The sequence below is a fragment of the Berghia stephanieae genome, chromosome 14, assembly GCF_034508935.2.
Source record: "Berghia stephanieae isolate SIO BIC M18660-M18661 chromosome 14, UCSD_Bste_1.3, whole genome shotgun sequence".
Taxonomy (NCBI): Eukaryota; Metazoa; Mollusca; class Gastropoda; order Nudibranchia; family Aeolidiidae; genus Berghia; species Berghia stephanieae.
In genome coordinates, this window is record NC_088373.1 from 11,130,650 (window position 1) to 11,195,622 (window position 64,973).

A 64,973-nucleotide genomic window follows, 5' to 3' on the forward strand; every position below is an offset into this window, starting at 1 on the left:
AAGAGAGAGAGAGAGAGAGAGAGAGAGAGAGAGAGAGAGAGAGAGAGAGAGAGAGAGAGAGAGAGAGAAAGAGGGAGGGAGAGATAAATAGATAGAGAGTGAGAGTGAGAGAGAGAGAGAGAGAGGGAGGGACGGGACATGACGCCTGTTAGACGATATTACAATTATTTTTTTTCGGACCGAGACAACGCTGTTAACGGTCAGGTACTCATTTTGCACCTGAGTATGGTGAGAGAATGTGAGTAAAGAGCCTTCTCTAATGACTAAACAATGCGCCGAGCGAGGCTCGAACCCAGGACCTTTCCGATCCGAAAGCGAGTGTTTGGACATTAGACCACATAGCCGCACACCTATTTTAATGTCTGATAATGATACCCGAATTCATTATGGGCTAATTATAGTAATGGAAGTATTTAAAAAACGACGCTAAATATTGTCCATAACAACAATGTTAAACTAGGCCCATAAGTGAGTTCGGATGGCAGACCTGCATATACGTGCACGTCGCCCACAAGTCATCGAAATAGATTTATCTTTTTTTTTCTAAATCATTTAAGAGTTTTCTACAAGATGATGGTCATCCCTTTAATCGATCGATATTTTAAGTTGAAGTTGGTGAAGGATGGTTTTCTTTTGGCAAAAATTTAAAAATGTGTTGTTTTATTTTCGGAGCACGACACGACAGTAAAGCCCAAATTATAATCCCATAAGATAATATGAGATAAGTTGCAACGGCGTGACGGCTCGTTGTGTGCAAATAGTAACTAGTTTAACAACACAGTGGGTGGGACTCGAACCTGAGACCCATAAGCTGAGGGTAGTAACACACGCAGTAAGAACATTTACTTTTAACTAAAAATGAACAGACGAAATATAATTATAATTATAATAACAGTAGCTGATCCAATCATGAAATATTCCTAGATCCTACATTTGCACTGATCACAGCACTAACACACATACGCGCGCACACACATATGCTCAAACACACCCACACACAACAAAGAAAGGGAAAGGGGAAGGGGGTGCGATGTTTCCAGGCTGTGACCGAAAATGATTATGTACACAATCCAATAATAATAATATTCCCAACTGGCACGGTGTATGCAAATGTCTGCACACTAAACAATTAATGCAAACAAGAAATAAATGTGCTATTTCTATCCTTAGCATTTGTCGATACAAGATATAATTATAATGTGCTAATCAAAGAAATTGAACACCACAATGGAGGTAAGAAGGTAACACAGCCACCACTCACAATCACAACATACACGGACACAAGGCAACAAATCAGTGAATGAGAAGTATCTAATGACCGTCTTATCAGCCAAGTGTGCTGTCCACCAGCGGTAGGTAGCGCAAGGTATCTCGTGCAATCAAACCATAGTAAACAAGAGACTGGTACGACGCATGGTAGGCCTAGAGGGCACTGAATCAAATCAAAGAAATGTTATTATTATCTCGCTTCACTGATGTTAACTCTGACCTTTGACCTGTTTGCTCCCGATGCAGTTGAGCTAACCGTCTTTCTTTATGTTTGTATTGTCATGGATTTATTAGATTTAAACACTCGCAGGTCTTTTATATTTGTATTTACCTTGGGTATATTTATCTTAGCGATAGCTTATTTTCTGATAAGACACATTCATTTTGCTGCACTTGGAGTGCAGTACTTGCTAATTTTGGTTCGAACGAGTTTTAATAAACTAAAATATTATTATCATTATTATTATTATTATTATTATTATTATTATTATTATTATTATTATTATTATTATTATTATTATTATTATTATTCCTAAGCTGTCAGTCATGCCCTGGCTTTGAATTTAATTAGATAAGGTTTGGTCGTGAAAATGTAGCAACTTCTTCCTCTGACAAAAATAAATAAATAAATGAATAAATAAATGAATTTTAAAAATAACCGCCAACAATAGTGGACATTTTAGTAGTAATTGTACATACTAGATATACCAACACCAATCTGTCTCTTTTTAACGATCTAGAGCAAGTTAAATCCACATAAGGTTTAATTTAAAATGTAATTCGTTAATTATGGTCTTTACAATAAGTATCTAGCTCCAGTTAGTATCGAAGAACGCACACGTACTTATCACAAAATACAAATAAATATACGAATAAATGATCTTGTCACGAGGCCACAACTATACTGGATGCTCTTGGCTTTGTTACTGTTACTTGACTCTGCGCAAAGCTGTTACTTGACCCAACATGTGAGTGCATGAGTGAATCACGACTATTATTAGGCAATAAAAGTCGACCAATGAGAAACGAGGGTTTTATTGTGACAGGGAATGCCACGCGAAATCACCGGGCGGTGGGGGCAACGCACGATGTTTTGTGGGCCAAACGATGGTATATTGTGACCCTTCGCCTCAAAACGGTATTAAGTCGGGATGGTTAAGATGTTGAAAATTGAATTTATAGCCAGAAATATCAGACTTGTGTTGAGTTTGTATGTTTTATTGAGGAGAATGGATACCATATTTTAGGGTGCTAATGCCAACAAGTTATATTTTTGACCAGTTTAACGTTTAATTCGGCTTTTAAGCATATGGTTCGTTCCGACATAATACCGTTTTGAGACGATGGGCCACAATTCTATAATTGAGATCAATTCCAGCAGTACAATCTAACATAGTTTCATTGGTAACAGGACTAAAGCCTAGATAACCATAACATTTAAGCAATGCAATACATACTCGTTTCTGTTATTTACAAGAGGCGATTTTCGTTTCTATTATTTTTCTGTCTGTCATGATTTTCTTTAAATTTCATCAACGGTGTCCTGGAAGGTTCATTCTATAGACAAGGATATTCGTGTATTTGAAGAGATTTTGAAATTGGGAATAAGATAAGAAAAAAAAAATGCATAGCTCAAGTCAATAAATGACACATATCCGACGTGCATTTATTTGCAGGTCTGATGACTCAATTCTTTATGGGCTCATTGTTGTGATGGCAAGAAAATGACGCAAAATATTGTGCATTACAACAATGCTAATCAAGGGTTCGGATGTCAAACCTGCATTCACAACATCTAAACGATGCACCGATCATACTACGTAATCTGAAAATGGAAAATTAGCACGAATGAATAAAAATCCATTATTATTATTATTATTATTATTATTATTATTATTATTATTATTATTATTATTATTATTATTATTATCGTTATCATTATCCTTATCATTATCATTATCATCATCATTATTATTATTATTATTATTATTATTATTATTATTATTATTATTATTATTATTATTATTATTGTTATCATTATCGTTATCATAATCATTATTATTATCATTATTATTATTATTATTATTATTATTATTATTATTATTATTATTATTACGCGCGCGCGCGATACTTTGATTTGTTTTTATGTTATATGGTTTGTTTTTCTTTTCTTGTTTGGCCTATTTCTAATTTATCATTTCTAAAATTTAGATAGTACGTATACTTAGAAATTTAGTTATATTTGCAGCGTCATTTATTTGATAACGGTCACAGTTTCCCAACTGCTTCCTTATTTATTTATTTTTTTAAAAAACAAACAAACAAGCAACAAAAAAAAAAACAACTTATTATCTAGACGAATTAATTTGGTTCTTTTTATTGTAAAGTTGCGCCAAATTCACTCAATCTGTCCAAAGCGCGGCTTTTTCAGTTTCTTTTCCTTTGATCTCTAGCAGAAGAAAGAGTGGGTGTGTATACTCCGATCACTTTACCATTCTTTGCAGCCTGAAATTCATCACAATTCCGGCGCTGTTACTTTTGATTTCATCTCTAGTCGTATCTTTATCGTAAGTAAAACACTAGTGATGTTATTCAAAATATAAATTATATTTTATTTCATTTTTTATTGTACTTCTCTGACTCGACTTCTCCTGGCATCTGGCGCAAATTTTATTCTAGAGTCTAATTCTGGACGTCAAGACTGGCATAAAAAGGATTATCTTTGGCTTTAATGTCGATATTTCTGAATTTGGTGGTTGACATTTTTTTTTTTTTGGACATGTTTTCGTTTTGGTAATAGAGATCTAGAGTTGGAGTTTATACATGGATGAATTCTAGAGATTGTGGGTGTCGGAAACGAGAGAGTGAGAGGTGCTCTGAGTTTCCTCTTTGAGACCATTTTGACCCATTTTGAAATATGCAAGAAATATAATATATTTGGTACCACATTTTAACTTAAATGCAAATTGTAAAAGAAAAAAGCGAGTTTGGAAGCAGCAGATCTCTATAAAAATTGCGCTAAAAATGCATCACGGGGAAGACAACCCTTGCTCATTGATTTCCCCATGTGAAAACGTATTTCAAAATATAATTTTGCAAAAACAAATATCTACCTCTTGGTTTGTTTTCCCATGTTTAGAATGGAACATGTTACCTCTTAACATCTTGAAAAGCCATGTTAAAGTCGAACAAGGGGAGACAATTACATAACAAAATAAAGTGACAATGATTGAAAAAAAGATTATGATTTGTCATTTAAAACAGAGATTCATTGAAAATATGGTGTAATCATACCAAAATAAATATGATAGAAAACAACTGAATTAAACATTTTGAAAGATAATGTCCTCGCTGGTTCATATGTAAATCCACGACTTTCCAGCAATAATTATCTGGTGGTCCTCTGTAAATGGCACTCTTGTCCATGATCTTGACAAATACATCACTTTTGTCAGGCCTTTTTATTTAAAAAATGGATATGGGTGTCTTCACATCCCAAACTGAATATTTTTAAACACACGAAGTCAGAAAGCAAGAGTACCTCTTGAAGACCTGAGATGCACATTCCTCCTACCAAATCCAAGCATCAGTAACACACTGTATAGTCACCTGGAACAACTACAAAAGACGTCTAACTTCTACGTCATGGCACAAGACCGAAGGGCTAGAGCTCAGGTGGTCACTGGTTCGAATAAGTAAGTTAGAAAGCAAGATTCAACTCTCAAAAGTCGAAGTGGATATTCAAACTCTTAATTGGTGTGTGCAAACACGGGGACCCAGAACGGGCAATGTGACTGATAGAAGCAGAAGAAGAGTTCAGAGAAAATTCTGTTTTGCCAATATCAGACTGACTCAGCTGATATCTCTACTTCGGACTTTAGAATGATTGTTGTCTCTCATTCCTGATTTTATTTGGACATTGTGTAAAGTTTTAGAAAAGCTTTTCCTTCAGACCAGTTACTTTGACTGACTTTTGTTCCTTTTGAAGGGCTTTAACTTGTTTCTTTTAATTTCTAATGGTCTTCCAATTGATCGAGGATTTTGTCTTTCTCACCAAATACAGCGGGTTTAGACTACCTCTTGATGATAGTAACTATAACATTGTTATTTGCATTTGCATCAATTTTATGTAATTGTCAATTATTGAAATAAATAATTTAAAAATCTATATTGCCATGGGAGACTATGATATACAGACTCGATTCTGAATAACTTGTTGGTCGCTCATGCACATCAGTTTGAGTCCAAATAGCCACGGGAGATTATTCAGACTCGAGTTCCAATAGCCGCATCCCTAAAAAATACCAGTTACTGGTGGGTTAAATATATGGATTATACTGTACTTTGTTAATTGTTCTAATGACACACAACATATAATATTATTAGCATCCAATTCTTAATGCCCTGTTAATGAAAATTTAGTTGGGGAAGGTGGGGTAAGTTGAGCACTTTTTCAAACTTTCGCTTGTAGCAAGGAAAACTGATGTATTTGAAACACCGCACATACGTATATTTGCCTTTCCTTTACAATATCAAATATGCACCAACATTATTTCGTAATTTAAATGAACGACGAGAGATTTTTAAAAGCATGTCAAACTGCTCAAATTGCCCCGAAGCCGGGGTAAGATGATCACCCAATCAAAAAAAATTGTTAAAACATTACATATTTGAGAATTTCATATTCAAAACCGCAATTTTAATTAATTTTTAGAGTAAAACAAAACAGGACAAAAGTGATATGACTACAGTGTGCTTTGTTACATTGTCATTTAGATTTTCAAAAATTGGAGCAAAAAGCATGATTTTACAACAAACTTCCATTCAAGTCTCCGGGCATTACAATTCAACCAAAAAAAAAAAAAAAAGATGGCCTTATAGTAAACATAAAATTTATGGTGTTATGTCCATGAAAATGCTTTTTTTTTTTCCGTGGAAGTGGCTGACTCCTTTGGAATTTCTCCCTTTGGTTAAGTTTCCTTTCATTTTTTGTGGGAATTTATATTGAGGGTCTATCTCGAGGAAAGACAGATGACCCAGGTAATGGTCTCGGTATACGGCTTTAAAATGAGCAATTGGGGCTAAATTTCTTGTTGCTCACGAAAAGTATGAGATGCCCACAACAGGGCTCAAATCCAGGTCTCTTTAAATGAAGTGCAATGCCTTATTCCATCTTTCCCCTTTTTTATGTATGAATATATTCATTATTTAGAATAAGAAAACGTGGTCTTCGAACCTATTTCACTCTGTTTTCCAATTGTTTCATCACCTCACAGCAAGTGAATCATCAAACCCATCATCCACCATGTCTATGACTGTTGCAAGCTGTCTCAACTCACAGAAAGACCATGGACAAATCCAGGTATACACATACACTTTCTTGTACAATTTAAGCTATTGAGCTTGACTATATTGGTGTTTTTTAAATGTTTTTTGTTTTTTTTCCATACATTGCAATATCCACTTAATGTTCTCAAAGTGCTTCCAAATCATCAGCAACACTGAAATGTAGTAAGATACATATAACACTTTTAAGGCTCTATCAGCCGTCTTCACTCCACATTTTTCATCTGCCTACCTGTCATCCACTTATTGAAGCTTTTCAATCATTGTCTACCTATTTCTTTCTTTTCTCTTCTATTTTTCCTATCAGGACTGATATTTCTATATCTCACTTTGCATTGTGTGGCCTAAAAATCTCTCATCTCAATCTCGCGAAGGGTTCAGACAGTTCACTTGTAGAGCACTCGCTTCCCAAACAAAGGGACAAGTATTGATCCAATGTACAATAGAGATTTTTTCTGACTTCTGACTTTCCCCCTTCCCCCTTTCCATCAGTTTTAATTGATAAGCTTGCTCCAATAGATCTGGTGGAAATCACTTTGCAGGAGTCGAGCATCCTATCCAAAGAGTTTGTTATTGTCTGTGTAATGCAACTGAAACGAGGATAAACTCTCGCTTCAAGGGCCTTTTGGCTCGAAAGAATTACTTTTTATTCGGGTCAGTTGTTTTGGCTACCACAAATTTCTGTTCACAATTCTTTGGAATTGCAATACAGAAGAAGATTGGCATTTATTTTACATTTCTAAAACTTTTTTTTTTATTTTGCATTTTTTTATCAGTTTTGATTAAGCCTATAGATGAATTGACAATTTAAATTTTGGTTGTGTTTCAACTGGTAGAATTATAATAATTTTTTCTTTTAAATATTATTTTATAATTTCATCCTCAGATTGTATTTGGGCCCATGTTTTCTGGTAAAACGTAAGTACTAACTTTTGAACCACTCTTAATCGAGAGAGGTAGGGGGCTGCCTCAGTTAACACCTCAGCGCGTTTTCCTTGTCTCCAGAACACTGAAGGTCCTTCTTCTCAAGACAAATAGGTATTATTGGAATTTGGAATTGATGCAACAAAGGGCCCATACACTTGCAAAGTCAAAGGAAGGGGAGAGCTAAGAGAGATGTTTTAGTTTGCTCATTTATAAGTTTTGTTATCGGTGAGATGTGTTGTTTCAGCTCATTTTCTGGGTGGGGTTCCTGACCTCCCATAGTGGACAGGGAGGTACTTACTGTGTCTTCTATCCCCCTATATCTGTTTACTGGCGTTGATATGACCGTAATGTGTTGCAAGCGCCGTAAAACCCTTAAAAACAAAACAAAACAACTTCCGCTCATTTTCACGTTTTTTTGGGTTTTTCAAAAAATCATTTGGCATCCCTGACCACCCCTTTTCCATTCATATTGAGTGATGAGTCATTGAAAGCCAGTAAAAGAATGAGACTGGAGGAGTAGAAAAGGGCGAGGGCCAATGCAGTAGCATCATGAAATGGCAAAAATTTTGGCAACAGAGTATTGTAAGTGCCATTTTTAAACCGTAGGAAAAAAACCCTTAAGCTTTAAAAGTGCTTCTGTATTCCATGAACTCTATAATTTTGTGTCATCAAGATTTTCTTTAAGGAAATGACACTGAGTGTATAATATAATCCTGCACCATAAAAGAAAGCTTATAAGCTTACCTTATCTTTTCTTTCTTTCTTTTTTTTTTTTTTTTCTTTGATCATCAACATTTTGACAAGTCAAGACCTGTCATTTTCTGCCAATTTGTCAAATCGTCTAATTTGACCCACCATCTCAAAGCGGTATTAGTTGGTGTGTACAAGTGACTGAAACTTGAATTTATAGCCACAAATATGAAACTTGGGATTAATTTCTTCTTCTTAGTTGGGGAATAAATACAATTTCTTACATTGCAAAAAAACCCAAAAAACCCTAAAGTTTTTATTTCTTATCAATTTAATCCTAAATTGACTTTTAGGGTTCTGACCCATTCCAACATAATACTATTTTGACACGGTGGGTCACAAATATGCTCTATATAATCACAGACGTGATGATATTATGGGTTTTACTGTGTTTTTAGATTTTAGGTAATTCTCATGTATTTACTGTATCTCTTTTTTTCATTTTATTTATTTATTTTATTTTTTTCTTTGGATGTTGTTAATTTTGTAATTATATCTGTCCCATATCTCTGTTTAAACAGCACAGAGTTAATGCGTCGCATGAAGCGTTACCAGATTGCCAACCACAGTTGCCTGATAATCAAGTATGCCAAAGACACAAGATACGACGAGAATGGCATTGCAACCCATGACAGGTATGAACTGTGCAGTGTTTTTTTCAAAGTTTTAAATCAATGTGAATCATATGACCAACGTCCGACATAGAGGGTAACGAGTTATTATTTCTTATTGCTTTGGAAGAGATAGCTTAGCACAGCAGTATAAAAACATGCCAACCTTCCTGGTTTGCCCATGAATTTTTCGTATATATATATATATATATAGATAAAACGAGGATTAGAATCTATATTTAGATTCTATTATATAAACATACTACTGTTTGGATCGTGACGGTATTGTGCGCTAGGATGTCCCATTTTAACTCTTTGAAAAGTTGGCTGCTGTGTATTTGAATTATTAGGAAGTATAGGAGTTCAACGCTTTAAAAGATTAGCAAGCTGTTTTTAACAAATGTTTTCTATATTTCCAAATCTATTTCTAGACAAACGTTACCTGCTGTTGGTGCTGAAGTCCTGTCAGAATTGACATCCCAGGCCCTGCAGTATGACGTCATTGGCATTGATGAAGGACAATTTGTAAGTCTGGATGTTTTGATTCAGGGTTGCCGATTTTCCATATATTTATGGAATTCAGCATGTTTAAAAAACTTCTGAGCATTTTCCAATCACTGGGCGAGCGAGTCAAAAACTTACGGAAGGTGAGCTGATTAGACAAGAAACCTCCATCCAGTAAGCATCAGGATACAGGCTCATTAAAGCAAAATCACACTTGACCTATTGTTATCCTTATCTATAATGTCATGTCATGCATTGAAAAGTAAGTACTTTCAAGTTCAAGTTCAACGTGTTTATCTGCAAAAGACGCATTGCCCATCACTGCAGATTTTATACAATTATGTGGTGACTTTCTCCATTATTGTGTGATTGAGTTAAAAGATAAATATTTAATAGTTGACCAATTTGTTGTTCGTAATATCTAGGATTTCTGGTTGGAGAGTGTTCCATTCCTTGATGATTCTTGGGAAGAAACTGTTTTTATATTTGTTGGGATTGTGAAATTACTGCTATGATAATTTCTTGTGGATGTACAGTGTTGTTTTGTGAAATACTGTGGTAGAGTTACTGCTGTTTTGTTGGAATTTACTTTGCGTAGAAGTACAATCAATTTTTTCCCACTGAATTGGCAACCCTGTTGATTAAAGGGAACAAATCAAAGCAGACCTATCACCTTGCCTATTGGAAGCTTGCAATTTGCATTTTGGTTCTGACCTCAAATGAAGAATTGAGTTGGGTTGTTTTTTTTTACCCTCGACTCCTTTATCGGCTTATCAGTGATTTTGTACAGAGGCTTTGGTAGGATATGGGGAAGTAGCTTTGGCAGGACTAGCATTCTATCTAAAGAGGAGGAATCAATTGCTACTGGTTATTTAATGCTAAAAAAAAAACCAGGATGGATTCCAGCTCCATGGCTTTTTTTTTAAAAAGAGCTTTTATATAGGTCAATATCCACTAAACATGCTCAAAGCGCTTTACAAGGGATCCCTTACCAACAGCAACATTTAACATAATATAGGACGGGACATGACGCCTGTTAAGCGATATTACAATTTTTTTTCGGACGAGACAATGCTGTTAACGGTCAGGTACTCATTTTACACCTGAGTACGGTGAGAGAATGTGAGTAAAGAGCCTTTTCCAAAGATTCAACTATGCGCTGAACCCAGGACCTTCTGATCCGAAAGCGAGTGTCATACCACTGGACCACATAGCCGCTCCATGGCGATTTGGCTCTGAAGGGTAATATAGGTCAGTATAATGGGTTTATTGCTTGTTTTTAAAAAAGAAAATTAGGATAAAAAAGACAAATTTTTTTTGTAGAACCATAGAAACGATATAGCTTTCTTGTTTTTAACGCAGACAAATGATTCAGGAACAGAGATAATTTTGTTTGTAGTCAGTGACTGATACTTACCAATTTTGACATATTCCTTTTAAAATTTTTTGTTTGTTGTTTAGTTCCCCGACATTGCCACCTTCAGCGATAAAATGGCTCAGCAAGGAAAAATTGTGATTGTAGCAGCCCTCGATGGTACATACCAGAAAAAGGTAAAGTTATTTCAAAATTGAGAGTGTAAACCCGTCAGATGTCAGAAATATTTGAATCCCATATAATTACATATTTTAATAGAGGCATCATTTCTGAACAAAATGCAATTTGAATTTTGTAATTATCTTAATTTGGTCCAAGTTGTTCACATTTGATGGGAGGGGGTCAAAAATGTTAAAATGGAGAAAATCGCTTTTAAAGACAAGATACACATATTTATTACGTCTATGGAGTTAGGGGAAAAAAATAAGATTAGAATATTTATAAACATTAAAACTTTAAAATCCTTTTGTGAAAATGCAGTTGGATGGATACTAAATACGATGGAGTGAAAAAAAGAAAATCATGCAGATTGCTTTCACTTTTATTCCCTCATATCTAAAAAAAACTGTGTTAGGCACTATTCCAACTTTTTTCTCCAACAGAGACAACACTTTTACCAACCAGGTATTCATTTTGCTCCTGGGAGCAGTGAGGGACTAAAGAGCCTTTTTCAGGAACTCAACGATGCGCCACCCACTGGGTTGGGTCTTTTGTCCTTTCAGTTGGCAGGGAGGCGCTTACTGTGTCTTCTATCACCCTATATCTGTTTTCCAACTTGCTTTCTGTCTTTGACTTGGAATATGATAACTTGGTTTTGTTCTGACACTGGCCGGAATCCTTGGCTGTGAAGGAAGCAGCCAAAAGTATAGTCATTGTTTTTGAAAAAAAATATTTTTTCTTTGAAAGTCATCTCTCTATTATAAACTGTTATATTTTTTGTTTTTAATATCATGACTTGTAATCATTTGAGTGTATTCCTTCTAATTCAGATGTGTGCTTGTGTCTGTATGAAGCATTTAAGTGATCTCAAACTAAGTACACTGAAATTGTGCCCTAGGAATCTACATATGTTCCCTATTTGAACAATTCCCCTTTATATTATTTTTTTCTTTGTATGCACCCACAATTGTAAATCTAGAATTTTTTTACTATCCCATTTTATTTCTTTTCACTGGGACTGAAATGCACTAAATGTGTCACAAACGCTGTAAAACCCAAGATTCAAATTGCATTGTGCATATTGCTGAATCCAGAATTTGCTGGTGCTCAACGTATGTCAATTTTGTTTTGTTGATTTTTTAAAAAAATTTTTTTTTAATAATTGGATATTTTTCTGGCTCAGTATATGCTAGGAATGTGTTTACCATATTTGGATAATCTTTTTCCCTCAGGGTTTTGGCAACATCCTTGATCTGGTTCCTTTAGCAGAGAGTGTTGTAAAGCTGTCAGCAGTCTGTATGACTTGCTTCAAGGAGGCCTCATTTACCAAGAAAATGGTTTCTCGGGTAAGTTTCCAGTGTCATAGTGTATGTAATGCATCCGTCCTTCAGACCCATAAAAATCTTGGGGAGTCTTGAACATATGGAGCAGACCTGCCTAGTAATGCGAATTTTTGGCTCCTGATACAGAACTGCATTCTCCTCTTAAATCTTATTGAAATGGAAAGTTTAGCTCCCTTAAACACCAGTTAATGAGTAAGTGAATTGCAAAGCCTTGCATGTTGAACTTAAAAAAAAAAAAGAAAATTTTTGAGGAATTAAATTAAATTTATTTTTTTTAAATATTGTTTGTTTTGACAAAACATGAATTTTAAAAGCCAATTTCTGACTTTTAAAAAATTATCAAACTTACACACGTCTTCAACCCTTGTTGGAGCATAGGCCATTGATGATATGGTGCCATTAAACCTATACAAGGCACTGATGTGACATTTAAGTATATAATTAATTGTATAAGCCCAGCAAATAAAGGCAAATGCTACTCATTCAATTTTGGAATGTGATCAAAAGAGAAATGACATTATATTTTAAATCACATATTTTCAATCATATTAGTCTTCAACCGACTTCTTTTTTTTTTTCTCCTTTTCGTTCATTTTCTTTCTTCTCTCACTTTATATCTCACTTTCATTCAAAACATTACTTTTTAATGGTTTTTCTTTATTTCTTTTTATATAGGAGGCTGTGTTTTTAATTTGTTGGAGTTATACAGTACCTGTGACCCCCAGGTCATGATGGCACCAATGCTTTGAATGAAATTCTTTTAATGTTTAAAGATAAAAATACTAAAGCAATTGAAGACTGGTTTTCCAAAACTCCCTAACTCCGTTTTTTCCCATTTTGAGATATTGAGGATTATTTCCCCTAAGATTTCTCATTCGGTTTGTTATTTTATAACATTTAAACTCCAAATTCACACAAATCTAGGGAAATTCTTGTGTCAAACGATGCTCAAAATAAAGTTTACATTTCAGTGATGGAAAATCTCAAAAAGTAGAAAAATCGAGTTAACGAGTTTTGGAAAACCAGCCTTCAATTGTAGTCCTTCAGAGCCAGTCAGAGTTTATCCTGGTTTCTATAGCGTGAAATTGAATAGAAATTGCATCTATCGCAAAGTACTTTCCGCCAGATCTAACATAGCCAGCTACCCAATCTCTGCTTGGGGGGGGGGGGGGGTCAGAAAAAAATCTCGGCTGCACCTAGGATTGCTCTTGATCCCTTTGTGTGTGAAGCAGGTGCTCTACCAATGAGTTGTCAGGACCCCACTAAAGCACTGTATTATCTGAAATTTCGCAAGTGTCACTTGACTTTTAAAAACCATTAGTAGGAAAGTAACCAAGCAGCCAGATTTTTCACCCGATTTCAAGTCAGCATAAAATTTTAATTTTAAATCTATTTCAAAATATTACAGTGAAATTAAGTCTGCAGACATAGGCTGAAAGACTGATCGATCTGATTATTGTATCATGTGCATGAAAGAAAAACAAAAGAATTTTTTATAATTTTTTTTCCATTTGTTGTTTTACAGGACAAGGTGGTGATAGAGATTGGAGGAGCTGATAAATACATGTCAGTGTGTCGCCAATGCTTTTTCTCACCCGTCAAAAATCATGACAACAAGCCCACAACCAATAGCCGATCCCCCCTCAGAGCACTCAACAATGATCTCAGCTCCAGCAGTGTACAAAGTAGTCAAATCAAAGGTAATAAAACGCCTGTCAAGAGCGTTTCATCACCGATGAAGATGTCCCAAAATGCTTTGGTGGATGTAGAAAATGCTGTGAAAAGACTTTTTTAAAAGGGAGGATGAAATTGATTCTTTCTACTGCTTCTCTCCTATATATATGTATGTATGTACTATAACCTATATAAATCTACTGAATGTACTATTTAGAGGTCTCCCACCTTAAATGGAATCTAGAAACATTCAAAACAGTATGATTATTGAATGCTTTTTTAAAAAATCCAATTTTTGAAATTATCAAGAGGTGAATGCCTTAATTGTCTCTTCAATTCTAATCAATGAAGAAAAAATTAGTGATTATCTATTCCTGATATTATGTTTATGAAATGATTTCTTTATATAGCATTGTTGATAGTTTTCCTCGAATCAGCAGAATCCGCAATTTGGTGTCGAGAGGAGGATTTCTTCCTTTTTAAAAATTACATTCTCTTCCCCCCCCCCCCCCCCCCCCCCCCCCCCCAATCAAATGTACTGGCCGTCAAAGACTTGTGATGTGTGGTGGTACAAATAGATGCAGTTTCCCACTCTTAACATGTTAGCTAGAGTTTCAATGATAACTTGTCATCTCATTTGCTGTAAAAGTGGGGGTTAATGCAGCAAAAATGGATCTTAAATGTAATCATTCAAAATTGTCCTCCTTTTTCACCTTTGTCGACATCAGCACTGATATAGCACTTAAACTAGTGTTTACATTTTAAATCAATTCATGGAAATTTCATGAGAATGTACTAATGATCGTTTAACTTGATAAATGAGAGCTTTTTTAAACTGAGTACTGACTATTGTCTTCTTTTTTTTTTTTTACAGAATAAACAATCATTTTTTGTAATTTAAATGATGAGAAAAAGAGAAAGCAATCTGTTCCCAATATGCTTTGAAATACATTTGTACTAATGATAAAAGCATTCTTATTATGACACTATATGATTGAATTGTTTTATCACATATATGTGAGAAAACAAAAACGTGTTAAAAATTCAATTTAATGGTGTGCCAGATTTTTGGGGGTAGCCAAATTTGGAACTTTTTACCAAAATTTTGGAGGAAAATTGTGTGTGAAAGCATGAATTTTAAAATTTTTTTAAAACAAATTATATTCATATTATTTTATTTCTTGCATGTAGTCATTGACCGTCGGAATAATTTTATGTTAAAATGTGTTGGTGTTTACAATTTACATTATTTTACAAATGAGGTACGAGATAGTTTAGTATTAGGACCTCTCAAATCGTTTGATTATTTATTGTGATGACCAAATCCATCAAGTTGCAGCTCAATTCATTTCTGTTTTTATTATTAAGTAGATCATTATTTGACTATTTTTAATGGAATTTTTAAAATTCTAGTGTTACTTGATATCATTATGTGCCATCCACTTAATTTTTAAAACTTTTAAACCATAGATAAGTTGAAGTCAATATTGAATTTGTAATTAATTGATGTGAAATGAGTTTTTTTAAACATACCCGTTGAAATTGTATAGAAATTGCTGGCAGTTTTATAATGGATCAATAAATATTATTTATTATGCATCTTTGTTTCTCAGTGTAGGCCCTTGACTTTTCATCATATCTAGTTTGGAAAGTTCAACTCTTGCTGTGCTTTTTTAAAATCCAATTATATCTTCTTCATCTTCTTCTTCTTCTTCCTTTTAAGTCTGTAACTTCAATTTTGAAGCGGGTGGTTGGATGGGAGCATCACCCTTGAATCATATACCCATGATGTTCGCATGGGTGTACGATCCGATAGTGATGTCGTTTCTTCTCTTTACTAGCCTATCCTGCTTCTTTGGTTTGTGATTGTATTTTTGACAGGGATATTTTTTTTCCTGTAAATCCTCTGCCTGTTTGTTCTTGGTTATTTATAATTTAGCTTATGATATCTTTAGGTTATGCTTTTGATTGACATTTGTACTATTTTTGTTAGATTGCTTGTTTTTTTGTTTCAGCGGTCTCTCATATAACCTCAATTGTGTTGGAAGAGACCTAAAGCAACAAACAAACAAAAAAATCAATTTTGAAGATTCCACAGGCCACAGTTTGTTTTTTTCATTTGAGAGGTGAGACAATTCCAGTGTCTCAATGTTAATGGTATGAACGAGTACAACTGGGCAATCCATTCTTGAGTGGGGAACCATAAAATTGGACGGCTTCCTCTTATTTTGTTAATAATTGCTGAGGGGTAATTTCGCTTGGTCGTTTAGGGCTTTGCAAAGTATTGTCACTTTATCACGCTTTCTTCTCTGTTGTAGCGATTTAAGATCTAAATCATTTTCTTTTTTTTTTATCTTTGTTGTTTTGGTTTATAAATGTCACTGCCCGGTATTGTGTTTGCCACTATGTCCAGTTTTATAGTTTGTAATGATTTATTCCTGCTTTGTTGGATTTTAATGTGAAACTTGCTATTCATGTGCGATTTGTTTTTTCCCTCCATATATATTTTCTCTTTTTATTAATTTATTGAATAAAATGACATGTATTTAAAACAGATTACTTTGGATGATGTGTATTATTTTCCTTTGTTGCAGCTCATATACAATAAGTATGTATTGGATGGTGACCTCCTATGGTGGGCAGGTCACTTACTGTGTCTTTTATCCTCCTGTATCTGGTTTCTGAGTTGCTTTCTAGTCTTTGTCTTGGAATGGAATTACTTGGTTTTGTCCTTTCCCTGGACAGGGTTCTTGGCGGGTAGGATGGTTTTGGAAGACACTCCCTCCCCCTTTTTGGTTGACATCAATTGTGAACAGTTCCTAAATCTATATTTTAAAATTATTTTTTTTAACATCCCCATCTCCATTTTTATTATTACTGGCGCTGAAATGACTTAAATATATCGCAAGTGCCATAAACCCCTTAAAAAAAACAATAACAAAAATGAACTTAGATTTCTAAAATTATAACTTTTTCCAAGGAAGCATTGTGGTCTAATGTGAAACACTTGCTTGTGATCTGTCAGTCGAAACCTGCTGTGAGTGGTGCAAAGTTGAGATCAAGAAAACACTCTTTACTCACATTTGTTTGCTATGTGTCAGTGCATAACATAATCAGTCGGAAGGTGGAAATTTTGGATTTGCAATTTGTAAAAAAAATTTTGCATTTTCTGAAAGACTGCTCTCCAGAGCATTTTAACCTTTATTTGAAGTGAATCGGGTGAGTTTTCATGAAGTTATGGTCATTTGTATGGGAAAGGTATCCAGCAACTTTTCTCATTTTTCATACTTTTTCAAACTTGACTAGCTGTAAATAAATATTTTGAAGTGAAATTAAGCTTTGATATTTCCCCAAAGATGTACAAATTTTGTTGATTTAATCATTGATGACAAGAACTCATTTTTTATAAAAATTGACCTAACTAAACTTGGCAAATCTCAGTTCAAACCTTTTCATCATCTGACTGATTATGTCATTCACTGTAACATATTCAGGTGTGAAATGCAGGGCCGGTTGCACTGTTTCTCATTAAGAATATTTGCAATCGCGCCCTACAAGTGTCATGGCTCATCCCACCTGTTAAGTGATGCTGGTCGGAAACAATGTTGCTAGGATAGATTTTTGTATCAAGCATCAGTGTCAAACTACGATTATCGCTATATATCTATGTCGCTAAACAAGAGTTTTTACTGAAATGTATGCCATTATTTTGAGATTTTATATTACTAATCATGTATAGCAACAGAGGTCAATGTCACTATTCAGGTGTGTTTGTTTTTGTTTTTTGTTTTTAAGGATTTTACGGCGCTTGCAACACATTTAGGTTATATCAGCGCCAGTAAAAAGGAAGAAAATGGGATAGTAAAAAGTTCTAGAATTACAATTAAAGCACCCAAGAAAAAGTAAGACAAAGGGGAATTGAGAACAAATAGGGATCAGATGTAGATTCCAAGAGCATACCACCAATGTACTTAGTTTGAAATCATCTACAAGTCTCATCCAGACACAAGCACAAAATCCAACAAAGAGGAACACACTCAAATGCTTACATTATACATTCAAAATAAAAATAATACATAACAGAGAGATGATTTACAAGGAAAAAAATATCATCTCCCAAAACAATAACTATGCATTTGACTGTTTCCCTCCCAGCTAGGATTCCGGCCAGTGCCAGGACAAAACCAAGTAATCTCATTCCGAGACAAAGACAGAAAGCATGTTGGATAACAGATATAAGGGGATAGAAGACACAGTATGTACCTCCCTGCCCGCTATGGGAGGTCAGGATCCCCACCCAGTATTCAGGTGTGTCATTATCCAGAGGTTGCTGAGTGGGGTTCCTGACCTCCCATAGTGGGAAGGGAGGTACTTACTGTCTTCTATCCCCCTATATCTGTTTTCCAACTTGCTTTCTTTCTTTGTCTTGGAATGAGATGACTTGGTTTTGTTCTGGCCCTGGCCAGATGCCCTTGCTTAGAGGGAAACAGTCAAATGTATAGATAGTTTTGGGAGATAATATTTTTTTTCCTTGTAAATCATCTCTCTGTTATGTACTGTATTATGTTTTGTTTACATATTTTATGTGATTTGTAAACATTTGAGTGTATTACTCTTCGTAGGGACCTGTGCTTGTTCTGGATGAGACTTTTAGGAAATCTCGACCTAAGTACTTTGACAGTGTGCTCTTGGAATCTACATAATCTGTGTCCTATTTGAACCAATCCCCTTTGTCTTACTTTTTCTTTGGTGCTTTAATTGTAATTCTACAACTTTTTTACTTTTCCATTTTCTTCCCTTTTACTGGCGCTGATATGACCTTAATGTGTTGCAAGCGCCGTAAAACCCTTAAAAACGAACAAATCCAGAGGTTGCATTATACTCAGACCTGCCCAAATATGCAACAGCAAGAGAGGATTTCTGGCCTGTACCCCTCCGCAGAATAAAATGTATGGGCCCCTGACAAAGCTGAGGAAAACAATGGCATTTGTTCAACAACTAGACATGATGACAATATGAGGGGAACGAAGAAAAAGCGTATTTAAAAGGGAAAATAAATATGTTTTTTAGATGTTTTACACATGATTTATTTTAATGTATACACTTGGGCATAGTGAGACAAGATATTTATATTTTTTTTACTTATCACAGATGAGATATAAAACATTTTATTTCAATATATCAGATTGCTCACATCTTACATACATCATTAAAAATAATAAATATAATTACAATAAAATCAAATAATACCATAGCTTGCGATTCCATTGTTATATTTCAGACCTGCCTACCATTACAAACATTCCTAAAATTACGAAACTTTGGCTCTAATTTCAGAACTTCTTGAATATCTCTTAAGTCATTAAAACTTATTGAAAATGAATGTTTATGGGAGACTACATAATTTTAAGGATTTTGAAGTGTTATTTAATCATTTTTAGGGTAAATTGTTGATTTTTAAAGTAAACTAGAGCGACTTCATTTTTTATCAACAATTTTGTTTTTATTTTCAAGTAGACAGGTCTATTATTTCCAGGTATTCATACTTTCAAAATATAAAATTAAAATCGTTGTCTCACGAGCCTTGAATTGTAAAATATGGTTAAGATTACATTTTCAGAGTTTAGAATGATAATCCTTCTTCAAAGAGAGAGAGAGAGAGCTATCAGATGTCTCTGAAATTGGAAATTGTGGGAATTCTCTCTCTGTCTCTCTCTAAGTTCCCTCATAATCTGACTGATTTTGTCAGAATAAGTGTAAATCCTGACGATGAGCTCTCTCTCTCTCTCTCTCTCTCTCTCTCTCTCTCTCTCTCTCTCTCTCTCTCTCTCTCTCTCTCTCTCTCTCTCTCTCTCTCTCTCTCTCTCTCTTTTTTTTTTTTTTTTTTTTTTTTTTTTTCTCTCTCTCTCTCTCTTGCTCTCTCTCTCTCTCTCTGCTCATCAAATTATTTCTAAAACTCGTGTTACATCTCATTTGCGTTGTTCACAAAATCAATGGATGGATAGTGGAAAAGAACTTTATAAACAAAGTAATATACAACTTTTGCACAAAATGAGATGATAGATATCTATCATGTCATGTATACAAATCCCATGGAAGTAAGGTGATAAGAGTAATTACAAAATATAATCCCAGCTAACATGTGATAAATTCACGGATTACTTAATTTCAATAAGCTCTTTTCGTAAATAATAAGTTTTAAAAAATGACCAATGTTATTTTCCGTCGAGGTATTCATTATTATGAACTGAAACTCCTACACAAAACAAAGTAACAACAGTATTCATTTAAGGCACGCAAATTAATGGGGGAAAATTGAGTCATCAAATGAAAAATAATAAACTCACTTATGTTAGGAACATTCCAAAAATATTTTTAAAACAAGGAAATGACCTTAATTTGTTGCTTATTATTATGTAGTAAAAGTATCCAATCATATTTGAAAGCCTGTGACGACTCAAGCTATAATTTTATTAAAATTTACATCTTTGTGCATAGCGTCAAAAGATGTTGCTCAAATATTCCATGAAAAAACACAGATGATCCATCAAACATATAGCATATCGTTTAAGAGCTAATTGGCTTTTAAAAACCTATAAATGCTCTTATAACTATCTTGCATAGAATACATTTTTCAAAGTTATAATATGTCTAATGTCAACAAGAATTACGCATGTTGTCCAAGTGAGCGAACTGGTAATTAATGATCTAAAGGGAAAAAAAAAAAGAATGTGCCTGATAGCAGTTCAAACCTGGAACTCACTCTAGTAACAAAGGTGAAACACCCTCATCCACTCGGCCATATCAAAATGAGATATCTAATCTTTTAGCATGGAATATAATAACAATATTATAAGTGATGAAAAGTATGTTTGAATGCATTATTTAAAAAATGAGAAGAACAAAAAGACATGATAAGGTAATTTCATCAACTATATAAAACCTATCATTGCCTACTGTGAGCTAAATAAACTGAAAAATAAAATTAGACATTTATAAGGATTGGTACACCTCACGAAGTTTCCATGTTTACATATTTGAAAGAACATTATGCTTGATTTATTTTATGTTTCATTCTATCTTAAGGAAAACATTAAATATTTAACAAAATAACCCAAGTCCTAATTCTGAGCAAATCAGCAATCTTTGAAAAGAGTGCCTTATGATTTATAAACTGAAAGAAATAAAAAAGTAGCATGCAGAACTGGAAAATAAAAATCACAAATAAATATAACAGTCCATGCCGCCTTTAAGCACAGTCATCGGGAGAAGGCTTAGGCCTGCTTAATGCTGAAGCGTGTTTGAGTTTGTAGTAGACAAAATGCAAAGATTTCCTTGAATTAAATTTCATGAGTCAATTTCTTTTGTTGGTTAGTATGCATGTGTATAGTGTGTGTGCGAGTGTGTTTGTGTATGTGTGCGTGCACCTGCCTTTCTCTCCTTCACTCGCCTTCTTTCAATCTCTTTTTTTCACATTTGTGATGACTTGTTTGTACAAAAGGCCATGAAAGGGGATGGATAACTATAACAATTAAGAATCAGATACAGTCTTGTAATAAATATGCCTGAAGCTGTAGTTACCACGCTCAAAGGTGTTTATATAGCAAAAATTCGGTAAGAGACAATCAGTGTGCTTTAGTTTGAACCGTATGGTGTGCTTAAAGACAGCATGGTCTGTGCTCTACACTAGACACAATGCTTGCCCATGCAGAAACAGTATTGTATTTATATAATACTGTGAGTCAAGTTGGTTAACATTAAAACTGAGCATTTAGAGAAGAACCTCTCACTCCGTCTTGCATATCAAATGAAAAAATTCATTCAAAATTGATTAAAGTATTACTCCTGCGTTTCAATTTTTTCTGCACTTTTTTTCTCCTCATCATCTGCAGCCATTGCTTTCATCTCAGCCACTTTCTGTCTGTTGTGAACAGCGATAAGGTCATCTCCCTCTTTCTTGATTTCTTTGTGGGCTGCAAGCAGGAAACGCCGTTGGTTCCTTCGAACTGTTGAACAAATTTGTTTTTAAAATTATATCTTTACAGTGAGGTTTTAAAAAACAAATTTGGGTCCAATAATCAACACCAGTAACAAGATCGTGGGTTACCAAAAAACACTACATTGTTACTTTGGGCTTCCTAGCTTCTATGTGGGCTAGTGGTATGACACTTGTTTTCGGATCGGAAGGTCCTGGGTTCAAGCCTCACTCAGTGCATAGTTGAGTCCTTGGAAAAGGCTCTTTATTCATATTCTCTCACCTTACTCAAGTGTAAAATAAGTGCTTGTTTAAAGCGTTGTCTCTGTTGGAATAAATTGTAATATCGCCTAATGTTATGTGTTGCTGTTGGTCACGGACTCCTTGTAAAGCGTTTTGAGCACATTTAGTGGATATTACACTATGTAAAAGCTCAAGTCTTTTGAGGTTTTTTTTTTCTAGATTAAAGATTTTTGTTTCATTATTCTACAACGTTGATCTGGATTAGATGCATCTTTACTCCAGCTTTCAAAATTTCATGGACTGTATTTCCTTCACCATTTGTATTATTCTTGTTGGCTGAGAAAGGGTTTTAAGCCTCAAACCTTTAGGTTCATAATGGAATTCACCAATGCATTGGGTATATTCTGAATGGATCCTCAAACAAGGTCCGTTCTACTAACTTCTAACTCTAATAGCAATAGTAAGATTCGGCTGGTTGTAAAGTTAATTATGATTTTGTCTCGTTGTACTAATTGAAAATAAGGTCTGATGGTGACTGAGTATTGGAGAGATGGATATATGAATAGATAGACAGATAAATGTATATGTATTCAATAACGACACAATTTACTCTCCTCTCTCTCTCTCTCTCTCTCTCATCTCAAGCACACAGCACACACACACACGCAATCATCACACGATACACTTCTCTTATACCCTCTCTCTCTCTCCCTCTCTCTCTCTCTCTCTCTCTCTCTCTCTCTCTCTCTCTCTCTCTCTCTCTCTCTCTCATCTCAAGCACACACACACACACAATAACCACACGGTACACTTCTCTTCTACCCGCTAGCTGTATTATAAAATACTCACCCTTTTCCCGCACACTTTGTTTCTTGGCCTCTGGAATAAGGAAGCAATGGACAAGGTCGGCAACAATCTCCTCTGACTGAAGTTGGTCTCGGCTATGTTGAATAAATTTTTCAAAAATAATACAAGAAAGTTATCTTCCGGAAGAAAAGATTGAAATAAAGTGAAAAATGAAGGCCCTTTTGTTTTGTTTTTTTGTTATTCGTTTTTAACGATTTCCTTCTGAAACTGCTTTATCTGACATTGTGTTGCATACAACTTTCAATATTTAAATAAAAGAAAAGTGTAACAATATATATATATATATATATATATATATATATATATATATATATATATATATATATATATATATATATATATATATATATATATATATATATCAAACATTATTTACAATACACGGTTTGAGAAGGTCTGTATTATCTCTTTTTACAAATGTTGTTTAAGGTCATTTTAATTCATAAAACAAAAAGCAAAAGTGTCTAATTTTGCGCTATTTTAGAATTAATTTCATAACAAAATACCAAGAAATGTTTTAGAATGCAAATGGGGTCTTAAATGCATAAAAAGTAGGCCTTCAGAGCCATGGAGCTGGAATTTATTCTTGTATCTGTAGCTTTAAATGGACAATAAAAAATGCGAGCTAATCTTTGGATATTTTTCTTTTTTAGAGCCATCTTTTTAACCCCTCTGTCCAGCTAGCAGTGATTGGGTCAGATAAATTTGGCAAAATTGCTTTCCTTTATTTTAGTACCCCATCCACATGTTAACAATCAATTGTTAATGTTTATTCAATGCTACAGAAACTAGCAAATACTCTCGCTCCATGGGATGCATGGTCATGAAAGAGAACTCATGATTTCAGTGAAAATTACCTTTCCTCCAACTGATACGACAGGTCATTGATAGCCTTGGCTTGTTCCTCAATCTCAACACGTGCTTGGTTATCAGCTGTGTTGTCGATGGACCCAGAAATGATGTTCTCCAGATAGGTGTCCACTGTGGTTTGGTGAGTCTTGACCACCTGTTGACAGATACATATTATATCATAAAGTCATTCCTTTTTTTCCTTTCCATTTTTAGAAATTCAATACTTGCGACACTGTTGGTTCTCATTTTCTGCTCTAGATAGGGATTGTAAAATATTTTAAGAATTAGAATTTAACTGTACCAGAAATTGAAGTAAATCCAAGTGCAATCCAGTTTAAGTCCAACCAAGGAACAGCCAGAGGACTTCTGGTAAAAATGTTACAACAAATGCTAAGAAAATGACTGTGAATACGTTCAACTATATATTCATAGTAGAGAGCTGGTGATGTAAATAAAGTCAACTCCCACAGAACTATATTTTGATTGCTTCCCTCTCAACAAATAATCCTGAAGGCTGAAAACCCTAAATGTTGTATCACAACTCTGGCATGTCTTACCTTTTCTAATGTGCTTTAATTGTAAATCTAGAATATTTTTTTTACTATCCCATCTTCTTCCTTTTAACTGGAGCTGAAATGACCTAAAAGTGCTGCAAGCACCATAAACCCCTTAAAAACAAAGAACAGTCACCCGCTCTTACCTGTTTGAATATCTCATCCTCCTCTCTCCTTCTCCTGATTTCCACTTGTCTTCTGCCACTCTCCTCTGCTTCTCGAATCCTTCGCTGCCTCTCAGCCAGCATGGAAAAGGCATGGATTCTTCGTTCCTCTTGCAATCGGACGAGCTCTTTTGTGAGGAAGTCAAACATATCACCCAGGCTCTGGCTCTCCAGCTGTGACAGAGACTCGTCAATGATGGATTCCTGGTTGTTGTGGAGTGAGAAGAAAGGGGCAAAAAGGGGTGGGGTGGGGGAGGGAATTGAGAAGATAAAATTAGTGGTATGGTAAGTAGTGCACGGCATGAGATTGTGTAGAAAGTTCAAAGTGACAATGCAACAGTAATAGTATCCGTAAGAGATGAATCTTCCACTCATACTTCAGTTTTCTAGAATATTCCAGACTATTTCTATGCATACTTGTACGGTGAGCTGAGAAAAGGTGTCATGCAAGATGTTTTTTTAAAATGTCACGGTACAAGGAAAAAGTAATTTTCAAAACTATATTGGTAATCGAAGAACTTTCTTAAGAGCAATATTCCTTGAAAACAAAGTCAGAAAAACGCCATTATGACTATTTTCAATAAATCAAGATTAAAGTTCTTGAAAAATATGTCATCAAAAAGTACATTTTGGAGGGTTTATTTTAGCTTTCTGAATAATCTGATGTACATAAATATATTTTGGCCCTATTTAAAAAATCAAAAACACTTGAATGAGCAGCTATGTGGTCTAGTGGTATGACACTTGCTTTCGGATCGGAAGGTCCTGGGTTCGAGCGCATAGTTGTGTCCTTGGAGAAGGCTCTTTACTCACATTCTCTCACCGTACTCAGGTGTAAAATGAGTACCTGGCCATTAACAGCGCTGTCCCTGTCCGAAAAAATTTTAATATCGCCTAGTAGGCGTCCTGTCCCGTCCTACATGTTAAATGTTGCTATTGCCCAGGGGCCCCTTGTAAAGCGCTTTGAGCATGTTTAGTGGATATTGCACTATATAAAAGCTCAATTAAAAAATTTTCTTTTCAATGTTGTTTAAATCAGATGAAAAATAATTTTTTTTTTCCACATTTATGATTAGACATATTCAAGACAATTCTCCATGCACCTTTCCATAGCAGGTCACTGCAAACCCATCTCTTTTTATTTATCCTATCATCGTATCTGGTTACCTTGTGTTCATGCAGCCTTTGCTGCCTCTGCAAAGCCAAGGTAGCTTTTTCTTCTTGTTTCTTCATCTTTTGCTCTCTATCCTGAAGAGCATGAGTTGATCTCAGCTCCTTGATGAGCTCCATGCGCTTCTCCTTGCCTTCAAACATCTGGTTAGGGAGATAGAAGAATCATGTTTATGCTTTAATATTACATCATGAGATTCTGCGTAAATCATGCTCAACATTCGGATGAAGAAGTTGAAGCAAATTGAGTTTAAAGTCAAAACAGTCAGACTGACCAAATTTTGGTAATGTGTCCTTTGATCAATTTTTTTTATTTGACTATGTGTGTTCGTGACGTATTTCATTATCTGTAACGTACTTTGATATATTTGGTCATGGAAAGTACTCAATTAGTGTCATTTATTATTATCGTTATTGATAATGATGATGATGATGATGATGATGATGATGATGATGATGATGATGATGATGATGCATTGCATTTATTGAGCGCTTTTTAAGAGGAAGCCTCAGAGTGCTTTACAGGTGTGTCAACACATTAGTTTGGAGGGGAAAAAAACAAGTCTTAAGATGCTTTTTAAACATATTGTCCGACAAACAATGTAAGTATTTTGGAAGGTGGCTCAAGAGTGCTGGGATGTTTCTTGAAAAAGAGCATCTGCCACTTGAGATGCAAGAGGTGGGGTACAAAGCAGTTTTCCATTGGATGACGAGCAAAGGTATTGAGTAAGTGTATAAAACTTCAATTTGTAGTATAGATAATTTGGTTGACATGTGTTAAGACCTATAGAGCACAATACCAGAACTTTGTATAATATTCGTTCCTTTACTGGAAACCAGTTTTATCTTTTCACAGTTTGAGAAATTGCAGTCACAAGCAAACCCTACTTACATTGTTCTGGATAGCCCGACCTCTGATGACCTTCTGCAAGAAAATGACAGCAAGTTGCCTGTTCTCTTCCTCCTGTAAGAAAAAAACATTATCTCATGTTATTTCATTTAACCTCTAATCCATCACATCTTATAAAATTGCTTGATGACGAATGAGAATAAACTCATTGGTCAAGCTTTAACGGGTCAGCTATCTTGTAAAATTCTTTGGATCATAATAAATATAAGAACATAAATATGTAAATAAATCTTTAAAAAATAACAATAATTTTCTGATTCCTGATGCAAATATATGACGTTCCTCACAATCATTTACAGTATATCACATATTTTGTTGTTTCTGATGATATGTTTTGCCTGGTGTATACTCCTCATCAGTATAACACATATAAATTATTTAATGGGAGCATCTCTGGTAATCAGAAGGTCGAAGGATTGATCCCCAATCAGGGATGGCTGTTATGTGGGTTTTTTTTATTTGTCTTGTCTAACCCTTGTCGTTCCCAACCTTCCAGATTGTAATTCTGTACTATTTTTATGCAAAAAAAAATGTTTTAATTAATTAATAATATAATTAATAAATGAATGCACAGGATTTTTTTAAAAATCTCATTCAATGTCACAACGTTATGTTGCTATTTTGATTTTTGATTTTTCGTTGTTCACATTGTATTCATATATTTTTGTTTCTTATTGATCCTTTATAAAAATTATAATCTAGTATCACGGCGACATGTAACAAGACATTTTCATATTCTGGTCAGACATTTATAAATTCAATAGACTTAAAATAAATACCAAAACAACAAGCTTAATTAGCTGTCACAAAATTCTGAATGAAGATAATGACATAAAATGTGAAAAAGCCTCTTTCCTGTTCAAATAAAACCTATTATATAAATTAATATTAGATGGTGTTTAATGAATCAATTTGTACTATTCGCAAAGCTCTTATTAAATCTCGCTTCAAAATCTTATTCCTCAATTACGTTAAATAGTTAAATTTGACTTTTTAAGACTTTTAGTTTAACATTTCCTTTTCCTTTTCATGATCTTTTATTTTTCTTTGAGGTAATTACTGGACATGTGATAAAGTTGAATATTCTATACTTGGAAAGAATGGGTAAAAAGTAAATGAGTTTTTATATAAAATGGAAAAACAATAAAATTTGATGTCCTGACTACCTGGTTTATATGGTTTTATTTATATCACTCAACACGGGCACGGGTAAATGAGTTGCAGCTACAAAAATTGTAAGAAGGCTATTACAAAAGGATGCATGTGAGGAGACTTGCTCTTAGTGAAATGAGAACTTGCTTGGAAAATGAATAAAGTATTTCAAGCGTATAACATGAGAATGTACATATTATATACTCTCGTTTTAAATGTTGTGTTTAAAAACAAACAAACAAACAAGAAAACAAACACTGTTCATATTGTTTTAAAAGCATTATAAATAAATTCTCAACTAACAACTGTAACAACTTTAATAAAAAAAATAACAATCTTTCATTGCAATAGCAATGTAAACACAAAAGTAATAAATGAATAAATAAATAAACATTTGAAAAACCAGCGTTCAAATATTGAAGAAAAAAAAACAAAAAGTAACACCAACTTGACTCTTATTACCCTTCTCAGTTGCTATTTGGAAAATTTAAAAAACAGTTCGAGAACCACATTATTCATGTTAATAAATAACAATTTTTGTTGTTGTTGCTTTCTTATATCGTGGTGACATATTTTTCTATTTCAAATTAAGGCAGGTAGTCTATGGTCTTTTCCTTATCAGTGGAAGGTGGTGGGTTGATGTCGCAATTGATGCACTACATGAAGTGACAAAGTCACTTCGTCTCAGACCACCAGGTGCAGATCTTATGGTGACTCAATGATCCTTATCGCTCAAAGATTAATTTCTCTTAAAAGTATATTATAATTCAATTAAATTTATAAAGAATAAAAGTTTGGATTGGAAAATAAATTAATGAAAAAGTATTTGGGTATGAAACCACTTTTTCTTTTCGTCTGCCAGACAACTGACAATTTGTCAACTGACTGTTTCGTTTTTGTATTTTGTTGTTGTTTTTTTTTGGTTTAGAGAGAGAGAGAGAGAGAGAGAGAGAGAGAGAGAGAGAGAGAGAGTGTGTGTGTGTGTGTGTGTGTGTGTGTGTGTGTGTGTGTGTGTGTGTGCGTGTGCGAGTGTGTTTCGTTTGTTTTGTTTGTTTTGGTTTTTTTTCTCCATTTCTTTAAAAGTATCGTTGGATTTCAAATCTACAGTTCTGATGAAAATACTATTCTGATTTGGATCACTCCATTAAATTATTATTTCAAGGATGAATATCACGATTTTAAAAATATTGCACTTTACATAGGAATAAAATTGAAGAAAATCAACCTAAACTATTCCAACCAGTCGAGCCAGAAGATAAAACAAAACCAAAAATAAAAAGGAAAAAAAAAACCCTCAAAAACTGGTGAGTATTTGGCTGAACCAGACATATGTATCAATTACAGACAGTACCAAAAATAAGTATGTAACCAAAATGGTAACTTACATCCTCCAAAGGATCCACTTCAGGTGTAGGAGGCCGTGGAATAGGTCTTTCAATTCTTTGGAGGAATCGTAAAGGCTTTGCTTCCTCTTGCCCTTTCTGGCGCATCTCCTTGATGGCCTAAGATGTTAATAAAAATAGTTTAAAAAAAGACATTTTAAGTAAATATTCTAAATGACAAATGCCGTGTACAATAAATCAAGTAAAATAAAAATTCTTCTCATTTAATTGGTGCCTTTTATTTGTTATTATCTTTTTTTTTCTTGCAATACAAAAGGAAAAGGGAGAGGAAGTGTTACTTTTTTTTTTTTTTCATACAGTGAAGGTTGGATTCAAAGAGATGGAATCAAAGAAGCCCTAACAATGGAGGAATATTATGCCCAGATAGTTTCATCTTTACACATCAATATGTATATATAGATAGTATGCAGATGACGTCACTCAGGCCTTTGTTATTGTTTTTGCCATCCGCGTTTGTGAGTTATTCTCACTAAACAGTATTAACCTGACTATAAACGTTCATGGTTACACAGAGTTTGTGTGTTGGTCCGTTATACTTCCGGATGGCAATGTTGTGAACTCCTTGGCCAAGCGCATTCTATCTATATAATACATACAATATTTGTAACAGCGCCTTGCATTGAATGAGAGTTCCAATTCAATTAGGATTAGATCGCAGTCATTTCGGCATTACAGACATCCAAGCTCCACTGCACTGTATGTTATATATAAACACTTTTAGAAGATCGAGGTTGTTGTTGTTGTTGTTGATCGAGGTTGTTACCAACATTATCATTGATATTGTTATTGTTGTGGTTTGTTATTTTTATTGTTGTAAACATTATTATTGTGCATTAAATGTCGATGATCATAACAATTATGATAACAATGATGATGATGATGATGATGATGACGATGACGATGATGATGATGATGATGATGATGGTGATGATGATTAAAATGATAAAGCATTTGTGACTCATTTTGAAATACAGTGCAAACTAACTAATCATTCTAAAGCAATTTTAGTTGACTCTATATAAAATGATGTCCATATTTTAAAATGAGATGGTCAACAATGGACTTTTCTTTTTATATTAACAATTAAAAATCATAAATTCCTACACCAAAACGACAACATTTGATAGGGGGAAAATGTATGCCGATCTTGCTATTTACCCTAATTGAAGGAAACAGGAGAAAGGATTGACTATTTTTTTAAATACCTTATACCTGGTACCACTTTCCCAGAGTCAACTATAATGCTTGTTGAAAATGAATACGAAAAGGATGAAATTCTTCTTGATGTAGAAATATCTCATATAAATTTAAGTACAGTGGAATCCTGATAATGCCAACACCAACTGGACAGAAAGTTTTATTGACTTTAAGCAAAGTTGACTTTATCCGTTAGGATAAAATACATAGGTAAAGAAGAGGAAATTTGAGGCCAACAAGAACTGTTGACTTTAAGCAAATTTGACTTTATCCATTATATAGAAAATACACTTAGGTAAAGAAGAGGAAATTTGAGGCCAACAACAGGTGTTGACTTTATGCAGAAGTTAACTTGAAGAATGTTGACTTTATGTGCATTCCACAGTATTGATTTAAAGCCACTTATTTGCAGGTCCGATAACCCAAATTGTTATGAGCTCATTGTTGTAATGGAAATGCTCTCAAACTGACGAACAATACTGTCCATTACAAAAATGTTTAATCAAGTCCATAATTGTGTTCATTTATCAGGCCCGCATTTTTGTGCATTTAGATTTCAAGCATTTATAATTTTTTTTGGAGAAAAATGAAAAATGAAAATGTATTGCTAGCAACTGGTGCATACAGATAAAGAAAAGATATAATTTCACATTTTCTAAAAATGACCAATAGTAATTTATAAAAAAAAAACATAAAAACCCAATCAAATCGAAGATGGATTTAGTGAGGCAAAAACATGAAGATCATCAGCATGTTTTTGACAATCTGTTAGTATATGCTAAAATTTATCTTTTGTCTATTAAATATTGAGAATATGGAACCAATTTGGTGGGGGAAAATAAAGAAAGATTATTAAGATAAAATAAGACTCGCATAATCAAATGTTAAACCTATTTTGAATTTTCATAAAAGTTGTATATATATATATATATTTAAAAGTAGTCCTTAAGAGCTATTAGGCCCATGGAGCCAGAGTTTATTCAAGTTTCTATAGCGTGAAACGGACAATAGGAATTGCTTGCTATCCTTTGAATGGGACACTAGTCTATTGCAATGTTCTTTCCACCAGATCTAACAGAACCAGCTACCCAATCACTGCGGTGTGGACAGGAGGTGAAGCACGTGTTCTACAGACTGAGTTATCAGGACCCCCCTTAAATATTGTATAACTCATATCAACTAACACTAAAATGAACTAGAAGAATCCCAAGAGTACAAAACCCCTGGAAACATTTTTTTAAAACCCCAACAGAATCTCATATTCTGCCATGTTCTGACTAAATACATTTTTTTTTCTATTTTGGCACGAGTTCTTCTGCTTCAAATATTGATTGATTAAAATAACTAATGAAAAATGTCATACCTCAGCAAATTTTATTATTTTTATCAATATTAGCGTTATAAGGCATATTATACCGTATGTTCATGGCCCCACGACGATAGCAAACACAAATTAGTAGGTAAAACTTCATCAAAATGCAACTGTCTTTTTTTATTTTTAAGCATGAATATCACGTGCATTTGAAAAGCAATAAAAAAGTTTAACTTCAAATAAATTCTTCCCCTTAAGTACAGAAATAACCATACAATCGTTTTTTTTTTAATTTATAACATAGAATTCTATTACATGTTAAAGAAGAATTAATCGAAAGATTTTCTTTTTTAGCTTTTTATTTTGAATATATTCCATTGTTATATGTTTTGCTTTGGTTGAATTATTTAATATGCAAAAGTTATAAAAAATCACAAATAACCCAAGCACTTGAAAAGCATCAAATATGTAAAACTTACAATAAATCACTCCGTTCGGATACAAAAATAATCATAAAATAAGATAAAATAGAACTATATCATAAGTTTAAGAAGAATTAACAGAAAGAAACATTCATTTTTTTGCTATTCAGTTGCAGTTCAACCCCCCCCCCCCCCCCCCACACACACACACACTAATGAATACAATGCAACATGTATATATTTAAAGAAGAAGAAAAGGTGCTGGAATAATCTGAATTTATGTCATGCTGTGATAGATGCTATTAGTAATATTTATTTATTTTTCTTAATAAAAATAGGAAGAAGAAAGAATAGAAAAATTGAATTATTCATGCCTTTCTTGGATAAATATTTGTGTTGTTGGATTAATTTTGTTGTGTCTAAATTGCATTGTAATTTCTCTAATTCATGTCAAAGCTCGTATTTCCACATTGTAGTGGATAGTTGTTTTTTTTTGGGTTTTTTTGTTTGGTTTTGTTTGTTGATGTTGTTTTTATCTTTTCTTCTTCTTTTTTTTTTTTTTTTTTTTTGCTTGCTTGTTTTTTTTGTTTTTTTTTTTTGTGGGTTTTTTTTTTTTTTTTTTTTTGTGGGGGGGTTCTGATGTACCTAAAAGAAAAATGTCAGAGAGGAGAAGCGAATATCATATCTTTCTTTTTTAAAAATTCCCTGAAGTTTTCACACATGTGCTCTTTTCAGTATGACTAATAGTTGTACATTTAAGCAAAAAAAAAAATAAAAAAAGGAATAGAAAGAATTTTTTTTCAGGTAAGAATGCAATTCAAAAGAAATGAATTTAAAAAGAAGGAAAAGAAAAATGATGAAAATAAAAATATGTGACCCACAAACTCAATCGAGTATAATGTCAGAGTAAACCAGATTCATGAATTTGAATTTAAACCTTTACAGGCGCGGTTTGAATTTACTCTAACTTGACCAAACAATAATTTACCCCCGTTATTTATCGCAATATAACCACAAACCAACACTTTCCGTCACCAAAATAGCATTAATACAGCTTCAATCAAGAACGAATTGCATTGCTGTTACTGATTTCTTGAAAAGAGAGGCCTGTGGTTCTATTCTAATGAAAGAAATGATTGTTGGTATGTAAAATAAAAAAAAAAATACATATTTTCAAGTAAAGAGTTTTTAAGTCAAATAATTAAAATTGTCCTTTTCAAGGTATTTGTTTATTTACATCTGTAAAAAAAAAATAAAATAAAATCCCTCCAATCAAAACATAAAAGCTCATCTCAAATTTTCTGAGTCCAAAGCATAAATCATATAAGATATTTTTTCTATCTAATTGACCCCGACAAAAGAGCACAATGAGGCGATATGTCAATTACAAGATGTTTATATAAAAAATACAGAGTATGTCAAATAATGTAAAATTTTCAATAAATACAAAAAGTTGTAAAGAAAATGTGGGTTGGACCGTGGTAATTATTAAAGAAAGAATTATAAACACAGATTTGTTAGTATCACCTCGTCGTTTTCTTCATCTTTATATAGTCGCCTCTCTCGCAGCATCTGTTCATAATTGGGGTCAGGATCAAAGGTTAAATTCACGCTCAAAAGGTTACAGGTTAAAGTTAAAGGAGAAACCAAAGACAACCTCTACAAAATTGCATATTTAATAAAGTTTCAATTATATTTTCAATACAAGCGTTTCTATTTTAAGCTGCATTTATCTCTTATCAATCTTAAAACATGATTAAATCATATATAACACAAAAAATGAAATCTGTAAAAGTATTAATCAAATTCTATAAATGAAATTATAATTACATTTTCAAAATATAAATAAATGCAAAAATCAGTCATTCAGTTGATAAATAATGAATAAATAAAAGGCAAGCACACAAGTTACCGATGGGCTAGTCTCTTTTATCTAAATAGAAATATGTTAATATATATTTCATCAACAACAAAATTGCAGGGCTTTTGATTCAGTTCACATTCCTACTATTCTATCATATTCTGAAAAAACCCCAAAACATTTTAAAATTTTAGGCCAGGTGATTCGTACATCAAAAATTGATCGATTATAATAACTTTGGGATATTATAATCAATCGATATTTGAAGGTCATTTTCTGGCCAAAATTGAGAAAAATGTGGGAGCTTTTTTAAAGTTCGGCAGTATTGCTGACACTGGCAGTTGTTTTACGTTTGTATACTTTTATTTTAGAAATTAGAAATACATTCTTTGATTCATGTTTAACTTGACTATGCGTGTTTGTAATTTATTATCTGTAAAGTGCTTTGAGATGTTTAGTCATGAAAAGCGCTCAATAAGTGTCAATTACTGTCATTACTATTATTATTATTATTATTATTATTATTATTATTATTATTATTATTATTATTGTTATTATTTTATTATTACTTTATTATTATTATTATTATTATTATTATTATTATTATTATTATTATTATTATTATCGATATCATTATTATCATTAATATCTCATCATCATTATTATTATTATTATTATTATTATTATTATTATTATTATTATCATTATTATTATTATTATTATTATTATTATTATTATTATTATTATTATTATTATTATTATTATTATTATTATTACATTACTGGAAAGAAGAAAAGGTGTAAGCAGAAAGTAACTATATATCATTGGCTTCCGAATATATCCATAAAAACAGTAGTTAATAATTTCTAATTGATTTTATGTCATACCCATCCTCTAAAAAAAAAGGCTTTCAAAACCATACGGTGTATGAAATCAGCAATAAGCACCAAGCACCCTTTTTTAAAGCATTTAACAAATAATTGCTAATTACTCACTGGATGGGGTGCAGGTCCATCCCAAATTTTACATTTTGTATAACCATTTCTATTTGAATGACAATTTAGTGAGCAGGCACTTCATCATCATTGCCTTTTTCACCCTGGGTCAGGGTATAGGCCACAGACAAACAGTTTCCATCCTTCTCTATCCTGAGCTAACTTTTTTATCTTGTTCCATTTCTTATCACTTCTCTGTATATCAGCTTCTTTAATTCTTCTCCATGTTACTCGTGGCCTTCCCCTTGATCTTCTGCCCTGAGGCTTCCAGTCCAATACTTTCTTTGTTTTCGTGAAGTCATTCTTTCCAAGGGTGTGTCCAATCCACCTCCATCGTCTTCTTCCTATCTCCTCTCCCACTGGTTTCTGCTGTGTTCTTTTCCATACTTCTTCATTTTTAATTTTATCCATCCTTTTTATTCTGAGTAGCGTGCTTGCACCTAGTTTACGAAATCTGTACCCTCCTTATACATGCTTGTGATGCATTCCAAGTTTCACATCCATACAGTAGATTTATCTGAAAAACTATTGGGTAACCTCTGAGGTGTAATTTGTAGCACGTCTGACCAGTAATCAGGAGGTCTGAGGTTTGATCTCTAGTCGAGGCAGGCTGATATTTTGGGATGGGTTTTTTCGGGGGGTTTTTCTAGAATTTTTCTCTCTGCTTTGTGTGGCACTGTGTCTCACACACACTTTTTCAGATATTTAACTAATTCTTTTGTTTTGTTGTTGATTAATGAAGGGTTTTGAACAGACATTATTCTATAGTACATATATTTTTTTTTATTTTTAGAAGCTATCACCTTGATTTTCGTTTCATTTTATAAGTCTAATTTTTCAAAAAGCCAACGATATATAGAGTAAAGGGTTGGGGTTTTTTTTTAAAGAAAAGAAATAAATCATAATATTATAAAAAAAGAAAAAGCGTAAACAACACACATATAATATTGACCAATATTATATGCGACTGAATTTAAACCTAAATATGAAATGAATCAGAGGTACAAAAAAATTGACAAGGTATTAATAAGAAAAATAAGAAGAATATAAATATTTACAAATTAAAAAAAAAAAGACAATGGAAGTTTATGTAAGTTTCTTCATACTTTGTTAGATTACAGAACACTATGTTATGGTAATGACTAAAACTAATTCTGCACTGTTAACATTTTTAAAACCATATTTCTTCACGTTTTAACATGCATCTAATTGCATTCATACTGCTTCATTTGTTAAGGAAATAAAATAAAATAAAAAACCTTATATTTCTTTTATAATCAAAACATTCCCAACAAAAAAAAATCATCTTTTAAAAAAATTTTTTTCTCTTTCAACACTATTACTAAATACACAGCAATCACCTTTAGGCTATAACTCTATACACACATGCATTCCTTATTGCTTTCATTACCTCATAGACCTCGGTGAGTTCTCTCTCCTTCCTGTACTTCCTCTTGATGAATCCAGTCTTTGTGACAGTGGATGGTTTTGGAGCCTTCACTCTTGGATGCATCACAAAGTCTGGTAGAGAGGCCTCTAGCTCCAACAATCCCTGGATAGAAACAAATTAATTAACCCTGTAAGGCCAATAGAATGAGGCTTATTGAGCTTTTGTTGAGCTTTTTTTTTATATAGCGCAATATCCACTAAATGTGCTCAAAGCGCTTTACAAGGGGTCCCTGACCAACAGCAACACGTTTCATGTAGAACGAAACATGACACTTGTTAGGCGATATTACAATTATTTCGGACAGAGACAATGCTGTTAACGGTCAGGTACTCATTTTACACCTGAGTACGGTGAGAGAATGTGAGTAAAGAGTCTTTTCCAAGGACTCAACTATGCGCCGGGCGAGGCACGAACCCAGGACCTTCCGATCCGAAAGCGAGTGTCATACCACTAGACCACATAGCTGTTTATCCCTGTTTTCTGTTGTGTCAAATGAATTGGGACAAATGCTTCAGATAGTATTACTCTCTGCCAAATCTAACAGGCCAAGCTACCAAATCACCATTAAGTGGACAGAGGACTCAGATAAATGGCCTTGGTAGAAGAGCTGGAAAAATGGAACTTGCATTGCCTTATTATCTACCAAATCATCTGACCCCCTCCTCCTGTAGCCTGAATGTAATATTATAATTCCAATATGATGATGCTGTTGCTGCTGCTGCTGCTGCTCATGATGATGATGATGATGATGAGGAAGAGGATGATGATGATGATGATGATGATGATGATGATGATGATGACAACGACGACGATGATGATGATGATGATGATGATGATAATGATGATGAAAATTATAACAATTTCCCTCTGTTGCAAATACTCTTTAAGAATTTCTCGTATCAAAAAATAAAATCAATATAACTAAATTATATTTTCAAACAAAGTTGATGATGACAAAAGTAGTTCAGTTCTCATTGAGCTAACTGAGCCAGCAGGGGTTATCCCATCTCTTAAATTCAAGCGTAAAATAGAAAGTAATTTATTTTGTCACACTTGGAATAAGACTCTAGTCTACAACACAAATTCTGACAATGTCAGAAACGATAAACAGTTTTACCTGATATGTGCTCAAGTGTCGAGATTTCACCAGGTATTGCTCTGATCCCCTGTCTAAAAACACACCGATTCGGGTCATTGGAGCGTATGTCTGAGAACCAGGATCTGCATACTCCATAATGACATTCCTCTTCTTAGATGGGGCTTCCACACATGCACGCTTCTCTGTAAGTTTTCTGATGGCTGAAAAGAAATTGAAAAAATTGAAAGATGTAATCAGCATGTAAGAAATGAGAGGACTCCAGGGGGAAAGAGAGGTAAATGGCATAGGATGGTAGAAAGGGAGAGAAGTGATAGGATGGCATTCCTGTGGAGGCACACGACTGTAGCCAAGGACCAGATGAAATGGAAGGACAGTGTCCAGGCCTTTAAAATTGAGCTTTTGTATAGCGCAATATCCACTAAACATGCTCAAAGTGCTTTACAAGGGGTCCTGGCCACCAGCAACATTTAACATGTAGGACGGGACAAAACGCCTGTTAGGCGATATTACAATTTTTTCAGACAGAGACAACGTTGTTAACAGCCAGTATTCATTTTACACCTGAATACTGTGATAGGATGTGAATAAAGAGCCTGTTCCAAGAACTCAACTACGTGCAGAGCGAGGCTCGAACCCAGGACCTTCCGATCCGAAAGCGAGTATCATACCACTAGACCACATAGCCGCACAGGCCTTATGAGCCTCCTGGTACTGAGAGAGTGTTAAGGAAGGAAAAGAAATTAAAATTGAAGATTGGATATTGAGTGCAATTTCCAAAAACAATTTGAGACAGACCTATTCCATAAGAACATTCTTTGCTTGTCACAGTTAAGGTCACCAGGTGTCTATTACTTATTTGACTTCAGTGTCTATTAAACATTATTTAAAATCAGATCAATGCTTTTAAATATTAGTCCTATTCATTTCCTCAAATTGTTTTTAAAATTCAATAATTCAGAAATTAAATCAATAGTCATTATGTCAACTTAAAAGGGATCTATTGATTTTCTTTAAAAATGTTATCACATATTATTGTAAACATTTATTTACTTTCACTACCAAATATGCACTTACTTTTGATGTGTTCATTCCTCACTTTCTTTATCTTGGATTCTTTATCTTTCTGTTTGATTGCCCTGAGAGAGAAAAACAAATGGTTAAGTCTAAGTTACGAACCTTCTTTTAAATAAATCCTAAAATAAATCAAAGATGTATTTAGCTACAACAACAAGTGATGAATTTGATGAGTCATTGGTTTTTCGTTGTTTCGTGTGTGTATGTGTGTGTGTGACTGTGTTTGTATGTGTGAGAGAGAGAGAGAGTAGAGATAGAGAGAGAGAGAGAGAGAGAGACATGAGAGAGAGAGAGAGAGAGAGAGAGAGAGAGAGAGAGAGAGAGAGAGAGAGAGAGAGACAGAGAGACAGAGACAGAGAGAGAGAAAGAGTTGGTTTTTTAAAATTTATACTTCTGGCGACTGGGTCAAACTTTGAAATCTGTTACTATCGTTTGTTCTGACTGGCCTTGCAGGGACTTTTACTTCCGTCCATCTCGATTTTAAGTGAAAAATGTTCATATTATAACTGTTCTAATTAGTTTTTTGGGGATAAAGCCAAAGAAGGGTTTTCAGTCCAAACCATTCCATGTAAGTATTTTGTTCTTTGTAGAAGCTGTCACATTCCATACTTCTTACCAGTCCATGATAGGATGATAGGAATGTCTGGATATTACTTTATTTCCACGAGCAATAAAGAGGAGTAAATAGTAACTAAATTAAAAAGAGCAATATTCAAATTAAATCCTATCCACCTTTGGCAATATTTATTTGTTGTATTTTTTTTGCTGCTGTGGAATTCAACTGATAGTCACGTAAAAACTAACGGAATTACCATGTACTGATAGTCACGTAAAAACTAACGGAATTACCATGTACTGATAGTCACGTAAAAACTAACGGAATTACCATGTGGACCTTAAATAGAAATAAAAATTTTAAAAAATATACAGTACCCTACCTCCTTTACATGCACACAAGTACAGAAACACAAACTAACACCGATTTGGTTTCACTTTTCTATTTTCCACTCCTGGTGCCTTGGTACCTCATTTGGTAGACCATGCCCCTCACAAGTAAAGAGTCCAATATCAGTCCTGGGCGAAGTCAGTTTTTTTTTTTTAAATCACTGTCACAAAGCAGTGATTGGGGAATTGAGTTTGATATATTTGACAGAGAGTTATTAGTGACGGACCATATCTAATCCAAAGGGTATCAAGCAATGGTTACTTTTCCCATTTACAGAAACTGGGATAAACTCCGATTCCATAGGCATTGTGTTTCAGAAGGACTTTTCTCCACCCCTAGGGAGTATTATATAATAATAATAATAATAATAATAATAATAATAATAATAATAATAATAATAATAATAATAATAATAATAATAATAACATATTATTATTATTATTATTATGATATCTACTTACCACAACTTGTCCAAACGTTTGATGTTCAGCTCCTGGTGGTTTTCTTCTCTCTGCTTTAACAGCTCTTTCAAAACTTCCAATCTGGCCTCTTGCAATCTGGAAAAAAAAAAAAAATCAAAATCCAAAAACAATCCTAAATAATATTGGCTCAAGTCTTTTCCTTGCTAACACCTTTCAGGGATCCAATAATCAATCATTACTCAATATTTCAATGATTTCAAAACTACGGGATTTTATTTTTATCATAAAATGGGAACCCAGTAGCTCTATTGATTTGATTACCTGCAAGTGTATGAATTTGATTTCAATTTGTAAACAGCAATATTTTTTTTTCTCCTCTATCTTAACAACTGAGCTCAGTGGCTAGGTATTTAAAAATCTAATGGAATATAGTGCAAGATTGATCGATTTTGTTTAATTCTGACTTTTACTTCACCTAGAAAAATCATTATTTTGGTACCGCAAAACAATGACAAAATCAAGGTGTACTTATACTCAGTCTCTCTTTCAAATACAAAAACACATGTGCTTGAACAAAATGCTCACTTTTCAATCTCCTGCTCACGGAGAGCCCATTCTTTTCTCTCCATCTCATCCATCATTTTCCTGCGTTTCTCAAGTTGGGAGACATCACTCAATGGAGGCAATGTTGCTTCCCATGCACGTTTTGAACGGGCTCTTTCTATCATCTCCACCTCAGCCAATCCAGCTGGCAGACCACGACCTTGTAGGAAAAAGAATTGCAATAATAATAGTGTTAATTAATATCACTTTCCGTCTTCAAGTTAAAGCCTCTGGGTGCATTCCACTCTTGTGAAACAAATTTAAAGCAATCAATTAATATTCATGAATTATTCACAATAGTAGTTTCACAGAGGACAGAAGTAGAACCAAATGAAATAATATGGCAAAACAGAGAAGCTCAACCATAGATAAATATGACTCAGAGCTAGTATGTGTTTTTGATCTCTTCCTTCAACTATACCAGTTTATGGTAGAAAGGAGGAATTAAACAATGGAGCAGGTAAAAATTTGGAAAGATCGAGAAATAATAATCCAAAAGGCATACAAAAGACAGGCTGTCTTAGGAAGAAGAAGTAGAAAATGAAGAAGAAATAAATGTTACAAGTTTTTATAAAAGAAGAAAAGAGAGAAAAACAAATGACGAAAGTGTAAAAATAAGAACCGAAAAAAAATCCAAAAAAATGGGCAAGCCAGCATACTCTTTTTATTCCTGTTTTATCTCACCTCGTATTAACTTAAAAATATTTCTAGAGTTTGAAAATTGATTCTCACCAAAGGACAATGTGGCAAGAGTAAGCAATTCTGGAGCTTCTCCCGGCCTCACCACATATTCAGGGGTGTAAGGATCCGTCTGTGCCTCAGAATCACGATAATCCGTTTGTGTCTCAATGGTCTTGGTTGGGGGAGTAGGAGCTCTTTCAGCAATCACATTATCAGGACCAGCCAAAGGATCTTGTCTGAAAGAATGTCATAAAAAACATAATATAAGGAAGAACTAATCTTAATGCTTTTTACACTGAGACTAAGGGTCGTTTCTAGTTATATATGTAGTCGTGTGGAATCTAAAGTTCCATTGCTGTTATTTATTTGTGAAAACGATAAGAACAAAGATTTTTTTCCCATTGAATGGTTGTCAAGATTTGAATTTCATCTAATGCCCCAGAGGTTTTCATAGCTGATCAATCCAGCCGGCAAGAAATTGACACCTTCATTCTTCTCATCTATCTGAAAGTAAAAATAACTTGGAAAGGAACTGGCAATCCAACAAATGACTGATGTTGCCCCTTAACTTTTACCCATTAATAAGTCTGTCCCAACACATGAGACCAACAATTTTTTTTTTAATCAAGCGTTAACTTAGTTCATGCTTGTTTGTTTTTGTTTTTTTCTTTTTGGATGAATGCTACAATAAAAATATTAAAGATGAACACATATTCTAATGCTTCATTTTGTTTCATCAAGTTCATCTAAATAACAAAAGAGCTACGTGTAAATACCGGAAAATTTAGTTATGCTTTTAATAAATGTATAAATTTTAACAAAAATCTTTTAGAGTTAAAATTTACCCAATAATTCCACTCTGTTGCAAAACCTACCTTGCTGTTGCTAGTAAAACTTCAGGAGGAACTTGTTGCAGGAAGGGAATGATGGGTCTGATAATAAAAAAAAAAGAGAAAAGTAAGAAATAGTTATCATTCTTTTCAATATCACAATTCAACCTCTGATTAAAAGATTAATTTAGATTTCCTTTGTCATCAAGCTAAACAAAGCACCTTTGGTTGACTAATCATGGATTTGTTTCCAATAATATTTTAACTACTGAAAGGCCAGTACTAAAGTTATATTGGGTTATGTTCAGATTCTTCATCTTAAGGAAATTATATAAACGGCTAAGAGGTAAATTGTCTCGTCTTGTTAGGATGTTGAGTATGGCAAGTGACTGAATGGATGATAACGTTTGAACAACTCTGGCTCTAATGTTGTGTTCTTGGGTGAGGTACTTAACACATATTTCCCTATTTGAGTCAGGTTTGGACATCATTCAATAAGTACCTAATGAGAATTGTAAGAGAACAAGTAAAACAGGACGCCTAATAAGTGACTTGTACTGTATGAAACACGGCCTCATTGGAGAACAGATGAGGCACTGAGAAGCATGTTGAACATAGTAAAACCATAAAAATCCACAAAATTTATTTCAAGTTCATTTTATATTTATCTAAATTTACTTAAATATCTTCATACCTCTTTGCATACAGTGGTCTGTTCCTGCCTAAAACATCGGCTCTATTGAAATCCCTGAGGTCTTGTCTTGGAACTTGTACAGATGGGTCATAGTTAAATCTATGAATATGGATAAGTGTTATGTGTTATCCAATAATACTGAATATAATTAAATAGGACATTTTGGCTATTGGAGACTTTGTTACTTGAAGAACAATTTTTACACCTTGAAATGCTTTTATTGTTGTAAATGCAACTGTTTATGGTTTTCTTTTTTTGAAATTCCATGTCTCTATTTGGATTACGTTCTAAATATACATCTATATTTATTATTCAAAGGATAATAAAACATTAATAACAACAACAGCAACAAAGAAAGAAATAAAAAACAATGTTACAAAAATATATTTTATGATCTTGAAAGCTCAAAATGAACTTAATTAACAGAAAAATGTATGTGAAATGATCGCCTATGATCAAAATGTCTTTGAGTAAATTGTATTTTCCCACTGGCCTTAATATACTAACGTTGTGTATCTAATCATAGCCTCTCTGTTCTGATCAGCATAGCCTCTCCATTCTCGGGCGATAGATTTAGGTACAGGGTCAGTGATATCCAGCTTGACTTGAAATCGGGGATGGTGACGCAGTTCAGAAAACATGGTATTATACACAGGCACCTTTTTCTGTTCAGACACAAGATATTTTTAGAAAAGTAACTTCCATAATCCAGTTAAACTTGGGTTGAAAAAAGTCAAATCTCATGCTTCAAATGATGCCAGCCCCGTATCTGTTTATTAATTTTTTTTCTTAAAGTGACTTTGTTTTTGGTGAGCCAAAAAAAAAAAAACAAAAAAAAAAAACAGGTTAGAGAGATCAAAAGAAATGGAGACTCGCTTTTTAAATACGATAAAAATCATTGTAACACACTGAACTGGATACCAGACTATGATTCCCCGTGAATATTGAGAACCATTAGACTAAAAGCATGTGTGGTCAACTAACTTTGGTGAACATAGATTTAACAACAAACAATAAAAGCGGATTGAGAAAGAAAAACGAATAAAAAGAGGGGGGGAGAGGGAGAGAGAGAGAGAGAGAGAGAGAGAGAGAGAGAGAGAGAGAGAGAGAGAGAGAGAGAGAGAGAGAGAGAGAGAGAGAGAGAGAGAGAGAGAGAGAGAGAGAGAGAGAGAGAGAGAGAGAGAGAGAGAGGGAGAGAGAGAGAGAGGTGGTCAAAATTAAAATAATTTGAATTTGATTATATTCATATAACAATAATAATGGTGATGAGGTTGAAAATGACAACAATGTCGATGTTGTGATTGTAATGATATCAGTCATCATCAAAGCAGAGATTGTGCAACAAACTTACAATTCGACTGGTGCTAGTGTGTGCCTGGAATGTTGCACGTCCATGGTCTCTTTCAGATGACAGGATGTAAGCTTTGTCTGTAGATGAAGTAAAAGTAAACCATAATCTAAGAATTGTGATGATTATGTTCAATATTTTCCATTATAAGATAAATGAGAGATTATACCAAGAAAATATAGCACTTCTTAGTCTCACTCAATTGCAGTTTCATATAAATTCATACCTATGTTTCCAACTACCCAGATATCCTTGTAACCTCAGCAGGGTAATTCGATTTAATTAGTATTATGTTAGAGGTGCGCCTTTGGCGTGCCAACTTCGTGAGAAGTCCAATTCGCCTTGAGCATGCTTTCACGTAAAAGAGACATATTTTTAAAAATCCTACCTCTGTTTCAGAAACTATCTAGATATCTAGATCTCGACGTCTAGATTATCTGCTAATTAATGAATTCGCCAAAGTATGTTTTGGTCGAAAGGACCTTCGTTGATGATCTCATGTTTGGGTGGTGGAGGGAATTGATATCAGGTTGTTAAAGTCATTTTATAAGTTATAAAAGTATTTCATTCATTAATTCTCAGATATGATAACATTTGGAGCATTCCCTGTATTTTTCGAGTTCATCAGAGAGGGAGCCCCTAGAGTGACTCCGTTGCCGTTGCAACAAAACCTACCGTAAAGATAGTCATGCACTCTTGAAGCTTGAGGCAATGGCCTCCTAATTGTTTGGGTTGTGCTCGCCATTTTCTTCTGTTAAAGATCGTCAGTTTATTTCAATAACAGTTTCCAAAATTATTTATGTTATCAAAGCGGTCGTCAACCAAAAGCCACCATCTTGTTTTCAAATCAATATGGCTGACTGTGTATTGTTGCCATGGTGTGGAAAGTGCTCGCTCAAGAAGTGATACAAAAGTATCGCATAATTATTCATATTTTCATGTGTTTTTTTTTCTGAGTTCAGATTTAAAGTCTATTTGGTGGTTTTGATGTGCAGAAAATCCAGATTGTCATTTTTCTGCGCTGCCCCTTGAGAAATTGATATCATGTAGTTATATCCATACATTACCCAGATTGCTTGAAAATACAGATTAGAAGTAGAAGCGAGAATCAGAGACTGATCATCGTGAACTGACCGAGGTAGGGTAGCAGGGTTGCCAGTTTGGCATTTTAAATGCCAGATTCCAAAAATCTGGCATTTTTGAAAACCGTTTGGCATTAGAAAAATCATTTGGCATTTGGCATTTTCATTTGGCATTTTCTTTTCTTGTATATTATACTTCAAATGACACCTTTACTCTGCACTTGAACCAGATTCAACAAAAAACATCATAAGAAACACGAAACAGTAAGTTTTCGTAATTGTCAATAATTATTTAACTGTTTACGTATTTACCTTTCATGTTAATGTATTTCTTTTTCATTCTTAAGATCCAACCGTGGTGTAGTGGTTTAGCACTCCACTTAGTAGTCAGTAGGTAAAAAATTACCCCAACAGGAAATTTAGTATAATTCAAAAAAAAAAAAAAAAAAAAAAAAAAAAAAGGAAAACACGCAAGCCACCAGGATATGATAGTAAATTGTCTATCAAAAGTGAGTAGTTTTCTTAGTGGGGGGGGGAGTCAACAGACTTTGGCGAGTGTTTTGGCATTTTTTGAGTCTTCCCCTGGCATTTTGTTGAAAAATAATCTGGCAACCCGGTAGGGTAGGCATTCGTTCCTACTTTTTGATCCACTGGCGGGAAATAAGTACCTATGTGGCGTTGGACGTTGGAAAGGCCGAGCTAGCAGCTAGGCTAACTCTAGTAAATTCATAACATTCCAAAAGTATTGGTTCACTGGTAAAGATTTCGATCTTATTTTATTCTTAACCTCTTTTGGCATAATTAACGACATTATTTCCAATGTGTAGGTCTAATCGGCAACATGACAGGTTGGAGTTGAAGACCAAAAGCAGAAAACTTGCTAAATTCAGTCAACAGTAGCCCAGAGCCAGAAGGCATTGAGGCTGAGGTCTTACATTACATACTGTCTGTTCACGCTGCCAGAAGCCCTTTCGTAAAGATGTGGTCCCTGTCGAGCAGAGTTATTTCACCAATGTTTTGCTAGCCAGAAGTTTTTCGTTGCTGAAGAAAAATGACAATGACAGCCTACTTCAAAACCTTGCCCCCCCCCCCCAGGACCAATTTCTAAAGATGTTGGCAAAATAATAGGTCCAATTTACCATGCTCAACTCAACGCGCCTTACACTTATTGTTTCATTTATTTCCCCAGCAGTCCACATGGAACCATATTTTCATGTCATATTCATACAGTACTAGTTGCCTGTGAGGCATCCTTTTTGTACCAACACTTGCAATATTCTTCACTGCCAAAAGCCAGGTAGTCCGTCACCCGAGTCGAGTGGGGTAATGTGTGTAAAATGTCTAAACCAGGGAAATGATATAGGGACCAGAATTTTCTACAATCACTATCACCCATCCAGTTACAGACCACTTGATATTGCTACAAGTACAAGACTAGCAATATATAAATTAGCATAGAGAAGGAAAGCATGGAATATGAAATAAAGACATAATATTTTATCATTTCATAAACGATTAGTAGTCCACCCTGACCGACTTAAAACACTTTTTTGTGGCCTATTAATTCCCTTTTTGTGACAAAGAAAGCGATACTTCAAAACTTTGGAATTACTCCATTCAGCAGGGACCAAGCCTTTACAAAAGTGCCCTGGCAGCATCGGCACTTTTATTTTAATTTTCTCAAAATCACCTCTCTCGGACACTCTTGATCTACACATATAAATATAGGTCAGTTTTTGATCGATTGCATTTTACAAAAACTCATGTTTTTTCTGTGTCTATTTTATTTTATTTTTATGTTGTTTTTAATTGAATTATTTTTAGTTTAGAAATTGATGTTTTTCATAATCTAGGTAATTTAGATTACAGTTCATATCTTTGTTGATAACTCGAGAGCATTGGCAGTTTTAAATTGGTTTTTATTCTTATCTGAATGTTAGGGGGTAGTTTGTCAGCATAAATCGCAAACATGTCTCTGATACTATTCCTTTATCTTTTGGCATTCCACAAGGATCAATCTTAGGGCCTTTTTTATCTACAGTAATATCGACTACCCATATTAATATTGTATGTTGTAAATTAATGCTTATATAGAAACAGTCTCTGAAATCTTGTTGATTCTTTTGACAGTAATATTAATATTCAAATTCATATTTCTAAAATTATTCAAAATAGTTTTATTTATAGAGAATCGCCAGTGTAAGATCCATGCTGGATATTGATTATACGAAATTATTAGTATCTTCTTTTTTGTCTGGTTGCCCCAAGTATTCTATCGATGGATTGCAGAAGATACAAAATAAGGCAGTCAGACTTGTTACTCTTAAAAAAATTCAAGAGAACACATTACTTCTACTCTGCATGACCTTCACTGGCCCCTTGTTCACAACCGAATAGAGTATAAAATTCTTTTATATATTTATACTCTATAAATGTTCAACTAATGTAGGTCCTTCTTACTTACAAGACCTTATATATATATATATATATATATATATATATATATATATATATATATATATATATACCCAGTCATATCTATACATCTAGTCATGTCTTAAGATCATCAGAATCTCTTTTTTATGAAAGAAATAAACTGCATTAATGATTTTCACCCAAAAGCTTTTAACTGTACAGCTCCACATATGTGGAACTCTTAGTTTTAGTTTTAGAACAAAATCTGCTCCTTGTGTTCTAACATTTAAGAAGCATCTAAAGACTGAATTATTTTATAGTGCATTTTATGATTGTTGTTTTTTAAATATACATGTGTGGACCTGTGTAGGTGGTTGTGCATTTGACTTAATTGTAAAGTGCTAGAGAGCACTTTTAAGTGGATGCTACAAAGAATGAAGACTTAATAAATATACATGATAATATTTTCCAATTTCTTAATTTATTTGCCAGTTCAATTTCAAAATGAGTGGTTTTGACTATGAGGCTATTCGGAACAAGAATATTGAAGACAATCGTAAAATACTTGCATCATTTGGACTTTTGGATCCGGTAATCTCCATAAATTTGATTTTTAAAAATTATATATTTAGCCAGTTTCTGTTTGGCAAGTGCTTTAGTACTCACATGAGTTATGTGAGCAATTGTTCTTTATTTTTGTTGTTGAATGAAAAAGAGTTTTTAGCCCAAAACATTCAATGTCAAGTATTTTGTTATGTTTCCTCTTACTGAGATATTTATTTTCATTTAAAACTCAAAAACTTTTGAGGGTCTCAACATCGCAGTTGGTCGAGCACTTGCTTCACACGCGTGGGGATGATGATCTGTCCTGGGTGAAGAATTTTTTTCTGACCACTCAGCAGCAATTGGTTAACTAGGTTTGTTAGATCTGTTGGAAAGTTCTATATGGGAGACCAGCATCCCATATAAAGGGTAGCTAGCAATTGCCATTGTCCATATCATGGTATAGGGGTAAACTCCTGCTCTATGGGCCCAATGGCTCTGAAGGACTTCTACTACCTAATAACTTAGAATACATGCGCTTCTCCAAGGGGGCAGCATAGCTCAGCGGTACGGTCTTTGCTTTGTACCCGAAAGGTGCCGAGTTCGATCACCCGTCGCTGCACTATGTGGCCTTGAGCAAGTCACCTCGCCCTAGCTCAATCTGCGGCGCTGCACTGCGGCTGATGCCTGGGTTGTTCCAGTCTTCCTTTGGAATAGACCCTAGAGTCAAATTTCCCCTATGGGATGAATAAAGGGAATTTTATTTATTTGTTGTTTTTTTTTTTTTTAAGTTTACATATATTCAAAATGCTGTATTTAATCCTGAGACAGTGTGAATAGAATCCATTTCATGAAATATGAGATGCTTGTTGAGGCTCGTCCTTTTGTACTAACTCTCTCACATTATATGTCAGTGCTTATAGTTATAGTATAGCCAGGTATCATAGGCAAGTGGGGTAATATTTGTAAAGTGTTCCACACACTGGTGACAATACCTATTACTACAGTAACCTATTCAGCCACTGATCGTGCTCAATATTGCTTGACAGTGCCACAAGATAAGAAACTATCTGGATGTGATCTTTTGACCTCCCATGGTAGGTGGGAAGGTCACTATTGCTGTGTTATCTTTCCCCCCATATCTGATTTGATTTTCCAGGTCCTTGTTGGGATCCCTAACTGGGATGGAGACAATCAAATGTATATCTTTTTTATTTTATTTTCTTTTTTGGTTTGGAAGAGAAATGATATTTTTTTCTCGGTAAATCATCTCTCTGTCATATGCTTCTACAGTCCTAATGTTGAATATGTCATCATTCAAGTGTATCCTTCGTAGCGGAATCCTTTGTTGGTGCTCAGATGGGACTTTTACATTACATTATATCAAAATAGGCATAATGGTAAATAATTGCTTACTTGTAGAATTTTCTGTTCTATTTTTTAACCAGTCCCCCCTCTGAAATGACCTAATCGTGTTGCAAGTGCTGTAAAACCCCTAAAAATACTAAACCAACAATAAGAAACTATACTGCTGCCAGGAGGTTAGGTTTTTATGCTCTGTTATTTTTTGCGCAGAGAAAGCCTTTTACAAACAAATGAGAAACAGAAAAATGCTAATAAAAAAAAAAGATCAGGCTGTTTGAAATAGGTTTTGGTTGCATATATGGCTGGGGGGGGGGGGGGGGGGGTGGCAGAAATTAAGAATTGGTATTGTAAAGCTTATTGACCATGTCAACCATTGTAACTTTGCTATATTTATAAATGTGCATGTTATTCAACTTTTTATATGTGTATAATTTCCCAATGTATTCCAACAGTTCAAGAGAATTCCAGGAATTGTGAAACAGGGACATAAGAGAACACCTAAATTGGAAAAAGCCAGAAAGCGTCCAGCTTCTTATTTTGCAGATATTAATGATGGAGGTTCTATTTTTGGATTGAAGAGAAAATCTGCACGACTTCAAGGGAAGGTAATAAAAATGGTTTAATATTTGATGTGAGAATGTTGAAACATTAACATCATCATCACCACCACCACCATGCCATGGCCACAACTACAGCGACCTTCACAACATTGTCATTGCCACAAACAACATCATCATCACTTCCTGGGTGGGGATCCTGACCTCCCAAAGTGGGCAGGGAGGTACATGCTGTGTCTTCTATCCCCCCATAACTGTTTTCCAATTGTTTCCTGTCATTGTCTTGGAATGAGATTACTTAGTTTTGTCCAGATCCTTGCCGGAGTTCCTTGGCTGGGATGGAAACAGTCAAATGTATAGTTATAGTTTTGGGAGATGATATTTGTTTCCTTGTAAATTATCTCTCTGTTATGCATTGTATTACGTTTAGTTTACATACTATATTATATGATTGGCAAACATTTGAGTGTATTCCTCTTAGTTGGGGCCTGTGCTTGTGTCTGGATGAAACTTTTAGGTGATCTCAAACTCAGTACTTTGGCGGTGTGCTCTTGGAATCTACATCCGTTCCCAATTTGAACCAATTCCCCTTTGTCTCACCTTTTCTTTTGTGCTTTAATTGTAATTCTAGCACTTTTTACTATCCCATTTTCTTCCTTTTTACTGACGCTGATATGACCTTAATGTGTTGTAAGCGCCGTAAAACCCTTGAAAACATAAAACAAACATCATCACTTCTACTACCATCACAGCTTCATCATCATCACCACAATCACTTGAGCACCATAGCTACAACAACCACCACCTCTTCCCATGACACTATCAACAATATTACAAACATGATTTAGGCCTTTTGGTCATTTATTTGGGTGTTTCAAAAGCAATATCCTTTGATATTGTAATTTCTGAGCCTTATACTAATTTGAAATGCTCATTTAGTTTAGTTTCTCAATAAACCAGATAATAATTTTGTAAGTACTAGAGATTTCTGTGAATACTGAAGGTTAGAGTTTATTATGATTTTCGTGTGGTTTTGTCTTTTTTATAAATTTGTGTATAGTGTGCACTTTTTTCCATCACATGTTCGGACAAAATAGACTTTTTTGCTTTTTAGGATCATAGAATACACTTTTCATTCTGGGAAGGTTGGCAGGTCTGCCATTACTATGACGATGTCTCTCTTATGTACCTGATTGATTGTGTTCTGAAGTTGGTCATAGAACTAATCTTTATCCGTTTGGTCTGCTTTGTTGGTTGGGCATAGCACTGGATGATGAAATTTTGAGTAGAATTGAGCTGTCAAAATTCTGTCGTTTTATCATTATTATTATTATTATTAATATTACCATTATTAGTTGCAATTTTATTTGTCTACTTTTTAAATTCTTCAGGATGCAGGGTCTGATCCAGACTATTTGCCAGATGATTCAAGAGATGGAGATGAAGAAAATGTTGTCCCCAAAGTTACGCCTAACAGACCCAATTTCTACGGAGCTGTTCCTGGTATGGCTTCATTGATATTTTTTTTTCATTTTGTCAAAGACATCAGAACCAATATTGGAATTATTTTAGAACTGATCCTATTATATACTTATCACTATAGAAGGAGTGAAATTGATGTCACTCAGCTCTTTGTCATATTTTAGCCAGCCATTTTTATGAGTAGTTCTCACTAAATTATATCAGTCAGACGATAAACGTTCAAGGTTACACATAGTTTTTTGTGTTGGTGCATTATATCCAGATGTTATGTATGAGTATTTCCCATAAATGCATGGCATCAATAAGAATCCTTTTAAAAATGTTGTTTTGCTTGGGGGTTTTTTTTGTTTTTGTTTTTTTGTGCGAGAGGGGGGGGGGGGGGGGGGGGGAGGAGGTGATGGCCTATAGTTGCATTGGTGCAATATTTCCAGCTTTTTAAAATTGATTTTAATTTATTTCCGACTTTTTACCAATTCCAGATCCTTTGTTTGGTTTACAAAAAATATTTTTAGGGACAAAAATAAAAAAATATATTGCTCTAACCTACTTGCACCCATGCAGTTGATAATGATGACGATTGTAATAATAATCATTTTTTAATTTCTCTCGTTGTAAAGAGCTGTTCAGAATATCAATGTACACATCAGATAATGTAATTATTGAAGAAGAAAAAAATGACTTTCATATCAAAGTATGTTGTCCATCAGAAGCCTCCAGCCCATAGAGCAAGAATTCGTTCTTGTTTCTGATACATTACTTACACCCACCAAAAATCTTCAAAAGCTTTTCCCAAACACTTTTTTTTCTCAGGTATTGAAGTTGGTACAACATGGCCAACGAGAATGGAGTGTTGTCGGGATGGTGTTCATAGGTAAGATTTTTCATTTTTTTTAAAAATCAATACACAAACTTCTTCTTGCCAGTAAATCATAAAATTTACTATGAGTAAATCTGCTGTAAACACAACTAAAATCTAGTAGTCGTGAAGCCTTAATGCAGTTATTTGTTCAATACTTTTATGGGGTTGGTGGGGGGGGGGGGGCTGGTTTTTAGGTTATAGTAATTCAGTTTGAACAATGAAACAATTTAAGGTGAGACTGGATTAGACAGATAAGTAGATTGCTGCTGAATTGATAGTGTGCTCTTGGAATCTAAATCTGTTTCCTATTTGAACCGGTCCCCTTTGTCTTACCTTTTCTTGGGTGCTTTAATTTTAATTCTAGAACTTTTTACTATCCCATTTTCTCCCTATTTACTGGCGCTGATATAACCTTAATTTGTTGCAAGTGCCGTAAAACCCTTTAAAAAAATAAAATGAAAAGCAGTCTTGTTGGGACTTTTTGATTGGTCGAAGACAAGGCACACAGGTAGATTGATCATTAGATTTTCCGTCCGCTGTTCCCTGTGTGAATTAGTGCCTTTTGTCTTTCTGTCTTACTTTTTCTTGAGTGTTTATAAGTATCCATGTTGAAATGACCTAAAAGTGTTGTAAGCAAAATTAAATTTCATTCGACAAACTTTAGACCAAATAAATTATAGTCTTTATGAAGAAAAATGGTTAGATTATTTCAATGGAAAGATCCATACCAAGACGGAGTCCTTTCCTCCACCAATAGGATGTAAGACATCGCAACAAAGGGCATGTCTTTATCATGATTGATTCCACAGTTTCATGGTTTAACCAATACTGAACTTTAAAAACTGTAAACAAGCTTATGTTTTCCCCTAACAACCTTGCAAATGAAAATTTCTAATTGCTCAAAAGCTGATCACATGTGCATGCTGACCATTAAAATGTCTGGGCATTGTGAGGTCACAAAGTCGGCATGTAACAGTGATCTGAGTGCCAGCGTGTACATGCGTGTGTGTGTGTGTTTGTGCATTTTGATACTCATCTCATGCTATTATTTCATAGTCCTGCTGCATTGGTTAATGATTGAGGCGAGGGTCCTTTTAAATGTATGGATAGATAAACAGACAGAGACAGCCCTATTGTTAAGATAGATGAAAAGGATAGAGGGACAGAGAGAGAGAGAGAGAGAGAACCCCGGTCCCTAAGGTCTAAAGAACATGTGGCTGTACAACCTTAATAGTATTATATTTTTTAAATATATTTGACAGACCAACAGTGGCCGGTATACATGGTAGTGAGGGTGGTGCCTATTCTATCGCCTTGTCCGGGGGTTACGAGGATGACATTGACCTTGGAGAGTGTTTCACTTACACAGGGGAAGGTGAGATTACAATTTGCTCTCTCTCTCTTTTTCATTCTCTCTCTCTCTCTCTCTCTCTCTCTCTCTCTCTCTCTCTCTCTCTCTCTCTCTCTCTCTCTCTCTCTCTCTCTCTCTCTCTCTCTCTCTCTCTCATTTTTCTCTCTTTTTATTTTTAATTTTCAAAACTACTATTTGCAAGTTCTTGGAAGAGAAATCTGGGTTAAATCGAAATTAATTGCTGCAATACAACTTACTCAAACAGCGCCTTACATTACCCCAGCAATTATAAAATAAACATAATATTCTCTTTTATTTAAGATCTAAACATTAGTTGCTAAAGAAACAGAATAAAATTACATACTCATAAGAGCAAGGGTACCTTCAGGAGCAGTGTTAGGACCTTCGCTATTTCGAATTTTACAAACTTTTTGTTTAGGATTTAGTTTTTGTATACACAAAAATACTTGACATGATAACAATATTGTTACTTAATTATCAAGAATTGGAAAAATTATTAAAATTGAAATTTATGATGATCAATGTCGGGTTTAGAAAAACATAAATAGATGTTCTTACATGATTCATGACAAAATTCTAAAAGATGTTAATCAACAGGTTTTTTTTTAATATATAAATTCAACAGTTGTTGTAGACATTTATTTATTTGAATTGCATGCAAGAAGGCAATTTCCATCCCAGGCTTTCTCAAATGAAACATCAAGCTGCTAAAAATCAATTAAAAAGGAATTTTATATCAAATACTGGATTACATTGCTCAATATGAGAACATACAATTAAAACCAAATTTTCAAAGCCAAAACTTCAAAAGTACAAAATAATCAATCAATTTTTAGAGATTTTAAGTGCTCCAAACCCCTATTTAATTGTCTGCTTTTGCTATACTCATTACTCGTAACAATTCATTGCTTTTGCAGCAGACAAAATATATCATCAAATCCAGAAATTATATTGTGAGAATCACAGAGGGGGGAAATTACAATGAAAGAGAGGTCACTAATTACATGTTTGATGAATACTTGTTTGATTGTATTATTATTAGTATTGTCTTCTTCCTACAGGTGGTCGTGATCTGAAGGGCACCAAATCAAAGCCTAAGGTTTGTCACTTTTATAAAATCAGTGGAATCAGTTGTTCAGAGACAGCTCAGCTCCTCTTGTTGGTTTTGTTAAATTATTTTTTTGATCAACAATCATTGCTCAATGAAATGATTTGTCTTTTCATCTATTACATGGACTCAATGGCAACGTCTTTCAGTTTTACCTTTGGACCTGTAGGTCCCAGGTTTGAATCCTGCTGTGCATAGTCGAGTCCTTTGAAAAAGTTCTTTGTTCACCTTCTCTCGTTACTAACTGAGGCGTAAAATGAAAAAGAGATCTCCTCGCCAAATTTTACTCAGCACACAATTGCAGTGTTTTATGTTAACACTTTTACTTTGAAAAATATTTTTAAAAGTTATATTAGAATAAAAGGTATTATTTTTAATATATCATCCAAGTGTCTTTGGGAAAACCTTTTCATAAAATGGGATAGTCCTCTTGTCCGTAATAAAAATAACCTTATGTGAATGTGAAGCACGTTGAGTGAGCTCAGAGCCTTCTGTCCATTGAGGGTTGGATGTGGTATAGATTTTTATTATTATTGAACATGATGATTCTGTCAACCATAATTACATAATATTTATATTTATTTTCAAAACTTTGTACCCCAGAACCTTCGCATGGCTCCTCAGTCCAAAGATCAGACTTTAACTCGTGGAAATTTGGCTTTGAGCAGGAATGTTGAGACCGGCAATCCTGTTAGAGTTATCAGAGGTTACAAACTTAGAAGTCCTTTTGCCCCTGAGGATGACTACCGATATGATGGTACGTTTTCATCCTTATAATATAATAAGCAGAAGCTGAGAATCTGAAAACATTGAATTCAAAGGTAATTTGTGGCATAGTAGTATGTTTTTAGCTTTGCAACTCATAGCCACCTCACTCTTGCTCACAAGGCATTGATTTTACAGTAAGCCAAAGTGGCGCTTAATCTCTTCCACAAATCATTTCAGAGATGAATGTTTATGCCAAAACAAAAAAAAAAAAGAAATTAAAAAGCTCTGAAGCTGATGTTACTTTAAAAAGTTATTTGCACTTACTTTATTAATAATTTGTATTCTTTATTAATAATTTGTATTCTTAATCATACTGAATTATCACAACCAAGTTTATTTATTTCTTTCGAGGTAGGATTGAAGCACTTATCTTTGTCAAATGTTAATAGTGTGGGAAGTAGAAAGGCTAAATGAAATGTCCGTACAGTACAAGGAACTATGCATAATCTTTTCTTTTTTTCTTTTTTTTTTTTAATCCATAACAATCACAGACCATAATTATATTTTTAATCAGAAATGTCACAAATGTATTTCTTTCTTTTTGGTGGAGCGATGTATTTTTCTTTTCACATCAAATGTCAATAGCTTTGAAATTGGAAATGGTAATGCAAAATGTTTATACATACAAGTACATATAGATAACCCTTTTCTTTCTTTTTTTTTGAAATTCATTGCAGATCTGCTATTTATATATTTAATATAATATACACATTTTTGGGGGTCTAAATTAGGTAAAGTTTGGGTTTTCTCACTAGATTTGGATTTTGAACTAAAATCTTGGAAGAGAAATGATTTTAAAAATGTTATCTTTATGATTACTTCAGAATGGATTTGTGGCAAGTTGTACTACATTATACCAATCCAATTCTAAGGAATTTAAATGTGATTATTTATAAGAATAACAATATAAGATTCCTGAACTCCTGCAGGTGAGATTTCATACAAGTTCCCAATGCCACTGTGCAACATTGGAAATACGCATTAGGAAAGATTTCGAATTTTCAAATGCAGGAGTTTGAGAATCTTTTTATTATATCCTTCCAATGACCTCACCTATATGATTTCTTATTTTAAAATATTCTTTTTTACATTGATTGGTTCTCAAATTTAACAATTTGAACTTTAAAAATTATCAGGATACTGTTTAGGAGTCAAAATCTATTTTTAGTAAAATCAGATGCATGCCAGAGAAAGAAAAATTGTTGAACTCCTATTCTTTTTTTTTTACAATAGAGACACCTAATAATGTTTATGCAATTATGCTTTAGTAAAATCTGATTTTCCCCAAAACGAAAGTGGTATAATAATAAAACTTATGGATCTAGGGTTGAAAAAGATTTTTCTTCTTCAAATTCAGATTTACCTGTGGCTGGTCTGCATAAATAAGTGTGCATTCTGCTTGTCATTGTCTTATTGATAGCATAAAAAAAACTTTAACATTCTGCCATTTTCATTATTTTGGCAATGTTTGGCCAGGCAGCTGTGTAATGAATAGATTATTGGCAAAAACAGGGATTGGAAGGGAGGTTTCACTGTGCATGCTGTTATTCTTAAACATTTAGACGTAAACTAAAAAGGTGTTTTGTTTTTGTCGTTCTTGCATTATTTTTCAGGTCTTTACAGTGTTGAGAAATGCTGGTTTTCACAAGGTCTCTCTGGCTTTGGAGTGTGGAAGTTTGCATTGAAACGTCTACCAGACCAGGCTCCTCCCCCATGGCAGATTTTGGACCAATCAACTGTTGATCCCGTTTCTCCTACAATTTTAAAATCAATCCCTTCTGAACAAGTTCACAATGAAACTGATAAATGAATACTAAGCCGCCAGAAACGTGGCCTGTAAAAATTATTGAACAAATATGAATATAACAGCTTTAAAAAAAAAGATATATGTATATATTTTGAACCTTAAATATATATTTAAGGTTCAAAACCCTTCTGCAAATCAAAAAGAAACATAAAAACAGCAATACATAACTCAATCTAGAAAGAGAAGTCTTATGTGATAAGGACTTCTCCCGACTTTCTGTATTCTGAACTAATTATTGAATTTTTAAAATATTTTTTGCGAGCTGGGGAAGATTTTGAGCCTTAAATATTTCATGTTAAGCATTTTGTTCCTCATTGAAGTTGTTATATTTATCTACGTTCAAAATTTGAAACTGATAACAGGTCAGCAAAATTTGGAGTCAAATCTCCTTGTGTCGAAGGTTGTGTTGAATGCAAAGTGCCATTATACCTGCTGAATTTGTTAATAAATTTTTTTAAAAAAGAAAAGTGGGATTTATATAATACTTATTGAATCTCATATGTTGTTAAACCAAAGCTTGTTTAGTTAAAATGCCACTGTACAAACTTCTAAGGCAGCATCCTTCAGTTCGCTTTATCAACAATTTTCCACCTCATGTGTCAGAATGAGAGTATTTTCATGCCAAATTTACACTTATTTACTTATAATCATTTTACAATGCATTGAATATATTTGTACTTTTAAAAAGTCCATTAAAAAATATAAATCAGCGTAGATGGCAGCTGTCTGTAATTAAGTAATTTTATATGCATTATCCTCAGTTAAAAATTATTTTTTTTTATTGCTTGCCACAGGATTTTGGGGCAATGTTGGCCAAATAGCCTAAGATTTTTTTAGGCAATGCAGAAAGATAGGCCCACAATTCTCTGGGCTATGTAATAATAGGGATTAAATAGAAGAAAATATAAATCCTGATGATAATAAAATTACAAAAGAAAAAAGATTAAACCCGGTTTGTCTAATCTCGGTGACAAATTTTAGTCTACAAGCTTAACGACTACACCACAGCAATGGCAGTTTTTAACCATACCATTCAATCATTTTTATTTTTTAAATCTTGAATGACACTTTTCTTAAGGTTTTAAATGTCAGTTGCAAGTAATTTTATTATTAAAGCCAACATTCAGTGTTGCTCTTTGATTTTAATTTTAAGTTACCCTACTTTGGTGTGTTTTAGTAATGACCAGACTGGGCGGGTGGTTGGATGGGAGCATCACCCTTGAATCATTTACCTATGATGTTCGCATGGGTGTACGATCCGATAGTGATGTCGTTTCTTCTTCTCTTTACTAGCCTATCCTGCTTCTTTGGTTTGTGATTGTATTTTTGACAGGGGATTTTTTTTTCCTGTAAATCTTCTGCCTGTTTGTTCTTGGTTATTTATAATTTAGCTTATGATATCTTTAGGTTATGATTTTGATTTACATTTGTACTATTTTTGTTAGATTGCTTGTTTTTTTGTTTCAGCGGTCTCTCATATAACCTCAATTGTGTTGGAAGAGACCTAAAGCAACAAACAAACAAACAAAAAAATGACCAGACTGGAAAGCAGAACTGACCAAAGCTGTTCTCTCATGGGTTAAAATTTTTGCATTGCCCAAATAATCACTTTGTTAAATTTATTGTGTAACGTTGATTACAAGGAGTAAAATGGATGTGTGTGTGTGTTGTTGAGTGTTTCGAGTATGAAAGAAAAAGCTTTCCTATGATATATACTATATCATATTTCACTTACATTATGGCGCCTGAGTTGAATTTTTGAGAAAGGGACTGTATGGGATAGAGGAGAGAGAGATATGACTTAATGCCTTTTTTATGACAACCAAGTATTATCCAAATGTTTTAATTATGAAATATTTTTTTCCAATTTTTAATTGCAGTTTTTATTTTATGAACTGTTTTTACATAAATGATCAATGTTTAATGTTTATTATATGAAAAGAAAAAAAGACCTATGCAAGTCTAAGAGAAATCCAAATAAATACAATTTTTATAATAAAAACTTTTCTTTTGTTTTTCGGTTATTCTGGGATCCAATGATCATCCCATAGTGGACTTTTTGAGGTGGTTAAGATGAAACTGGACCTGCCAGATTTAATCGGTGTATACAGATTTATTTAAATTTAGGCCCAGATTTGGGAAATTAAATTATTTTTGCCCCACGTCCATAGGGAAGTGAATGTGATTTTACTAAGAATTTGATATATGTTTAAACTTTACACTCTGGGTGGGGTTCCTGACCTCCCATAGTGGGCAGGGAGGCACATACCGCGTCTTCTATCCTCCTATATCTGTTTTCCAACATGCTTTCTGTCTTTGTCTTGGAATGAGATGACTTGGTTCTGTCCTAGTCGTGGCCAGATACACTGGCAGGGAGGGAAACAGTCGAATGTATAGTTAAGGTTTTGGGACATGATATTTTTTTGTCTTGTAAATCATCTCTGTTATGCACTGTATTTTTTTCCCTTTTACATATGATTTGTAAACAATTGAGTGTGTTCCTCTTGGCGGGGACCTGTGCTTGTATCTGGATGAGACATTTAGTGATCTCAAACCAAGTACTTTGATAGTGTGCTCTTGGAATCTACATCTGTTCCTATTTTAACTAATTCCCCTTTATCTTACCTTTTCTTGGGTACCTTAATTGTAATTCAAGAACTTTTTACTATCCCATTTTCTTTCCTTTTTACTTTTACTGGCGCTGATATGACCTAAATGTGTTGCAAGCGCCGTAAAACCCTTGAAAACAACAAAAACAAATAACAAACTTTACTCTTTGTTATTGTTTTTAGCCAGCCCTATTTGTGAGTAGTTCTCATCAAATTTTATTAATGAACGTTTAAGGTTACACGTTGTTCTGTGTGTACGTTATATATGTCTGGCGGGTGTAACTTAATGCATAGCATTAATATAGATTACCTGTGACAAGTCGGCCCAGGTATTGACAGAATCAGTGTGTAAATGCTTAAATCATCCCTTCCCCCCTCAAAGAAATGTCCAAAATTCTCAGTAAATTGTTCACCAACATTTGGGAAAAGGAAGAAATACCAGAGGATTGGCAGAAAGGAATTATCCATAAAATAGCCAAAAATGGAGACCTTGGAAATTGTGCTAACTGGCGCAGAATCACACTCCTGTCCGTAATAAACAAAATTTTCAATAGAATTCTGAAAAGACTCTCACCTTACATTGAAAACATTCTAAGAAAAGAGCAAGCAGGGTTCAGAAAAGGGAAGTCTTGTAATGACCACATTGCTACCTTGATTATAAATCCTGGAGCAAAGCATTGAATGGAACAGCCCCCTCTACACCATTTTTGTTGATTTTGAAAAAGCTTTTGACAGTCTACACAGAGTCCATTTGCTGGACACTAACATCCATTCTAGAAGATATAGACTACGCAGACGATATCAAGTTAGTGCACACACAGATGCCTCAGAAAATCTTAATGTACTACACTAGAACGCCTTGAAAATTCGACTAAAAATAGATTTTGATATGAGGGTGTATCCAAGACATGATGGCGAAATTAGGATTGACGAGATAACAGAGTTCTCCTACCTCGGATTCAAAATAAACGACAATGCAGAACACGACATCAAGCACAGATTCCAATAGGCAAACCAGGCTTTCAGCATGCTGAAAAACTTTTGGAAATCAAAGCAAATTATGATACATAAAGACTAAACTGAAAATAGACAAAAGCAATGTTTTAGGTATACTGCTTTATGAAAATAAAAGCTGGAAAATGACATACTCCATATCACAGAAACTCGAAACCTTTCATAACAAGTGTCTAAAAATAATTTCAATATATTTTGGCCTACAAAAATAAAAAATGGATCTATTAAAGAAAGCTAACTGCACTAGCATTGAAAGCCAAATAAAAAGATGGCATTGGCTGGGTCATTTGGCCAGAATGGAAAAAGGGTCACTTCCCAAGGCAGCCCTGTACTGGACAGCAGATGGGAAGAGAAAGCGGAGGCGACCCCAAAAAACCTGGCGAAGCATCATGGAAAAGGAAATAAAGGAAACATGCCTGTCCTGGAATACAACCACCGCGAAAGCTGCCGTATAAAAAAAAAAAAAAAAAAAAAATTTTAATGGAGATGTCTGGTGAATGCCATCTGTGCCTCAAGGCCCGCAGAGGATTAAATAAGCAAGTAAGTGACAGGTCTGCTAAACACAACGATAGATTGCTATTGGAATCTTGTGGATTTTATCCGTCTGAATCTGCGAGGACATAATATAGCAATTTGACTGGGTGGGCTTCCTGGCCTCCCATAATGCGCTGGGAGGCATTTACTGTGTCTCCTATCTCCTTATATATGTTTTCTGTCTTTGTCTTGGAACAAGATTACTTGATTTTGTTCTGGCCCTAGCTGGATACCCTGACTGGGAGGAAAACAGTCAACTGTATAGGTAGAGTTCTGGGAGATTATATTTTCTGTCTTGTAAATCATTTCTCTGGCGTTTGTTTTGTTTTTTTGTTATTTTTTTTTTTTTTGGGGGGGGGGGGGGGGGTTGGGGTTTGTTTTTGTTGTTGTTTTTTTTTAACATATATATTTTTTTTGCAAACATTTGTGTGTTCCTCTTAGTGGGATCCTATGCTTGTGTCAGGATGAGACATGTAGGTGATCTAAGTACACTGATAGTGTGCTCTTGGAATCTACATCTATTTTAACTAATTCCCCTTTCTTTTGGGTGCTTTAATTGTAATTCTATTTTATTTTTTTTTACGATCCAATTTTCTTCCTTTTGACTAGCGCTGATAAGATCTAAATGTGTCGCAAGCGCCGTAAATCCCTTAGAAACAAAACAAACATTGGTATTGGAACCAGTTATTATATGTATTAGTTCCGGAAGATATTGTTTTTATTTGTGAATCCTTGTTTACATAGTTCTTTTTGTTTGTTTGTTTGTTTGTTTGTTTGTTTTTGTTTTGTTTTGATGTAATATCTTGTAAACATTTGAGTGTATTCTTAGTCTTTGTGAGATCCTCTGCTTGTGTCTGGATGAGACTTTAAGGTGATCTTAAGCTAAGTACAGTGATAGTATACTCTTGGAATCTACTTCTTTTCCTGATTTGAACCAGCCCCATTTATTTAAGTGAGACTCACTTTTTCTTAGGTGCTTTGCAATTATAAATCTATCATTGTCCCATTTTATTCCATTTTACTGGCGCTGATATGACTAAAATGTGTCCCAATCACCGTAAAACCCTTTTTGAAAAAAAAAAAATACTTCAGGGACATATTGCTTTTGGATTCTTGCATGTTTTATTTATCCCTCTATACTTACAATTACAAGATCCCACTGGATGAGGCAACCAAGAACTACAAGAACTAACACAGAGACTTGCAATAAGATGGAGATCAGCACATTAAAAAAAAAGCAAAATTTTTGTCAACAGCACATCAAATGCCAATGGAGACAAACGAGAAGAGGTCATCGGCTTCAATTATCTTGACATCACCCTTACTAAAGGTGAAAAAAAAAACCATCAGAAATACGAATTAGAATACCAATGGCAACTTCATCAATGGCCAAACCCAATCAGATTTGGAATTCAATTGTTTTAATGACTGCGAAAGCTGGACACTCTCAGTCTCCAAAGAGGCTGCAGGCCGTCGAAATAAGTGTCACAGAAAACTCCTCCGCATTTCCTGGGAAGACGATGGTCCAATTTTATGAAAGCGGACTAGATTAAGTTATTTACTAGTCTAGTAAATGATTTGCTAGTCTTAAGACTAAGCGAAGTAAGTGACCAAAAAAAAAATCTAATTTTCTGAACGTTTTCTAGTCTCTGACTAGCTAGGTTCTTGCCTAGAAGTGGGCGTTGTAAGGACGGTGACTAATTCGGCTATTTTGTGCTGGTATGATACCAGCCTTCATACTTTCAACGCAAAAGACTTCCAAAGAGGAAATTAGCAACACATCCGGTACAGATAATATTTCCTTCCGTTTCATATTTAAACTTACTTTTGACATGATGAATAAAATCACGTGATATTGACTGTCGACCGATCAGATTATAACGATGTCCACAGTCGACTGTCAATTCTATATTTAGGCCAATGAAAGATTCATTGAAACTCAAACAAATTGAACCAAAAATGAAAAAAAATAATAGAAAACCCAAACAAAGAAAAGAGAAAGTGTGTTCTGATGAATCACATTATTTCAGTTAGTTACAATGCCAGCATAATAACTTTTGTCTCCACTATACTTTCTTATCGGCTTTTTAAAAATATTTTTTTTTGTTTGTTTGTTGCTATTTGTAGCGAGCCCTTCGACTTCGGGTCTCCGTTCATTCGCAACTCGAAATAGCCCGATTAACGGGGGCTGGGGTGTTTTTAAAAAAAGTTTTTACTCATAAATTGTGGACTTTCGACGATTTGCACTTATCTTATAGATAGTGGTCCAAACCATCTTGCTGTGGGATTTCTTTGCTTGTGTGTTTGTTTTTTAATTTATTATTATTTTCTTCTTAGATCGTTCTTAATCCATGGCTGGTGGTTTTGTTTTGCGCTTAGTTTTGATGGTACATCAATTTCTATTATGCCCTTACTGCTATTTTAAAGCACATCCCACATGTCTTCAACATTTCCTTTTTCGATTTCAAGGATGATACCGTTTCACTAAAGTCTCAATTTTTTTTTCAATGAAAACGTTTTTATTTGCTTTATGATAAAGATATAATCTCCTTTTAAAAACAATTGAGCTTTTTATATAACGCAATATCCACTAAACGTGCTCAAAGCGCTTTACAAGGGGTCCCTAGCCAACAGCAACATTTAACATGTTGGACGATACATGACGCCTGTTTGGCGATATTACAATTTTTCCGACAGAGACAACGCTGTTAACAGCCAAGTACTCATTTTACAGCTGAGTACGGTGAGAGAATGTGAGAAAAAGTATTCTCCAAGGACTCAACTATGCGCCGAGCGAGGCTCGAATCCAGGACCTTCCGATCCGAAAGCGAGTGTCATACCACTAAACCACATAGCCGCATGTGTATCTATAGATAGTATGCACTTGGCTAAGAAGCTCATAGCATTGCCATCCGGAAGTATAACGGACCAACACACAAAACTGTGTATAACCATGAACTTTAATAGTCAGGTAAATACAGTTCAGTGAGCATTACTCATAAACGCGGATGGCAAAAAACAATAACAAAGACCTGAGTGACGTCATCTTCGAACTATCTATATTGAGGTTTTATGTCAGAGACAAAGACAATAATGTCTGTCATGATCTGATAGAACGGGAATGACTTCAGAAGTTTTAATCAGGCTCGGGTTGTTGGTGATGTTAAGGTCTAATATGATGTATTTTCGTGTCGGCTGGTGTTGAAGTTGTTCTAAATTGTTTTCAGCTGTATAGATAGTATGCGCTTGGCTAAGAAGCTAACAACACCTGGAAGT

The 64,973-nt window shown here is 34.1% G+C and overlaps 4 protein-coding genes across 10 annotated transcripts in view; 2 read left to right on the plus strand and 2 right to left on the minus strand.

The window, feature by feature from the left end:
• The window catches only part of LOC144959394 (glucose-6-phosphate exchanger SLC37A2-like), a 75,508-nt gene extending 73,307 nt beyond the window's left edge, over window positions 1-2,201 (minus strand). Inside the window, exon 1 of one of the 3 annotated variants that reach the window (XM_078891970.1) lies at window positions 2,114-2,201. The gene's annotated coding sequence lies outside the window, so the exon portion shown is untranslated. Of the gene's footprint in view, window positions 1-1,968 lie in introns of all 3 variants that reach the window. The other 2 variants (XM_078891971.1, XM_078891972.1) reach the window with 2 other exon arrangements.
• Window positions 2,202-3,689: 1,488 nt separating this feature from the next.
• Window positions 3,690-16,514, plus strand: LOC144959642 (thymidine kinase, cytosolic-like). The gene is made up of 8 exons (XM_078892299.1): window positions 3,690-3,836; window positions 6,546-6,631; window positions 7,502-7,533; window positions 8,814-8,927; window positions 9,335-9,428; window positions 10,869-10,958; window positions 12,174-12,287; window positions 13,810-16,514. Exons 2-8 carry the CDS (start codon window positions 6,575-6,577, stop codon window positions 14,077-14,079), a joined length of 771 nt encoding a protein of 256 aa, XP_078748425.1. The 5' UTR covers window positions 3,690-3,836; window positions 6,546-6,574; the 3' UTR covers window positions 14,080-16,514.
• A 3,253-nt stretch (window positions 16,515-19,767) lies between these two features.
• On the minus strand, window positions 19,768-45,059 carry LOC144959805 (cilia- and flagella-associated protein 91-like). 3 transcript variants are annotated; one of them, XM_078892555.1, is made up of 19 exons: window positions 44,858-45,059; window positions 44,186-44,262; window positions 43,342-43,499; window positions 42,835-42,933; window positions 42,186-42,242; window positions 41,362-41,546; window positions 40,612-40,789; window positions 40,066-40,161; window positions 38,659-38,720; window positions 37,603-37,784; window positions 36,447-36,587; window positions 33,707-33,751; window positions 29,231-29,347; window positions 26,676-26,747; window positions 25,781-25,927; window positions 24,596-24,817; window positions 23,901-24,049; window positions 23,026-23,117; window positions 19,768-21,964 (listed from the first exon to the last, which is right to left on the minus strand). In XM_078892555.1, the coding sequence occupies exons 1-19, from the start codon at window positions 44,925-44,927 to the stop codon at window positions 21,798-21,800; spliced, it is 2,316 nt and encodes a 771-aa protein (XP_078748681.1). In that variant the 5' UTR covers window positions 44,928-45,059; the 3' UTR covers window positions 19,768-21,797. The 3 variants fall into 3 exon arrangements, with proteins under 3 accessions (XP_078748681.1, XP_078748682.1, XP_078748683.1); XM_078892556.1 differs by lacking the exon at window positions 33,707-33,751 and adding an exon at window positions 34,092-34,112 and having other exon boundaries at window positions 44,858-45,048; XM_078892557.1 differs by lacking the exon at window positions 33,707-33,751.
• A 242-nt stretch (window positions 45,060-45,301) lies between these two features.
• Window positions 45,302-59,540, plus strand: LOC144959721 (uncharacterized). 3 transcript variants are annotated; one of them, XM_078892399.1, is made up of 10 exons: window positions 45,971-46,020; window positions 46,886-46,992; window positions 48,172-48,270; window positions 50,040-50,192; window positions 51,536-51,647; window positions 52,437-52,497; window positions 53,748-53,860; window positions 54,919-54,956; window positions 55,569-55,722; window positions 57,347-59,540. In XM_078892399.1, the coding sequence occupies exons 3-10, from the start codon at window positions 48,184-48,186 to the stop codon at window positions 57,541-57,543; spliced, it is 915 nt and encodes a 304-aa protein (XP_078748525.1). In that variant the 5' UTR covers window positions 45,971-46,020; window positions 46,886-46,992; window positions 48,172-48,183; the 3' UTR covers window positions 57,544-59,540. The 3 variants fall into 3 exon arrangements, with proteins under 3 accessions (XP_078748526.1, XP_078748524.1, XP_078748525.1); XM_078892400.1 differs by lacking the exons at window positions 45,971-46,020; window positions 46,886-46,992 and adding an exon at window positions 45,302-45,320; XM_078892398.1 differs by lacking the exon at window positions 46,886-46,992 and having other exon boundaries at window positions 45,917-46,020.
• Window positions 59,541-64,973: the final 5,433 nt, after the last annotated feature.

Coding starts and splice junctions, on each gene's coding strand:
- LOC144959721 (XM_078892400.1), top strand. CDS start 48,184: ATGAGTGGTTTTGACTATGAGGCTATTCGGAACAAGAATATTGAAGAC. Junction 54,957..55,568: donor GCACCAAATCAAAGCCTAAG/GTTTGTCACTTT, acceptor TTTGTACCCCAG/AACCTTCGCATGGCTCCTCA. Junction 55,723..57,346: donor GGATGACTACCGATATGATG/GTACGTTTTCAT, acceptor ATTATTTTTCAG/GTCTTTACAGTGTTGAGAAA.
- LOC144959642 (XM_078892299.1), top strand. CDS start 6,575: ATGTCTATGACTGTTGCAAGCTGTCTCAACTCACAGAAAGACCATGGA. Junction 6,632..7,501: donor AAGACCATGGACAAATCCAG/GTATACACATAC, acceptor TTTCATCCTCAG/ATTGTATTTGGGCCCATGTT. Junction 7,534..8,813: donor CCCATGTTTTCTGGTAAAAC/GTAAGTACTAAC, acceptor CTGTTTAAACAG/CACAGAGTTAATGCGTCGCA.
- LOC144959805 (XM_078892555.1), bottom strand. CDS start 44,927: ATGGCGAGCACAACCCAAACAATTAGGAGGCCATTGCCTCAAGCTTCA. Junction 43,500..44,185: donor ACACTAGCACCAGTCGAATT/GTAAGTTTGTTG, acceptor GTGTCTGAACAG/AAAAAGGTGCCTGTGTATAA. Junction 37,785..38,658: donor GAGGAATGAACACATCAAAA/GTAAGTGCATAT, acceptor ATTTCTTTTCAG/CCATCAGAAAACTTACAGAG.